The following is a 72,089-nucleotide window of genomic DNA, read 5'->3' as shown; positions in this document are numbered from 1 at the left end:
GGAGTTAATAAATAAGTATCCTTATTTTTGTCAAATATCCTTATTTTAAACTTTATAAACTATAATAACCAACTTTCATAAAGACGGCATCTTGGACTCACACAAAACTGTGTAACATACCCATGACAATGAGTGCTTACTATGCTAAAACAATTGTGTGAATCGTGTAAGTCCAAAATGGCGCCGTTACCAGAAAGTAGTTATTATAGTTCATAAAATTTGAAATATGGATATTTTTCTCACACAAACACATTGATTACACACATAAGACCTTTATTAACCCATTGAAGCCATGTGGTTACCATGTAAAGGATTAATGCACATGTTTGGGATAAAAAAAGAGCAAAGAGATTTACTAAAATAACTCCAAATGTATTGTCTGAAAGATGATGGACAAATGTGTCTCGGATTGCTTGATGGTGAGTAAATCATGGGGTAATTTTGATATTTGGCTGGAATATCCCTCTAACAACGTTATTCTCTGTACTTGAAAAATGAAAAAAAGAAAGTTTTTAGTACGTTGTTGTGTAAATTTACCCTTAGAAGGCAGCTGGCTATATAGACAATAGGCCGACCCATAAAGAGAGAGAGATGGAGTAAGAAAAGACATTGACAGAAGAAAGCTGATAAAGAAATGGAAATGAGCTTTGATGCTCTGCAGACTCATTAGTAATGTTTGGTTATCAGCAGTGTTGGGGTTAGTTACTCAAAAAAGTAATATATTACTTATTACATATTACTCTCAAAAATAGTAATGCCTTACTTTACTTTATTACTCCCTGGAGCAAGTAACTAGTTATATTACTAGTTATATTACTAGTTACATTTTTTTCTGGACAAGAATGTTTATTTGGGCAAGCCACGGCCAAGAAAACATCCAAACACAAAACTCCCAAATCAATAAAAAGTTACAATTTTATTAGATTAAATTTGATAACAATTTACTCATTCAAAATACATGGATGGCAACAGGTTGCAATTATTTTTAGATGGACACCTTTAAATAGACAGCTGATGAAATAATGACGGTTCACAATAAATTATTTCCTGATTAAGACTTCCAAGAGTTCTGTATTCTTAGCAGGGGGATACCATGATGTTAGTGCACATTATTTACCCACCCACTATACACAGCAATGCACAGCAAATTCATCCAACACCCAAACATATAAATATATCAATTTAACACCGCAAAGTAATAAATACACAATCAATTCAATAAATATCATTAAAATCACTCAAGCTAAAGACACAGCCTTCGTCAATTACGGTAAAATTGATATACAAAATTGATGGGATAAACAACCTGCACGCAACCCCTGTTTACATAAAAAAAAACAATGAAATGATCTCCGGGAGACCGTGTCATAACCTCACATTCATCAAGGTCTCCACTGCTAGAAAACACACCGTAAATACACCACAATTTAAAACAACATAAAAATTACTGCTGGCTTCCTTACCCGCTACCGGACGTGGGGCACAGCGTTCGGAGAAACATTAAAGAGTGTGCACTTCACCGTCAAGTTATTTTCCTTCCGTTGAACATAATAAAATAATGACTGAATCTCCTCCCGTCGAAACTAGCGAACCTTCCTCTGAAAAAAAGCTTGCCGTTGTTGACGCTTCCATTTTCCCGATCTGTCTTTGAGTGTGCCGCTCTGCTGCAGGCTGCCGGGTGTCGACCAATCGGTGATGGTAAATGATACCTCATGCCAAACTTAGACCAATCACTGTTCTATTCACGCCCTCCTCCACTTCCCTTTTGTTCTCTGTGTTGTGTGCCTTTGTGTGATGAAGGTGCTACTGGCGAATGTAACGCAAGTAACTAGCTCGGGAAAATTGTAATAATATTACCATTTTCAGACGGGTAATGCGTTACACTACTAGTTACTGAAAAAGTAATATTATTACAGTAACGCGTTACTTTGTAACGCGTTACACCCAACACTGGTTATCAGGATGAAGTTCTTTGAAGGTGTCAGTTAAAGAATGGTGGGTGTCATTAGAGGGTAATGAGAGGTTAAGACTCTCAGCTCTTCTCCTATCTGTTTATCTCACCTGACACACCAGGTGCACAATAGCATTGATCAGTGTCCAAAGAGAATGTAAAGTCTCTGCATCAAATGCACAGATGCGGGTTATAGGCCTATAGTATCATCTTAATAGTTAGAAAAATTAAAATTCGTTATAATATGCACTAGATTATTAATGATTAAAAGATTAAATAAAGAACTATAAAAAAGTCAAAAGCATTTTTAGAGAGGGACTGAGATTAATTTTGAGATCAGATGGAAAAGACGCTAAACGCCACCTCAGGCCATTCAGAAATACTAGTTTGTTGGCAGAATTTGTTAAATGCCACATCGATTTTTCATCAGTGTCCTTTAAATGCATGGAAGCCAAATGTAAAACGACGGTGGATCACATTCAAATTTGGGTCCCTTGTGAGTACTTGGACATTAAACGGGTCACAAGACTTTTGAAAGATGTTAAATAAATCTTTGGTGTCCCCAAAGTACTATGTATGTGAAGTTTTAGCTCCAAATACCCCACAGATAATTTATTATAACATGTTAAAATTGCCACCTTGCCACAAATGAGCTAATGAAATGCGAACACTGATTGCCATAATGGTGGTTTGTTGAAATTGAAACTGAATTGTGCTGTCAATAATTTTCTCTCTTTCTATCTTTGTACTAAATGGCAGTGCCCTGGTTGGATAATGCAGATTCTTTAGTGAATTTGCAACAGATTATTTTGTCTTGTGTAGAGGTTTTTGACAAACAAAAAACTTGAATATTTTGCCCAGAAAGCAGTGAAAATAAGGCATTTCAATTATTGACTTACAATATAACCTTTTAAGTTCTATTCAAGTGAAATTCCTGAACCTAGACATAACAGCCTGATAAAAAAATGCTAATTTACGAGAAAAAATGTACAAACACGACAAGTTTTTGAATCTGAACCCTTTAAATATTTTTTTTTACCACATTTTAAAATGTCAATAACATCATAGCACAGTGTAAGGAGCATTCTGTGAAAATGAAATCTTGATATCTTAAATATAAACTGAGTAAGGTCATGGCAAAGATTTAAATCAATGGCTGAAATCAAACTTGCATGCTTCTAATCTCATCTAATCAAATTATGAGACTTCACAGATGTGGTGGGGTCACAATTATCAAATGATATTGCTTGAGTTTGCTAGTTTATGCATTTTAAAAGTTTTAAATGTGCATAAGAAAACAGCAATCTCTTTGCAAACCATATTAATGAAACCTGAAAGCCTGAAAAAGACATTGCATGAGTCGGTTGCTCTACAGACATAATTCTGGTCTCTTTTACAATTGGGAACTTGTTGTCCAAAAGTCAGAATTAAAGAAAGTCAAGAAGAAAAGTAGTTAGAAATTTATTGTGAACTGATTCATACAAATATAAAGTACAGCACTGGTTTTGTTGAGGTCAGAAAAAACAACAGATCTTATATTGGATTTGTGAAGATATTTGAAGATATTCTTTCCACTTGGTGAAAGTAGTCCCACAAACGCATAATCTACATAAAGATTTAAATGTGTCTGTTATTAAACATCGGCTTGCATGTTATGAACTTTCCATAATAGTAAACAACGATCAGGATTTTTAGTCTGTTTCCTGCACAGACTATCTCGCGTTATCCCTGTCCTTCTACTGTCCAGTACACTGTTGAACTTAAAAAAAGAAAATACATTTGAATTAATGAATAAATGAATCTTTAAGCAAAACATTCCTGATAACAGAACAATAATGTCATATTAACATTAGTTATTGCATATTATTCAACAGTTCTTTCTGGTTCTCGAATCTGATTGCGCTGATATCGGCACTGTAACCGCTTCACCTTTCGTATCATTCCGCCACCTAGTGAATGGAGGTCCTAAACAGGCTCATCTCTGAATGGAAAAACACAGACGCCCTGTTTTGAATCACTCTCCGTTTGTCTCATTAGTTTACTAGCTCATAAATCAGTCTGTGAATCCCCAATCAGAAGTTATTCCGTCAAAGATCAGCGCTCTTGGATGTTACGTTCAGGGACGTGCACAGACATTTTGAGGGGCAGGGGCTCAAGTGAAATAAAGGGCACCTTTCATAATTATGTATATTTTTTTCTTTTTTTAAACAAAAAGTATATATATCAACACAATTCTGACTTCCTTTTTTAAAAAATTATTAAAAAAGTTAATTAATTTTATCTTCATCAAACTCACGCAATTGTTTAATTTTCAAAAGATGTCTACAAAATAATCAGTTGACACAGACACCATGGTCTCCTTAGTATTCTAGGTTTATAGAGCAGCAAAGGAAGCCATTACACAATGTGCATGTTTTAAAAACATTAAGTTACACATTAATTACAAATTTGTTAAAATGCTAAAAACAAAGTTGTGACTGCTGAGTTAGCGCTACATGCCAATAAATGCTATATCATATGCTAGCGGTTAGCTGATTAGTTGTAAGTTGTTACTCAAAATGTATTTTTGTCTGATAAGGGCTCAAAATATAAGGTCTAATGTGAGCTTCTGGCATGAGCCTCAGAGCAGAGCAATCAGAGCAGAGCTCAACATCATGACCCTTTCAAATACAGGGCTCAAAATTAACTTTTTTATTTGGTAGCACTGGTGCTCCCAACTTTAAAGAGTTAGGAGCACCAGCAAAAATTTAGGCGCATCCATCAAAACATTTAAAAGCACCACAACTACAATGTAAATGTTAATAGATTTATTTTATTAAAAACAAAACACCACCACCGGGCTTTACACGTCCTATGGCCAGCATTTAAAAGTTGGTCTTCTATTTTATTTTATTTTTTGCTGCATAAATTCCTAAATTAATACACAAATGCTGTTGAAATAGTATTGCAGCAATAATAATTTAACAATTACAGGTAACATGATTAAGATTACATAGAAAATCTAGCAAACACGTAAAACATTGATTAATTGTGACATTACAAAAGTGACCTTAATATAGAAGGCTAATATATATTGGTATTGATAACTGCATTACCAGGATGCTTTTACTACTAAATAGGCAATTTTTTAAAAAATACAACAAAAACATACCATCAGCATTGTCGTATTCCGCAGCAACATGGACCACAAGGATGTTTGTCAAATGTCCATTCACCAGCGCATGCGCACATACACCATCAAACACACTTTGACAGACAGCTCGGTGTCTCCATCAATAATAAACACATTTGTCATGACACGTCTTGTGTTTTTGGCACTTTCGCCATATTTAAGCAAGGTACGTCTGGCGCTTAAAATGTTTTGATTCCGCCATTAACGCCGTTTTACAGGATTTACAGTAAACACAGTAAGTTACATTTTCATAGCGGAGACACTCGAAATCTTTAAGCCACTCTCTCTGAAAGGTTTAACGTCAACTCGTATTTTCCGGTGGTGGAGTTACATTTGAATCCGGATCGTCGTCAAAAAATACAGTAATAACCTTGGCTGTAATCGGCTCGCTCTCGTCATGCTCGCGACGCGTTCGTCTTTTCACATTTCCGCGCTTCACGGCAACAAGGAATGACTGACGCTCATATTAGCCAATCTGCGGTCTTCATTAAACGCAAGAACTTAATGGTGAAATTTGATTGGTTATGTATCGTTGGAGAGAACACTGAACCTGGGACAGCGCCAGCACGCAGGATCACAATCAACTCGCGTCACAACAAAATGGGCAGTCGCACAAATGCTCCCAAATATATTTTAAGGTCGCACAGATTAAATTTCGGTCGCATATGCGACCAAAATGGTCGCAATTTCGAGCCCTGAAATAGGGCAAAAATAGACCATTTAATTAAAATGACAAATTCTAGGCTTGTAAATAGACATGTAAAAACGTTTCTGGATAATTTTTGCACTTAATAAAGCAACATACCTTCTATGTAATTGTCAAAGAACAATTTAACATATTTTGACAACACATCCTATGGCACCTTTAATCTTAGGTTTCATATTTATTAGGGTTACACATGTCAGAAACAACAAATATAGATTAGGCCTATTTTATTTGTATTTTATATTTTACTTTTTTGTGATGTCAGTGAAAATTCAGACTGGGCAAGTAAAATACTGAACCATCAGATTTCTTCCCAATCTACTCCAGCACTCCAGTATAACACATTATACTTATTTAACAGACCTTACTAAAAACGCAAACCAAAAAGCTTACTACTGCAGTTAGCAATTATTTTATTGTTTGTGCTTTATTATTTTATGAGCAGTCTGTTTAAACTACATACACTAGCCTACACTGTTACAAGTTTGCAACTCTTCAGGTTAATATGGGATTGTCATGGAAAACAATGTCCCTGAATCGTTATGTTTAACAACGTGTCCCATATTTTGTGCATAAAACTGTTAATATAAGAATGCTTTCTTCCTCACACACTTACCGGTAGCTGGCTGCATAATCATGGACATCGCGTCTCGTTCGGGCTCACGGGCTGAGCTTTGGCGCTTGAAGCACGAATGATGCAGCACGAGTGTAGACAAGCCAATCAAAAAGCGAAGTAAGTTAGAGAGGCGGGACTAAGGAAAGGTAAAGCCAATCATATTAGCGATGTGAATTTTGGAGGCGGGACTCATTTGTTAACTGTTTGTGTGCCACAAATAGCGCTATTTTTCTTTATAGGATTATTAACACTTGGAAAGAGGAATATAAACACTCGTTTTTTTTCTGGAGCTATATTTCTTATCAGAACGCGAAAACACCGTGAAACTGCAGGTAAGCACCGCAGCTTTTAAATGTGGACATTGATCATTTACTTTATCGTGACCTGACTATTAAAACATGTTATGAGATATGGCCACTGGTATATTTATAAGCAGCATGCAAAAACATATCTCTGACACTTATAAAACATCGTTTTATATAGTACTGACCAGAACAAAGTTTAATAATAATAATCGAGTGCTCGTATCACGTTAAGAATAAATGAGAAAGCAATAGTAACGTTATACAAGTAGTTTTATTAACTTTTACCTCGCGCCAAAACAATAACAACACAAAAGACACTAAATATGAATTAAAAAACAAGTAATAGTTTGATCATGACACCAAATACTGCTGATTTGATCTCATTTTGACCATCAAAAACAAACAAGGCCAACATGAGAGCCGGGGAATCCCTTTCAGAGATGTAGCCCAGAGAGGGCGGTGGTCAGCGGGGCGAGTGAACACTGATGTCCGCTCATGCTTTGGTTCTCATTCGTACCGAATCTCACTAAGCAAACGTTCAAACAGGCGCTATCTTTACTAATCGACTGCAGATTTAAATATAATACATATACATTCTCGACTGAACTAATCTTAAAACTACACTTTGTGACCAAGAAACGGTAATATAAAGTAACGGCTTTTCCGTCCATTGAGTTGTTATGAGCTTCAAAGCAGCCGAAAGTTTTACCTGTCATTCTGGCCGCCCTCAAATCCGTGGCAGAAGAAGTAGTTCTCAAACAAAGAGGCTTTAAAAATAACTCCGTTGTTGTTTTCTAGTTTTCGTTTTTCAAACGTGTGCCTGCGGCCTCGTGCCTCTGGCCTAATCACAGCCGTGATGATATAGAGCTATATCACACTCCTACTCGAGCGATATTGCTTAAATATAAAATTGGGCAATATATGTTTACAGCATTTATCAATCTTTCTTAACATTAGTTAATACAAACACAATGGTTCATTGTTTATTTATGTTAACTTATATTAACAGATTATGATGATGTCATAAATTGTCTTTGATGTGTTTTGTATTTGTTTAGTTTATTATTTGTATTTTGTATACATGTTTATTTCCCTTTTTGGGTTGTTAAAAAATAAATTTGGTTACTTGGGTCCCTTGTGTTTACTTGGACCTTAAATGGGACATTTCACAAGACTTTTTTAAGATGTCAAATAAATCTTTGTTGTCCCCAAATATGTGACGTTTTAGCTCAAAATACACAACAGATACTTTATTATAACATGTTAAAATTGCCACTTTGTAGGTGTGAGCAAAAATGTGCCGTTTTGGGTGTGTCCTTTTAAATGCAAATGAGATGATGAAATGCAAACACTGATCACCATAATAGTGATTTGTTGAAATTGAAACTCAATTGTGCAGTCAATTATTTTCTCTCTTTCTATCTTTGTACATCTATTTTCTTTCTATCTATCTGGTGCCCCTATTTCCTTATTGAACATTAAAAGGTTTTGGAGACAATCTCCTATATTGACTGCAAGTATCCTGTATCCTGCCTTTTCTCTGGTCACGTCCTTACACACATACAAGCTTTGATCTAAAAAATGTATTAGTAACATGTGTTGACATTAACATTAAGTAAGATTAATAAAAGATTTACTACAAATAAATATAAGTAAGAGCACAATGAGTCGCAAATGGCAACATTCATGAATATTCTAAATCTCTTACTTTTCCATTCACATAATTCATGATAACGCAACGGTCAATATTTTCTGACTGACGCATTGCAGTCTCTTTGGACATCATTGCACTATGACACTCATCATTTACATTTATATGTAATTACAAAGCATCTGGACAAATCTGCACTCTCCTTAGTAATTAATTCCAGGGAGCGGCTGGCACCATCAATGCTAAGTCTCAACCAATGACCGCTGCATGCACAGCCAAAATTTCTCAGCGCACCACGCAGAGTATGAAGCGGCAAGCGGGGCGTCCTCTGAGGCAATTAACCCGGAGTTAATTAGAAAACGAGTGCTGATATTTCATTGGAGGAGACTGAAGAGGGGGCTCGGATGAGGTTGATTCAGAGCCGGGCTCTAATCACGACACACAGACCGTCTTGAAATTAATCACAAATGAGTGTGTACGTGTACAAATCCATTAAAGAGCATTACGCTATCATGGAGAAAGCAAAGAGGCCAGCAGAAAATCGCACTTGGTATTAACAAATCATTTGTGTTTTTTGATATACAGTAGAATGAGCAAAGTAAAAATGCTACAGTTAAACCTTAAAACAGCCAGGGCACAACATGGATAAAAGTTCCTCTTAGAGAAATAGAAATGCTTTCTCTCTATGAAAATGATTTAAACATATGATTAGGCTATATTTATTTAACCTCCTAAGACCTGAGCTTTGGTTTGGCTTGCAATTTACATTTCTTCCAGCTTTTTGGGGTTAGGAAGAACCAATACATATAACAACCAAATATTTATCTTTGAACATGAAGCAGTATAATTCTCCACGTTTGTGTACAACAGGTTCCAGTTACACAGAATTAAGTATTATGGTGTAAACAACAAAAAATGTGATGTCCACTTATGTGAACACACCAGGACTTAGGCGGTTAATGGTGATGGGGAAAGAGAAATAGCGAAAGAAGCTTATTTTGATAAAAATTGTAATATAAAAGCAACCAGAGGAAGGGAGCCTGGAAGAAAAGGCCCCGGGAGACACAACAGTGATTTAAGGCCCGGGTATACTTTTTTTCCGCGTCCGCGTCCGGCTCGCGCGCGCACGCGTCCGCGAAGCTTTCCGAGTATACTCCGTGCGGCCACACGCGGATGGCCGCGTTCGACACTATACGCAATACAAATGATTTCTTATTCAAATTATTAGTCTAACAGGCTGTCAGGACAGCACTGATTTGGCGACATTTACAGTACATTAAAACATTAGGATAGGTGAAGAAAAGTATCAGATCCACCATTGCAAACACAGTTTAGAACAAACAACAAGACAACAAAGAACAGGAATCAAACAAACATGCTCCAGTGCTTTCTCTTCTTGGAAGAAGTAAAAGTTAAAGAAGAAAAACGATAGTGTGTGTGCAAAATGCTGTCTATTTCCTTTGTATAATTGTTTATAGTGGAGTGTCCTGTCTAAATATTTTAACGCGCATGCGCTGTTGTACGCGGACTGTACGCGCACTGTCCGCGCGGTCTCAAATTTTGGGCTGCACGCGGACGGTCCGCGCGGCCGGCCGCGGACCCTCTTGATGACGAAAATGACGTCATGCGGACGGCGCGCATACGCGGACGTCCCTAGTATACTTTCGGCTTAAGTGTTAATAATACTGTATGCCTTGGAATGGATGTGGGGTATAAAATTTGTCAACACCAATTTATAATAACATGTTAATATTTTTTCAAAATCTCTATTTTATAGGAACACTTTTATTATGTTGTTTTAATACAGTAATACAGTATTGTGTACACTACAGATTTTCTAGACACTCCTCGTGTGTAAGGTGATGTTGTTTGGCCATGATTGACTTTATAGCCCCTTAACATTTTCCCTGCCAGCTTTTTTATTTTTAAAGTTGCCAGCCAGCGCCAGCATTTTTCAGCATTTTTTACAAATGTTTAATGCCTTACAGAAAATGTTATTCTTTAAATATATAAACAAACCTATATCAAATGAAAGAACAGACCCTCTGCTTTCAAAAAAACAAAAACATAAAATGTTTAATCTTCATTAGTTCTCTTTTTATCACCTCTCAAATATGGGTAGGTTTCTTCAAAAACACCCAATTTTGAGCAAAAAGCTGAGATAATTCAAATTTTGTAAAAATTAGATTCAGAGTGATCTGTAAAACATACACAGAGTTCTTACTCTTTCATTTTACTCCCGGGTTGTATAATTTGCAGAAGATAATATCGGTATTGCTGAAAGCCGGAAATACTCGTCATTGGCAGGGAAGCATTTTCTCTTAATTGACGAGTTATCTCGTCAATGGTGGGGAAAGAGTTAAAGGTAAGAATGCATTAAAATAATATGTTATATTTAGGGCTGCAAACAATTAATCACAATTTATTGTTAACAAAATAAAAGTTTGTGTGTGTGTGTGTGTGTATATGTGTGTAATTATGTATATATACACACACATTCATGTATATATTTAAGAAACAATGTGAATATATATATTTATTTATATATGTTATATTATATATCCACACATTTTCTTAAATTTATACATGAATGTGTGTGTATTCATATATAATAATTATACACATTACACACACATATATTATGCAAATGCAAACTTTTATTTTGTATGCGATTAATCGCGATTAATCGTTTAACAGCTCTAGTCAAATTGTTCTCTGATATCTAAGGTATGTGGCTTTATTAAGTGCAAAAACTATCCACTGACTGTTTTATATGTCCATTTACAACCCTAGGATTTGCCCCAAGAATGAAATGGTATATTATCATGAATTATCATGTTGAGCTCTGCTCTGATTGGCTGTTTTACAGATCAGCTCCTCTCAGTAGCTCTTGGTGTGTAAACAGAACTTATTCTTAAGCCTATCACAAGAAGATACCAAATTTGATGAATAATCAATTGTTTGGAAATTGTTAATGGACATTTCTGAGTAGAAATGTTGTGTTTTTGACGTTAGAAGGAGGAAACAATAGTGTTTGATGTTTACAATATGTCATTACCATGTACTGAACTCTTACTATTCATCTATGCTTAGGTAAACACAGTTGTCCATTCTACAGCACCTTTAAGCAGGAGGCTTTTACAAACAAAATCCACCACTTATGCAGTTGCAGAAATCACTTTCAGAACAAAACTAAAACCTCAAACTTTTGTCTTAAAATAAATTTGATAATTTTAGGCATTTTTAAAAAGAATAATTTTCATTGCGGTTATTAAGTTATCACTTTCACATCATGCACAACGTTATTTAAATAGAAAATGCATTTGTGCCCAACTGCCCATGGGTGTGCTGGTCTGATAACGATGTACGATTTGGTGCATTGTTGGCATGTTGCTATTTTGAGGTGCAATTATTTGTTATTTAAGGAGCATGTTAGTAATATGTGCCTATAAACACGTGTTTGCTTATTACATACACATTGATGCGCAGTAGCACACAAACATTTTTAAATATGAAAATGTAAGGACTAAAATGCGAAAGATTTATTGAGTCTATTCAGTCTATTGGATATAAATGAGGACAGTTCACATGACTTCAGAAGGTGTGAAGCTGAGGTCAGCTGCAGAAGAGATACTTCACCTGTAACTTGTAAGTAAGTTGACTTCTTGCTCAACACAGCGCTAATATGTGTAAATTAATCTTGTTAAAATACTTTTTAAGATTACAGTGATCATGTATCTATTTTTTCAGCAATTAAAACCCTGCTGGTTTTACTTTTTACTTCATGACTGATAAAAATGACTTTTGAAGAGAACCACAGCTTTTATTGCAAAGAATAACCATCTTAATAAAAAAAATCATTAATCTTAAACTGGTGGTCTTCTTTCTCCACTTACAGTTTTTATGCTTACAATTTCAGCCATGTAAATAAGGAATCCAATTTATAGAGAATCCTGTGGCTCGATCGCAAAGGGGATGGGAGATGAGACTCTCATTTATTGCACGTCACGCCCACCCATTACTCATTAAGAAAAAAGGAACAACCCTTTTAGACTGTGCACAAGGCGCACAGACCATTTCTCCCATCATTAACTTGTTCATCCCACCCCCCACTTTTAGCACCAACCATGAAAATGACATGCCCACTCCTACATTACTGTGTACAATTAATGTATACAATGTTAAATACAGATCAGCTGCCAAACCTCCCTTCCAATACATAGGGGTGATCCATGATCGCCTTCTCCCGTCATGTTTAGGAAACCAAAACATTTGTTATTTTCTTCAAGGTATTTGTTCCAGAGATCAGTTTAGCAGACCATTAAAAAGCACCTTGTTAAATCTAAGTTAACTCTTTCTCCGCCATTGACAAGTTATCTTGTCAATTAGGGGAAAACATGACGAGTTTTTACGGTAATTTTTAATTCTGCTAAAAACTGAAGCATCAGCTTATTCTACAACATTGTAAACGTGTATGTTTTAATTTTCATTCTGAATCTGATCTCAAAAGTTTTGTTTTTTACAAATATGCAATTATTTCAGCTTTTTGCTCAAAATTTTCTATTTTTGAAGAAACCTACTCGTTTTTGAGAGTTTATAAAAAGAGAACAAATGAAGATAGGATGAAACTTTTTTCCATTTCGTTTGTTTATTTGTTTGTTTAAAAGCAGAATGTATATTCTGTCAAGATTTGGACAGAGGAGAACCCAAGTGCAGACTATGTCGGGGTTAAACAGGAAACACTTTATTAAACACAAAAAACAAAGCCCACGTGGGGGCAAAATAACACTGAACAAGAAACTTACACAAATAGACAGACTACACTAGACTAGGGGTGTAATGATTAACCGTGCAAATGTGCGTTTTCTCAATGAATGAATTTGAATGAATTACGGTGAAATCCTGGCACATCCAAAAGCCAGGGGGCGCTCTCGTGCAGAAACTACCTTTGTGCCACAGAAGAAGTATTACAAACCCTATTCCAGCGCTGTGTCCCAAACCGCATACTTCCATACTATAAAGTAGGCGAAAAGCACTACTTCTCGTACTCTTTGCCTACTATAAAGTATGGAAGTAGGCGGTTTGGGACGCAGCGCAGGAAATGTCTACAGGAATATTTATATCGCTGTTCTTCAAATTGTTTCAGGTATTTTCATGATAATAAAGAATATTTTGAATGATTTTTTTAACGAGTGTTGCTTAAATGCACGTTATAAACGACTCCGACTCGTAATGATTTTAGATTGATAAGGACTTCCTACTGACCAAATGCAATAGTACACGCACAACGTGTGCATGGAACACAAAATCGCAGGCTTGCGATTCAGAATCGATTTCAGATTTTCAATCTTACCGCGTCATCGCCAGGCGCCCGATGAAACCGTCTATAGAAGAAAATTTTCCTGAAAGGCATTTTGTTAAACTTTTAAGAAAAACACAAAACCTGCTGGCGAACAACTTTTTTACAAAAAGGCTAGTGGGAAATGAGTTAAGATAAGTTTCATCCAGACATGTAAACATGATTATGTGCATGCGTCCAATGAAACCTTCTATATGGGAGTTTATGCAAAATTGCTGTGTTTCCATTTGCCATATTTTCAACTCACTATTTCAATTTGTGCAATTTGAAGGGTAATGAAAATGCAGCTACTGATGGGGAAGTGCGAGATGATTTAAAGTGGTAGTGCGCTATTTAACTTCAATTAGTCAGATTTATTCATCCAATCATGACTGTTGACACTGCAAATATGCAAATAAGAACGTAAACCTAGGGTTTAGGAATGCACAGTGTGAAATAATTATCTCTTAACACTTGGTTAGGTATGAGCAGTGTGAACCATGAAACAGCTAACCTTCCATTTACCCGGGTTTTAGAATAACCCAGGGTTAACTATTTCAAGTTGGAAAAGCCCTAAACCAACTGGAGCAAGAAATCACTCGCTGGCTCTCAAACAACCTGCTCCTTGCTCCATTTCCACTTCACAGCACTTACCTATGTCCTCTGGTGAACAAATGCAGTAAACAATAAAAATAGAAAGCGGCAATTTGCATGATGTATTTATGCTGAGGTGCATGGACATCTAAAAATGTGTAAAAGTCAGTAACTACTAAATATTATATCACATTTACTGCATGAATATTAAATGCACCACATATCTTTTCTCTGTCGAATGTCTTCATATGAAGAGCTTACTGTAAGTGTGGTATGACAATATAATCAAGTGTCCATTTTGCAGTCGTCAGTAACTGGAGAGAAATGTGCGCTTGCAGGCAGGCATGTGTGTCTGTGCATGCGACGAAGGACTGGAGATAAATCCGATCTGTCTGAAACACAGCTCTTTTAGCCTTGCTACATCTCTAGAGAGTTGAGGCTGTGACCCAGTGAGCTTTCCTGTGTGTTGCTGTGTGTGCTGGTGAATATAGATTCCTTTTCAAGTTCAGCCTGTTCTATCACCTCATCATAAACATTGAAGAAAACATCTAACACATCTTACAGTAAACAAGAAGCAGACAGACTGCCGGCTGGCAACATTTCCCATGAGGTTACAGACATCATACTTCACATTGTAAATTCAAAGGTCAGGTACACATCTTTAATTTCTCGAATCCTTTTCTTGTGTTATTAAAAACATATAATAGTGCACTGATGAACAGTTGCACTTTCAGAAAAGGCAGTATAAAAGCTGTTAATGGGTTGGGGGTTGGGGGGGGCTTTTATACGTACAGCTTTGTACAAGATTACATATTAGTACCTTTAAGGTACAATATCTGTTCTTAAATTGTACATATTAGGACATTTTAAAAGGGTACTCTACAATCAGTGACAGCTTTTGTACCTCTTTTTTTGAGTGTGTCATCACAGTAGATGTCATAGGTGCCAATTTCTTTTTCTGCTGGTGGGTGATCGGCACAATGTCATGCAACGGTTAGGTTGCTTAGCAACAGCACACGCTATAGAAGCGCTCAAGCACTTTAGAAAGAAGGAGGAAAGCAGTGCGGTGCATTTTCTGCTTGGTTTTAAATGCAAAATAAAGCTATGTTTAAACTTGACGCGTCCGCACAGGCGCGTTGGTGCGCGTTGGAGTAGGCGGTCGAGACCCCATTCCGCGTGGTGGTGTGCACGGCAATTTTTGTAACTGTGCGGGTGGCTCCACATCCAAAAATGATGAACTCAACCGAACTCGATCTGAAAATGACAGAACTCACGGCAAAAATTACGTCAAAACGAAGTGGGCGGTCGTGCGTGTTGGAGTGGGTGGTCGAGACCCCCTTTTTGCGTGGAGGTGTGCACGGCAATTTTTGTAACTGTGCGCGCGGCTCCACATCCGAAAATGACAGAATTTCAAAAGCGTTTTTGACATTTTTCCTTGAATAAATGGCTATTTCAGTGCTGGATCGGCACATATGGTAGATGATGACTGGTTTTAGGACTGCATTTTCTGCTCGGCTTTAAATGCAAAATAAAGCTATGTTTATACTCAATGCGTCCGCACAGGCACGTTGGTGCGTGCGGCAAAAATGACGTCAACGCGGAGTGGGCGGTCGTGCGCGTTGAAGTGGGCGGTCGAGACCCATTTCGCGTGTTGGTGTGCACTACAATTTTTGCAACTGCGTGCGCGGCTGCACATCCGAAAATGACCGAACTCGATCCGAAAATGACCGAATTCGCAGCAAAAATGATGTCAACATGGAGTGGGCCGTCATGTGCGTTGAAGTGGGTGGTCGAGACCTCATTTCGTGTGGAGGTGTGCACAGCAATTTGTGTAACTGCCCGCGCGGCTGCACATCCGAAAATGACCGAACTCCATCCGAAAATGACCGAACTCGCAGCAAAAATGATGTCAACATGGAGTGGGCGGTCATGTGCATTGGAGTGGGTGGTCGAGACCCCATTTCGTGTGGGAGGTGTGCACGGCAATTTGTGTAACTGCCCGCGTGGCTCCACATCCGAAAATGACCGAAGGTCGAATTTCAAAAGTGTTTTTGGCATTTGTTCATGGATGCATGGCAATTTCAGTGATGGATCATCACATATGGTAGATAATGACTGGTTTTAGGCAAATAAAAAAATATATAATCAAATTAGTGGTTTTATTTTGTAGGTGTGTTACAGTCCTGTTCAATCTTTTCCCCTTTCTTTTCCAGTTATTTACCTTCGGACTTAGTTTCCCATAATCCTCCACTCTCCGTCACTTGATCGTCATTACCAATTGTTATTACCTTCCAGCGATTATTATCATCTCATCCCCTCTACTTAAGCTGACTTTGTGTATTCATGTTGTCAGTTCTTGTCAACGTAATATGTAAGTATCAAAAGTCTCTTTTACACAGTAATTACGGTAAATTACCATGATTTTACCAGAATGACTTTACCAGTAAATACAAAAATGTGCTCTTCACATACGTAGTACATTCTGTCTTTTTTACCAGTAAGATATCATTCACACATCAGTATTAAATACCGGAAAACTCGGTGAGAAAGCGGAAGTTACCTGTGCCGCACGGTGAGCTCAGTGTTGCATTTGTAAACAATGGTGGGTTATGACTTCATATCCACGGGTGCTATTTTGTTGTTTTCACATTTGTGGCAAACGCTGACAGTCGCGAAATTGCTCGTGACCAAACAACATGAATTAGGCGATGTCAAGCAAAAACTGTGTCTTTAACAAACAGTATTGTCTCCACATTAGGCTTCACAGAGGGTGTGCTAAAGACGTCAGCAATACGGCCAATCCGGTTGTTAAGTGATGATGTAAGGAACACTGTTTCCGGTAGAGCCGGACAGTAACGGAGTACATTTACTTGAGTACAGTACTTAAGTACAATTTTGAGGGGATCACTTTACTCGAGTATTATTTTTGGGGAGTACTCATGACTTTACTCAAGTACATTTGAGAGGCAAGTATTGTACTCTTTACTCCACTACATTTCTATCCATAACCGTGAGTAACCGTTACTTCTAAAAAAAAGGAAAAAAGAAAAATCTCAGAAACCCTCGATTTGTTGTTCCCTTTTCTCAAACGTGATTGGATTGTGCAGGCGCCACTGATTGGGACAGCCTATCAGCTATCACCTTCAGCTTTCCACCAAAGTCCCAATAGTCAGATTTAGATAAGAATCCATGGACGAAACAATGGATGAATACACAGCAGGTCCATCCTGGGAATGTGACAACCCGTTGCTCCACCTCGCCAGACTATTTTAATTTTCTAAACAAGTTAATGATAGTTTTCGCTTTAAATGTTTGCTGTGTTTACCAAAACAGAGCTTCATCACCGCTTACAAAAATTCAACCCTTTGAGAGCGGCAGGGATCACTGGTGATCCCGGATTATTGTTGTTCAAAATTCATTAGTCTTCAAAACATCACAATCTTACTTGATCTGGACAAACTCAGCATCACAAGACAGGTTTAAGACTCCAGCTTTGACATTTGACCACTGTTTGTTATTAAACTGGTTTGCAGTGACATTAATTTCTTAATTTATGCCAGGAGTGCAAAATAATTAATCTGAAACGTTCGTTATTTTGAATAGAAATCATCACTCATAAAACATTCATTCTCGTCTTCTCCGGTTTGTTTGTATTCAAATACATAAAATATACAGAATCCGCCAGGGCTATTAGTACAATGGTGCGCATATTTGGAGAAATAATGATTAATTATATATGTTCATAAAATATTTAGTCATACAGAATAAGATTTGTATTCATTTTCCACTGAATTATGCGATCTGAAGAGCTCAAAGAGCGAACGGAGTGAGATGTGTGTCTCCTCTTCCTGATTCATGTCAGATTTGACCTCAGAGCTCTATCATTTGCACTACAGCTGTCAATCATCTCACGTGGTTCAATGTGCACTGTGGCAGTAGTAATGCAAAATTAAAAAATGTACTCTTGTACTCTTGATACTCAAGTACTTTTAAAAACAAGTACTTTTTACTTTTACCTAAGTAGACATCTGACTGCAGTACTTTTACTTGTACTTGAGTAAAATTTAGCAAGGGGTAACTGTACTCTTACTGGTTTCCGGGTCCAATCCTCCACTCATTTCAATAGAGGATATTATTTAAACAACTAATTATGAGCACTACTTATTTATATCACACATTTAAGCCAAAATTTTATAAACTCACAGTGTACACTGCAGTCTCCAGGCTCACATTATCTGCTTGTTAAGTCATCACGTAAGGAATACCGTTTCCAGCTCCAAGCCACCACATTTAAACAGCCATTTATGAGCACTATTTATTCATAGCACACATTTAAGCAAAAATTAACTCACGTGTAAACTGCAGTCTCTGGCTGCAAGACTGCAATATATTAATAATTCATAAAAAATTCACGTCCACAAATCCATGGCTGGTCATCTCAGATTTCATTATGGAGATAAAAATTAGGATTGGGTGTTTTTGGTAATTTTTAATTATGATACAAGTGTATTATAGCCGTGTATTTCTTTATGACATCTGTGAGCGGTTGGACCCGGAAGCAGCGCATGAGATCACACTTAACAGTCAGATAGATGGAAAGCTGTTTTAAACAACTTTGGTGAAGAAATGTGGACGTTAACTTTAGGTGTGCTCAACTTTTAAGCTGTGTGTGTGTGTGGAAACGTCCGTAAACAGTGCGGGGGCAAACTCGTCATCTGTATCAAAAGTATATGATTGGGCCAAAGTCTGACGTCGTCCGTTCTAAAAAACGGTAATCTATATTTTTTGTTTACACATAGTGTTTACCAGTAAATTACTAGTAATCCTACATCCTCCCTTACTTGTAAATTGGCATCACTGATTTACCAGAAAGGTTTTGTTCACACATGACCTGTTAAACTGCAATTTACCGGTAAATTACCACTAAAGACTGTATGTGTGAAAGGGACTACTGTTATGTATCATCCTGCTCACTATTCTGTTAATTGTTTTATTATAAATAAAGTCTATTAGTATTTTACTCCTTGACGTATTCTCGTAGTCACAACTCAAAATCATACAAAATCATAATTGTTTTATATAGCCACAAACATGGGTCTAACAAGGCAAAATAATAACATAAAAACTGTATTAAAAAGCTCAGTTGCATCCAATTTCTATATATCTCTCTCTCTATATATATATATATATATATATATATATCTATTTATCTATCTATATATCTATCTATATATATATATATATCTATATATCTATCTATATATATATCTATATATATATATATATATCTATATCTATATCTATCTCTATCTCTATCTCTATCTCTATCTCTATCTCTATCTCTATCTCTATCTATCTATCTATCTATCTATCTATCTATATATATATATATATATATATATATATATATATATAATTTATTTATTTATTTTTGAATAATTTTGTTGCAGAACTAAATTCTACATCTTCTAGGCATTAAGTTTGTTGTGTACTGTGTTTCTCCTGCCCATGAAATTGCAGTGTGGAAATCTTTATACGTTTCTGAAGGTCTGACTACTGTTATTACTAGACTCTCCTACAGTGCAAAAGATACATCCACCACCCCCCTCGGTGCATCTTCCAGCTGATATTTCACAGGTGTAGAGCCAGAGAGGCAAACAAGCTTTCATATTTACCGAAAAAGAGAAACAGATGTTTCTACTAGAAGTTTTTTTTACTGAAAAAAAAATAGAGCCACATTGAACATCAGGGCTCATCTGAAATTATCCAAATCACTCCAGACTCCCTGTTGGGCAGCACACATGGTGTTGATTACTTTAAGTTTTAACTTTTAAAGGAAAACACCACCCTTTTCAGTAATTTACTATGTTCTTACCTCAACTTAGACTAATTAATGCATATCTTTTATCAATGCATGCACTTAATCTTTGTACAGCGCGTTGTGAATGTGTTAGCATTTAGCCTAGCTCCAATCATTCCTTAGGATCCAAACAGGGATGAATTTAGAAGCCGCTAAACACTTCCATGTTTTACCTATTTAAGGACTGTTACATGAGGAGTTACACGAGTAAGTATGGTGGCACAATATAAAACGTGGCGAATTTTAAAGCGGATAAAAATGAGAACGATATTGTATGGCGAAAGAGCACTTAGTTTGCAGCACTTCATCCTCAGGCGCAGTAATATTGACCAAAGTTTGAGCGAGAGGGGGAGTAGTCAGGAGTTATGACGCTACTGCGCACCGAGGTCGAAGTGCTGCAAACTAAGTTCTCTTTCGCCATACAATATAGTTCTCATTTTTTCCCACTTAAAAATAGACACATTTTATTTTCTATCACCATACCTTACTCATGTAACAGTCTTTAAATAGTGAGAACATGGAAGTGTTTGGTGGCTTCTAAATTTACCCCTGTTTGGATCCTAATGAATGAATGGTGCTAGGCTAAATGCTAACATATTCACGATGCGCTGTACAAAGATTAAGTGCACGCATTAAAAATATGGGTATGTATTAATTCATCTAAGTTGAAGTAAGAAAATAGTAAAATATTGAAAAACAGTGGTGTTTTCCTTTAAGGGAAACAGAAGTTTGAAGAGATGTTAAAAATGATCAACAAATGATGTCACTGGTACAAAATAGCTCAAAATTGCCCAAAAAATAAAATGTTTGCCATTCTGTATCTACACTCATAGTGCTCATGGTGTTTTCCTTGACACCCTAAACACATTTACATTACGGTCTGCTTCGAATACAAACTGGTCATATCACTCTTAAAAATACAGGTGCTTCACAATGCCATAGAAGAGCCATTTTCTTTTGCTGAATGGTTCCACAAAGACATCAAAAGAACCTTTCTGTTTAAAAAAAGGCTATTTACATTATATAGGTTAGTTATTCTGAGAACCTTTAACTGAATGGCTTTTATGAGGAACCTAAAATGATTTATAATATATATATTTTAATGGTTTTGTCCTTTGCACCATTGTTGTATATAAAAAAGAAATAATATAACACCACACAAATATTTGAAACAGCAAAGGTGAAAACATTCTTTTAACAAATCCTGTTTAACAAAATTCAATACAGTAAAGAAAGATTGAAGATGCTACGGTATTGTCATCCATTGAATGCTTGTAAATCGACGCTTTCTTGATCATTTTTACAGCACCATTTCTAAGCCTGCAGCAGCATAAACTCGGGGCCGTATCCCTTGATGCACCTTCAAAGAAAACAACATCTTCATGCACAGAGCTTCATAATGAATGTGCCGAATTTTACCCCAGCACCACATCAAGCAGCTGCAGGGTGAAGCACCGCGCCTTTGTTGCCTAATTGACTGCATGTGGCGGAAATAGGCATGAATGGGGTGTCAGACCGGAGCCAGAACGGAACATTTGGATGCAAAACTAAAGAAGCTGCCTTATCGGTGAACACATACACAGACTGTTCGCTTTTACAGAGAGATTGAGTATACATGTGCTCTAACACGTAGCCGTGAAAGACTGAATGCAGTGCCCTGTGACACCCTGATAACATTGGGGAAGTTTGAAAGTCTTTCAATGGTTTTCCTGCATGTGGAGACCCATTAGCACGATAACATAGTGTGTAAGCTTAGATGCATTGTACCAAGGTACATTTGAAATAAATCAATTAAACAGATATGCAAGGTAGAAACTTATTCGATCAGACCTCTTATTTTTGCACAATTAATTTCTACAACGTTGGACATTGTGCTCTCCATCATCCGGAAAGCAATATTGATCATGTATTCGCATCTCTCATTCTTTTATTCATGAGGATACATCCCTTGTACAGCGTTTGCTTTTCTTTATAATCTAACGTCACGATCAACAAGCAGCCAAACATCAAAAGCAATTTCTGCTTACTGCCGTTTCAGCTCACTCCCTTAACTGTAACACATAATTGCGATAAACGCTGTTGCAGGACGTTTTGCATGAGAAAAAATGTATTTCCAGGGGCTCGTTGAATTACCATGTTTATGGTTCATTAATTTCTTCGTACGGCCCCCGAGCTGCGAGCCACAATCCTTGAATTCTTTTTAGAAACCTCAATTATGCTAACAAGATCAAGGCATTTAGTCCTATTAAACCTGTTAAAGTTTCCTGCATATGTTTATTCCTCTTTAACTTCCGAGCGAGAGAGAGAGAGAGAGAGAGGAGGGGGAGAGAGAATGCGTGGAAAATTTAGCCAAACACATAAAGGCTAAAACTGCATTAATGCGATTAAGAGATTATTGGGTATCGCGTTTCTTTGCATACATTATGAAGTCATTTTGTTCTTATTATAATTGTAGCAAAGGTAGCACTTTGGAGGACATAATTATACACAAAATACATATAAAACTCAAAGCTATGTAGGCTCACCACTTTTCTAAGTTGCAAAGGTTTCCTAGCATTAAAAGCATTAAAGAGACAACACCACACATTTTAGTTTCATTATGTTTAGTCTAATTAGACTTACTAGATGATCACACAGTACTGTTGCGCTTTGAAATATTATTAAGACGAGACACAGACAGCAAACAACTCTGGGCCAGATCCTCACCAGATCTGCAACGTAGCCGCTAGGGGTGTAACGGTTCTCGGTAAAGAATCGAATCGTCCCGTTATTCTCCCACAGTTCGGCACGCACGTGCACCGTGGTGCACCGTGTTTGATTCGACCACGCATTTCTAATATAGTTTGGTGAAAAAACAATATGGTTCTGAATAAGCTATGCGTGTGTTTACGTGAGAGTAGGCTACCTGTCCAATCAGCTCGTAGTATGCAAATCTGTTGCCAACCTCACAGTTCCTCCTCACGTGTTGGTGTGTGTGTTGCAGACCATTTAGCGCGGCAAAATGACAATTTGACTTCGGCGCGGAAGCGGATCCGGCCCAGAGTCGTCTTGTGTTTCAAATTATTTGTATTGCTGTTATGTATTCTCATAACAAACTCGTACCATCTGCAAAAAAAGCTATTTTTTGTGACCCCTGCAATCTTTAAAAATGTGTGCTTAATATCTTATTCTCCATCATGCTCTCAGCAAAAGGTCTTGCGCAGTGCATTCTACATAATGGAATGCTAAAATACAGATCCATTAAAAACTAATGAGATATTACCATAGATATTGCTATTGTAGGCCTTCCAGCAACATGTACAATAACCTGTCAAAGGTGATATAACGCGCCGTTATTCAGCAGTACTGATATCGTCTTACATGATTCTGCCCGGTGGAACACACCGGCGGCACAACTGTACACTTTGAAAAATGAGTTTGCTGGATGAAAGTAATTATTGGTCATAAGAGAGCCACCACGGGGCAGAACCGGACTCAGTTGAGAAATTTTCCGTAGTGGAATCGGATTAGCTGTCGGACGCCCTCTTGCTCTTTCTCTCAACCCTTCGTTGGCACCCTCGGCGACTGGCAGGCGAAAAAGACTGAGTGAATGATTTCATCCCTTTTTGGATCCGATTAGTTCAGGTTAGGCAGAGGATATGTGTCATATTTCTAATTCCCTTTACCGTGCATGTGTATAGTGATGTTGAGTTTTGTTTTACAATGTGGTAGGGGTTCGAATGTTACAGTAAAACCTGTGCCTACTGTAACTCATCCTAATTGTGCTAAAATCGAGCTGTGCCACTTTTAGTCATTGTTATTTGATAGCGCAAATATGCCTCCTTTATGTACACCAGGTGTTTTGAGCAGTAGAGACTTGAGGCCAGATTTACTAGCAGCTTGCACCAGCGCAAACCATTTTGTCGTTAAAGGGCACCTATGGTCTTGATTCACGTTTTTGGTGTGTACTGTGTCTATTAGTACATGTTAATGATATGCAAAAGGTACATACCCCAAAGTAAATGATGACGTGAGTTATCGCCTTCAACGTGAATCTCTTTTCTTGGACTATAACAAAATCAATGGATTGTAGGCAACAGTTTACTTCCTGGAATTGGTGATGTAGACAAGAGCGACATTATCATAATTCTTCCCACTTCGGACAAAGTGAATGTGAAAGTGCCGTTCACCCTGTTTCGAGTGGATGAACGACTGAAACTTTTTTGGAAATGTTATTTTGAGGTAAAAAAAACCTCTTTGGTGTTTTAGAGGCTGTTTACACTTGGCATTAACATGTGTTTTCGTCGATCGGATTACAAGTGGACGACATTAATGCCAGGTGTAAACGGTGTTCAAAACGTTTTGAGCTCGTCCACTTTCGACCACTTTCAACCGCATCCAGAGGTGGTCGAAACCACTTTCGATCGGATCGCTTTGGAGTTGCGGAACGCACATGTGGTTGAATGCGTTCGAACAGCCACACGCGACCGCCTTCTCTCCGCCCATTTATCTAATCTGAGATATTAAACACAAGTTTTACGTCTTTTTTGACTTCTGGCGTGAACATTCGCTGAACAGCGCTATTTTTAGCCTTTCATTGATAAAACTAAGCGGCTGATCTCCGTAGTTTCGTTTTGAAAGCGTGTGAAAGTTGCGCGATCCTATATCAATTGCGCTGAAAATTCAAAGAAAGCTCTTACATACACACGTACAAAACTCTGTGCAGCATGTTTACTTGCTAAACAAGCAGTGGACGACATAATATTAGTTTGCGTCCATATAAACTTATAATTACTCCCGCTCGGGTTTGAATGACAGCAGAGACTCGCCCACCGTCTCACAGACCACCCCCTCATAGTATTCAGCACAGAAGCGGTCGAAAGTGGACAAAAGAGACGGATTTAAATACCAGGTGTAAACGTAATGTGTCTCTCTCGTCCACTTGTGATCCGATCAATGAAAACACATCTTAATACCAAGTGTAAACAGCCCCTTCAGGTAGGCGGTTGCAATCAATTTATTAAATCTACATTTAAGCAAAAGTTTTTTGTTTTGTTTTGTATTTCTAATTTTGTTTAAATGTAGCTTAAATAAATTGATTGCGACCCCTTACCTTAAAAAAAAAAAGTAAATTGAATGAATCATTTTTTTTCAGTGTAGCTGGCCAATCAGGGACAGGGCACTTTTCAAATAGATGAGTTTTGTACAAAATTTGTGCGTTACAGGAAGAGAGTAAAATCTGGAGCTACAAAAATGTACGGTATGTGGAAAATAATGTGTTTTTTTGAACCATTAACCACGCAAACATGTTGTATTATACCAAATATACAAAATAATGTTGTTTTTTAGCAGTGAAATAGGTGCCCTTTAAATAACGAATGACGAGATTTACTAAACACGCGCAGTGGATCATTAGCGCCGAAAAGGTTTTTAGTTATTTTGGCAACTGACCTTATTGCATTTCTAGGAGTTTCCCCTTTAGACACAACATTTTTGGGAGAAAATTATTTAAATTATTCACTCAACGCAATTTACTAATGTTTGCGAGTGTGTTATGACTGGTATTTGTGCCATAATTTAATGCAGAAAAAAGCATGCCTTAAATTACTTTGCGCTTGAAATGGGCAGAGGACGCGTGATACAATACAGAGGATTGTTTTAATAGTCACACAATAACAGACGTTTTAAAACTTCTTGTAAACCTTAATTTTTTGTCCTTCAGTTGTTTTCAGTGTACTATGGCTTCGTTAGCTGGGATTACACACCCCGAATTTCCACTGCAATGTCCGTGGTTCTGAACTCAAGATCAGCTCTGCTTATTTGCGACCCTGAACTAATTTGCGCTTTTCTTAGTAAATTGCGTTGGTCATTATGGAAATCAGCTGTTGTGCTGTTTTTGTAAATAACCCACAGATATTACCACTCCCATCGGCGCTTTTTGGAATTGCGCTCTAACATTAATTTGCCCCTTTTAGTAAATCTGGCCCTTAGTATTAACCCACTAAAATTAAAGGGACACTCCATTTTTTTTGAAAATATGTTCATTTTCCAGCTCCCCTAGAGTTAAACCTTTGATTCTTACCGTTTTGGAATCCATTCAGCTGATCTCCGGGTCTGGCGCTAGCACTTTTAGCATAGCTTAGCACAATCCATTGAATCTGATTAGACTTTGCTGATAATCAAAGACTTTGCTGATGTAACATGGCTGCAGCAGGCTTAGTGATATTACGCACTGCCCGCAAATAGTCCCCTGCCATTGAAAGTAACCAAGGGGACTATTTTTGTGGCAGTGCGTTATATCACTACACCTCCTGCAGCCATGTTACATCAGCAAAGTCCTTGATTATTACGCCAGAATGAGAGTATAGTTCCTAGCCATATCTGCCTAGAAAATCGCAACTTTTAATTTTCTGTCGGTCTTAGTACATGATGTAACTACAGAAGAGTCAAGTTTAAAATAGGAAAAATATTCAATCTCTTTGGTTATTTTTTAGCACGATGCTAATAGTCTAATCAGATTCAATGGATTGTGCTATGCTAAAAGTGCTAGCGCCAGTCCCAGAGATTAGCTGAATGGATTCCAAAACAGTAAGAAACAAATGTTTAACTCTAGCGGAGCTGGAAAATGAGCATATTTTCAAAAAAAGTCGAATGTCCCTTTAATCTCACGCTATTAATGCAAGAAAGACATGTGTTTACATTTTCTATCAATCAGCCGTTTGCTTATCGCACACAGATCAAGTAAGGGAGAGGTGAATTTTTTCTGGGCGCCTATCCAGATGCACAGTGTAACAGAGCAGATTTTCAGCAACAGCTGATTCAGGTTTTTGAATCACAGCAGTGTAGTAAAAACTGTGCAGTGCCAGAAAAGTATGCCAGATCATGGCTGGCCGCTGCATCCTCTACAAACTGTACTGTAGCACTCAGGACCTGCCTGCAAGATGAAAAATTGCGCTGTGGCAATTGCATTCACCACTATATGGCGGTACCTGATTTGCATAACTAGTTTACTGAATCGGGTGCTAAAACAACACAGGTCGCGCATGCAAATGAACAATGCTAGCAGTGGGTGGAATTTATTCCTAATCAAATCAAGTATATCATAAACAGGCATAACTGTAAAGATCCAATCTGGGTCTACGTACAGTTGCTGCCTCAGATATACAGTACCAAATATCAGTTTTGTAAACAGCCTCACTGTAAAAAGTTATTGTTTAGCCAACCAGAAGAGTTTGAGATGTCGGTCTGCCTGTCAGTCATTTTGAGCATTAGGCTTTTGCTTACACAGGTCTGACATAAGTGCAGGATTTAAAAAAATAGATGGGTCTAAATCACTTTTATGAGAGCAAAGGACACTGAATATCCTTACAGTCCCTTGGAATACAGAAATATCAAATCTTGTTTGAGGTTAAATGATTGCGGTAGCTCTAGCGGCTGAATCTGTGTTCATATAGCAGCGCTCATTATCATACAAATGAGCTAGGATCTAATTAAGGCCGTCCTAAATCAAACAGGAATTAGAAAACCACTCGAGTCCAAGCAAGTAAATTTGCTGCTCTCTGGAAATCCATCTATGCAACTGCTTTTTCGCAATCAAAACTTTTTTCCTGAAATCAAGCTGAAGGTCGACCTGATTTATATATCCATCACACACACAGGCGTTCACATGCAACAATCTATGCATATTAACCTTTGCTCATATACTCATGCTATGTTCAGAAAAGCATACTGCTCTCACAGTGAATCTGCAGTATGTACTCAGGGAAAAATACATACAGGGAATACCCTATCCCAGAATGCAATGCGCTCAAGATGACCTCTATTTTCAATGTGATAAATGAACAAGAAGTAATGTGTCATCTGCGTATGTAGATTCACCAGAGACTTCACTGTATTATACTATCATGGTCATGATATTTTGGCGAATTTAAATACTCTGCAACATGCTTAAAGCAACACTAAACAGTTTTCGCTCTTTGCTCCCCCTACAGGTTAGAAGCGTAATTGTCCATTACCACTGTCGTTAATACTGCAGCATAGCTGGCTCTGATTGGATTGTAGGTCTGCCCTAAAGCAAGTTTTTGTTGTTTTCACTCGAACTACAGGACCGCGACCCGACGGTTGGAAACTTCTTTAGTGCGGTTTTGGCCGATAGAGGGCTGCAAAGCGAATGTGAAAGTGCCGTTCACCCTGTTTTAAGTGGATGACAACTGAAACTTTTTTGGAAACGTTATTTTAAGTAAAAAAAAACAATTTGGTGTTGCTTTAAAGGGGACAGAGAATGAAAAACAATTTTTACCTTGTCTTTGTTGAATAATGGTAGTCTACCCGCATTCACGAACATACAAAAAGTGCTAGACATGCTTAACATCTCAGTCTCATAGAAATTCCTTTTTTAGAAATGTGTGCCAGAAAACGTCCCAATCTGAAAAACTGATGCTTATGACATCACAGGCATCTAACTGCCCCTCCACTTTAAAATAATTGCCTACATTTTTTGAGTGGCAGCAAAGTCAGCCAATCAGTAATGAGATTGCAGTAAGCCAGTAGGGGAAGCCAAATAGGTGCAAAACCACTTGTTTAAAATCACCCACCCTAATAGAGCTATCTGAGAGAGGTTTTTAGGAAGCTTCTAAGGCATTACAGACCCAAACAAAAAATATTTTGTCTACATGTCACATCACAGAACTAGGATAAATTCCCCGGTAAATCATTCTATGTCACCTTTAATTATATCGCATAACATTTTTTTTTCAATGTATTTGTTGTGTGTGTGTGTGTGTGTGTGTGTGTACCTGTTAATTATCACCAATTGTCCCCACAAAGATAGGAATACCAGTAAATTTGTGACCTTGTGGGGACATTGTAGGGGTCCCCATGAGTAAACAAGCTTATAAACAAACAAAATGATGTATCTTGAAAATGTGAAGTAGGAGAAGGGTTTCTGTGATGCTTGGGGTTAGGGACTGGGGTAGGTTAGGGGAATTTTTATGTTATGTTCCAGGGCGTGGTAGGGGTAGACAAGGGAGCAGTGAGACAGGGGGCGCTGCAGCCGACAGCGGAGACGAGACAGGGACTGTGACAAAAAATATTAATATTTATTATTAATTAATATTAGAACAAAATACAACCAACAGAAAATTTTAAACTGACTCAAAATGTTAAATAAATGTGAACTAAAATACTTAAAAACAACAGGAAGTGCTTCTGGACCAGTATTGTTTACATTCTTGCAAAATGGTCTATACCCTTATACATTATATTACCCTATAGGATGCAATATGTTCATATTCTATTCCAAACAGCCTCTGACTGGAGTCCGGAGGGATAATATTAATGAAGGTTATTGGACCTGCTCCTCATCTATTTATTTAACAACGACACTCCAAAAAACTACACACAGCAATAATCAAACACTTATCTGAAGACGCAGACAAAAATAATTGTAGGTTCACTCTTGTTGATTGCAAACCTCTGGTTCACTAATAGCAGACCACACATATCAAAAAGCGCAGACACGTCTAAAATTACAACATTTTCATTTGTATCTCACACTAATCAAATACCTGTCTGCGTATCTTGAAAACATGGCCTTAATAGAAGACATTAAAAAATGACACTATTTATTGATGCCTCATATCCGACATGGTTTATTTATTTCATTTACATAAACAGGAGTTGGATACACATGCATGCATTTTTTCAGCATTTTAGACAATACCAGTTTATATATAATATTTTTTCTACAAGTAAAATATTTTTGGATTTTATGGCTTTATCGTGATCCTTTGAATTTCAATTACTTGCCGTTAATGTTTGCCTTAAAGTGGACATAAGGACAGTCCCAGTTAATCCCATTATACATCGATACAGGAAATGCTTCATTATGGATTTTCTGTATGTTTAAGCTTCCCTTGGTGGTCCAAGCAATAGTGATCCTTAAATAGATGCTCTAATTTTGTTAATTAAGGTTCAATATGGCTGAGGAAAAAGCGTGATTAGAATATCGATTTTGACATTTGCTTCACAAAGCAAATGCGTAAAACTTGAATAAATCTGACCTAGCAGCGTCATCGATGGAGATTTTCCCAGGTGGTCTGTTTCACTTTCTCTAAATCACCAAATACTTTTATATTGACTTTAGGAACATAGCAGTGCTCTCTATTGACCGCTCACAGAGTGAATGTCTGTCAAAGTGAAATGCACTGTTAGATTCAATGGCCCATTGCAGTCTTTACTGCTGGATGAACAAAGGAGAAAGTTATTTGTTTTTTCTCATCCTCTGGCCCTTCATTGAAAAGAAATGTCTGTCTGGGCATCTAGAGCCTAAACAATGTGTATAAAGAAAATTCCAGGACATTACATACACAATACAGGCAAAACTACTTATTAATTATGACCAGCCACATACATATCCACAGAAAGGTCATGTAATGTATAATTACCGGCCACACAACCACTTCGATTTGTGTCTGAGTTTGCACATTTTATCTACATGTGAGGTCTTAAATTGTACTTTGTCACTTTAACCAAGCGAGATCAAGATGTGTGCCAAACATGTCTAATTCCAGCCATTCTTCATTTCAAATCGAATTTAATACTGGAGAACATTTTTTATGGAGCTGAATATTGTTTTTCCTTTTAGTTTTTTATGTCTGGGTCATGGTCAGCCCATCCTGTAAACAGACTCTGCCTCACCAAGCAGACGACCATTCTGGATCAAAGCATGGCAGTGTCAGTCTGTCAGCCAAATGCTGTGGCTTCCAAATTTCTTCAGAGCCAAGATGGAGACCTTGCGGTCAGACAGCGAATTCTAGTTTCCACTGTAGGTGTGGTCGACCTACCAAGAAGCTCAGGAATGTTGGTGGATGTGAACAAGCAGTACAGTTTATTTGTTAAAGTGATGTCATAGAGGTTGTATTCTGGTAAATATTTGCATGGCGGTCGGCTTCTTCTCTAGTTCTCATATTTTTTGCCATTCTGCTTTTTGACAGTAACAAATTGAATGCTGTTTTATCTTCTTTATTTTTCTCTGTTTCAAAAGTTGTTGCCTTTAAAAAAATATTAAGACTTTACAACTTTGTATAACACTTCTCATATTATTACCTTACTAAGATGAATTGCTTTACTGTTTTTCTTAAAGGAACACTCCACTTTTTTTGAAAATATGCTAATTTTCCAGCTCCACTAGAGTTAAACGTTTGATTTTTATCGTTTTGGAATCCATTCAGCCAACCATTGAGTCTGGTGGTACCACTTTTAGCATAGCTTAGCATAATTTATTGAATCTGATTAGACCATTAGCATGGCGCTAAAAATGACCAAAGAGTTTTGATATTTTTCCTGTTTAAAACTTGACTCTTCTGTAGTTACACAGTGTACTAAGGCCAACAAAAAAATAAAAGTTGCGATTTTCTAGGCCAATATGGCTGGTGTAATAATCAAGGACTTTGCTGCTGTAATATGACTACAGCAGGCGCAATGATATTACAAACTGCCTGAAAATAGTCCCATTGGTTACTTTCAATAGCAGGGGACTATTTTCAGGTGCTGCGTAATATCATTGCGCCTGCTGAAGCCATGTTACAGCAACAAAGTCCTGATTATTACGCCAGAATGAGAATATAGTTCCTAACCATATCTGCCTAGAAAATCGCAACTTTTAATTTTCTGTCGGTCTTAGTATACGATGTAACTACAAAAGAGTCAAGTTTTAAATAGTAAACATTTCAAAACTCTTTGATTATTTTTTTGCGCGATGCTAATGGTCTAATTAGATTCAATGAATTATGCTAAGCTATGCTAAAAGTGGTACCGCCAGACCCAGAGATTAGCTGAATGGATTCCAAAACGGTAAAAATCAAATGTTTAACTGTAGGGGAGCTGGAAAATGTGTTTATTGTGCTCATTTTATTAGGGATGTAAAATGTAACAAGGGCTATATTTTAGCAATTGTAAGTAAATAGAACAATTGATTATAAGTATTTGTGATTTTGTGTACATGAATTTCATAACTCTCCTAAATACTGTAAATGGTTTAGTATTTTGTATGTAACCTTTTGTATTTCTTATGAATTTTCAATGCATCATAATTATTGCACTGTTATTTTAGCTGAAAAGCCATTAAATTGCCTCTAATAGGCTACCTAGTGGCAAAATTCCCTTGTGACAACTTACCCCATACAGTGTGACAGCATGGCCTTCTATTAACTAACATATTTTTTGCAGGTAAGGATTGTTTTCAGTTAAATTATTTTTAGTTAAGATGTTAAAATGTGTGCTTATGCAGAAACTGATTCAATAATTGTGACAACTAGCCCCGGTTTCTCTTACAGTACCATTTTGTAGCTGTTATTAAGTCACAACTCTGGAAAATAATAAAGAGCAGAGCTGCTCTTAATAAAACTAAGCTAAAAGTCAAGTTTAAGGACTCCCTATAAAACACATAAAAGAGACAACAGGTTTATGTCTCTCAATAACAGTTAATATTCCCACAGCACCGAAAGACTTTTGCGATGCAGTCTTAATACACAGAAGCAAAGAAGAGAAACATGCAGGGAGGAATGCTCACAGACCCAGAAATGTCCTTTGCGAGATGCGTTTTGCTGCTCCATTTAAAGTCAATTTAAGATACAAAAAAACCCACAGTGCCTTTGGCTGAAATTACAGTGCAAAACACACACTTTCAACGGACCAGACTTTGAGAGGATGGGACTTAAAAGCCCAGCATTACAGCAAATGTCCTTGAGAGGCTATTAAGCACACACAGGGTACAATCTGTGCTATACATAGAGGGACAGTTTGTTTCTTATTCTGTATTACTCCTTTCTAAAAATTAGTTCAAAAACAAGTGGGAACAAATTGAATAAAATGTCTCATCTGTGCACACAAGATAAAAAAACTAAAGTAAAATCTATACGTGCACTGCAAAAAAATTATTTTTAAGAAAAAAAAATCTTAGTATTTTTCTCTTGTTTTCAGTAAAAGTCTAGTTTTTAGACCAAAAATATAATATATCATTTAAATGATTTTGTGCATAAAACAAGCAAAACATCTGCCAATGGGGTAAGCAAAAAATATTGAAAATTTTCTTAAACACTAAATTCAAGAAAAATTCAAGAGAAATTTGCTTACCCCATTGGCAGATTGTTTTGCTTTTCTAAGTCTAAAATTTAGACTTATTTTCTTGGGTCCTTTTGCTCATCAAGAAAAAGCATCTTAATTTAATTTAGTGCACTGCAAAAAATTATTTTCAAAAAAAAAAATCTTAGTATTTTTGTCTTGTTTCAGTAAAAATATCTAAAAAGTCTTAAATTAAGATAAAATATAAATATAAAATTTAAGTGATTTTGTGCATAAAACAAGCAAAAAAAATCTGCCAATGGAGTAGAAAGTACAAAGTCACTTAAATTTGATATTTTGGGTCAAAAAACTTTACATTTTTTGCCACATTTTTTTTCTTGAAAATCATTTTTTGCAGTGTAATTTTACTGGTGACACACACTGCAAAAAAATGATTTTCAAGAAAAAAAAATGAAGTAGAAAGTACAAAGTGGGTACTTTCTACCCCAATTTTTTTTCTTGAAAATCTTTTTTTGCAGTGTGTGTCACCAGTAAAATTACACTGCAAAAAATGATTTTCAAGAAAAAAAATTCTTAGTATTTTTGTCTTGTTTTCAGTAAAATTATCTAAAAATTCTTAAATTAAGATGCTTTCTTGATGAGCAAAACGACCCAAGAAAATAATTCTTGTTTTTAGACCAAAAATATCAAATTTAAGTGATTTTGCGCATAAAACAAGCAAAAAAATCTGCCAATGGGGTAAGCAAATTTTTCTTGAATTTCCTTGAATTTAGTGTTTAAGGAAAATGTTCAAGATTTTTTTTTTGCTACTTTTTAAACAATTATATTTTTGTGTATTTGTTTACTGGCATTATGCAAACCAAATAATTTTAAAAACACATAAAAAATTGCAGCTAGTCGCAGTTGTGCACATACCACCCCCTATCTTAAGGACTGGTTCTGAGTGTAAGGTTTGCAAAAAACGCCGCCAGCTACAGCAATCTGGCAACTCAGTAAGAGTTGTGGTTGCGGTGCTGAAAAATATAACACACAAAATTGCCAATTTTGTTCTGTGATTTGTTTATTCAGATGCATTGTAAACTGACTGGGGGACCTTCCAGAAGTTGAGTAAAACCAGCCAGGCCCGAACCCAACAATTGTTTTCGTAAGAATGAGATGATAAGCGAGCGGTTTGTAAGATATTGTGAGTTTGGTGTTCAGCAGAGATAAAATCTTCTTAGGCCAGGGGTTCTCGAAGCATTGTTGGATAAATGCGATCCGGCGTTTAATCCAATAATCTGTCTGGGAATAAATTTGTTGGTGCTATTGTCATGTAAAGCAGGTCACTCATAATCTACCCAGTATCCTGAAACATTCTCTGTTAAAAAATGCTTAACAAAGCCTAGCACCATTGTGTAGCATTAAATACATCTGTATATATGAATATTTGTGATAAGACTAAATAAAGTGCTGTTATGACCTTGAGCGGCTCAGCCTGTGTATTTGTGACTATTGTGATATGATTAAAAATGATGTGGGCTGCACCTGCGTTCAGAGGGCTTTGATAAAAACTAAATTCATTTAAATCCTCCTGTTGAGGTCACGCAAACAATGATCTCTTTAAAAGTCTCTCGCCGTGGTTCTCCTCCTACCGACATAGTACAAATCCAACATTACTCTCTTAAAGTGCCGACAATTTCGTGGCAGGCAATTGGATGGGGTTTCAGTCCCAGATGTGCAGACAGATGGTTTGGACTGTGTATTTCTATGTATGTGAGAAAGAAAATGCAGAGGCCAGCGTTGGTTTGGTTGACGCTGTGCAGGTAAAGACAGATGTTTAGCAAGCAGATAGTGAATGTGCGCGTACTTTGGCATTTAATTAAATGGTTTTTAACATATGGTGTGATTGCAGGTGTCTGAACTGAGCTCTATGGCAATCGTGTGGGGTTCAGTGCAGGGTCATTGCAGAAAATCCTTACAAAATGTCGGCAGCCCAAATTCATTCACAACACAATGAGCAGGTGCATTAATGATTGTCGTAGTAAACGGCTATGTGGAATCAGTTTATTCTGTTTAAAGTGTCTCGGACATTTAATAAGATCCCACAGGCATCCACGAAAGTTGTGCAAACATATCACTGTAAATTTATGTTCACATTCAGGACGAACTTTTCCAAGCTTACAGCAGTACAAATGTTTATTCCAAATGAATTATTCAGACCTCATTCACTGCTTTGAGGTCTCTCATTTGTGTATGTAAAAAACTGCCAATGGGGAAAATGTAGTTCTTTTGTTGATGGCAGCGCTTAACCGTGAAATCTTTTTTTATTATGTACTATTGTCCTGAGACGCTAATAGTCTATTATTATATACACTTCAAGGCAACAAAACAAGCAAAAATCCATTAGCTCTAAAATGATGACCTTGGTTCATTAATGCACAAAATAAGTAACATTTTGCTGCACTTTTATTTGTAAAAGTCTATTCATTTCTATAGTACTTTTAAAACTGAATGTCAATAAGGTCCTAATTTAATAATGCAAACAAGAATAAATGTTCTAAGTTAAATTAAGGGTCTCATTTTAACCCTTGTTGGTTGTTCAAATTCACTACACTACACATTAACTAAATTAAAGGCTATAAAAATATATAATATTAATATTTTTCATTTTTTCATAAATCTGTTAATCAACGTTTACAAAATCAATCAATGTTTACAAAATTCCATGATTTTAACTCTTTAATTGCCAAGTTTATAAGTGATGTCACTGATTTGGGGGAAAAATTCTTGGGCAAGTCATACACTGCAAAATATCTAAAAATTCTTAAATTAAGATGCAATTTTCTGATGAGCAAAATGACATAAGAAACTATGTGAATTTGTGCATAATACAAGCAAACAAATCTGCCCAGGGGTAAGCAAATTGTTCTTGAATTAAGTGTTTAAGAAAAAGTTCATTTTTTTCTTATTGGCAGATTTTTTTGCTTGTTTTATGCACAAATTCACTTAAATGTGATATTTCTTGTCTAAAAACTAGACTTATTTTCTTAGGTCATTTTGCTCATCAAGAAAATGCATCTTGCATTGCAAAAAAGATTTTCAAGAAAAAAAGCATCTTAATTTAAGGTTTTTTTATATTTGTATTGAAAACAATAAGTAGGCTAGTACTAAGAACTTTTATTTCTTGAAAACCATTTTTTGCAGTGTGATCTATGAATTTTTTTTATTTGTACTTAAAACGAGACAAAAATAAGAAAGTATTTTTTTTTGCAGTGAAGATTAGTAAAAACATAGGCTTTTTTAGTTTTGGTGCAGCATCAGGTTTATTTACTGTTTTTGCCCCATTGACTTGCTAAATGTTTTGATTGCAAAGCCATGACACCATATAATCATGCATAATCATGCACATTGTTGGTGGTGTTTCCTTTTGCAAAGAGGTAAAATTGTCAATTTTACTGTTGATCACCATGTGGCACAATTAACCCTTTAGTAGGCCTGTGCAAAAACAAAGCTTAATTTCAGAAATTAAGCTCTTTTTGTTTTTTGCACAGGCCTACTAAAAGGTTAATGGTGCCACATGGTGATCAACAGTAAAATGTCAAATTATACCTCTGAAAAACCACCAACAATCAAAGAATGCATGATTATATGGTGTCATGGCTTTGCAATCAAAAACATGTTGTTAGAATTGAAGTCAATGGGGCAAAAACCACCTACGAACCATAAATGAGGGAGAAAAAAAATAAAATCTGATGCTGCACGAAAACAAAAAATGCATCAAAGCCAGTGTTTTTACTAATCTTTGACATGCACATGACATGCGTCAAAAGGGTTTATGATAAAAGGGGCTGTTTACACTTGGTATTAAGATGTGTTTTCGTCGATCGAATCACAAGTGGACGAGAGAGACAAATTACGTTTACACCTGGTATTTTACCATTGTAAAAAAGGTCAAAAATATCCAATCAACAATTACTTTTTATATTAAAAATCATCATTTTGTGTGTGTGTGTGTGTGTGTGTGTTTTTTACAAATCAGTGACATGACTTATGAACTTGGCAATTAAAGAGTTAAAGTTATAATTTTTTTTTTTGGTAAAAATTTGGTAGTTTTGTACCAAAAAATTAGTACTAAGGTTGATTAACAGATTTATGCAAAACCATTTTTAAAATCGGATATTTTTTTACAGCCGTTTAATTTAGTGGTTTAATTTAGAGTTTTTGAAAAATTTCAAAGCATTTTTCCCAAAATATGTGTCAATAAGATTTGTCATCAAAAATCATTACATTTGCTGAAACACAGAGAAAGTTGTGGCCAAATTAAGACTAAAAAGATACCATCCCAGTGACAAAAGGTACAACTTTTGTACCTTTTTCTGAGAGTGTAGTGATAGCAGATAAATATTATGCTTTCTAAATGTGAATTTAATGAAAAGATAATATGCATATGCTGGCATGTAATCTATAATTCACATATTGAAGCGTACAGCAAGCTCAGAGTCTGATGTTGATAGCATGAACTTTTTCTAGTAGCTTTCATTAAAAGATCATCACTAAATTTGCAAAGCAGCTTGGAAAGTCATTACCACCGTATGCATTTTTGAGTGGCATTTCTGTTAAACAGCCTCTATAAGGACCTGGCATTTTTTAAGGTCAAACATAATCACTATACAGTATAGCCCTAAAGTCAGACTTTAAAAATTGCAATTTTTCATATACAGTAGCATTTTTGTTTTCATCCATGTAATTGGAATAATTAATAATTTATGTGACCCTGGACCACAAAACAGTCATAAGTTGCACATGTATATTTTTATGCCAAAAATCATGAGTAAAGCCCTAAATACACAGCATGTATTTAGTCCGTTATGTGTGGCCCATCATGTTAAAATATGTGTTTGACGCATTATGTAAATCATGTCATTATGCGTCTTGTCAAAATACGTGCGTGGTGCACAAGCGTCGAAGGGGTTTATGATAAAAGGGGCTGTTTACACTTAATATTAAAGAGCACCAATTATGCTAATAAATTGGCACGTTAGCACGTAAATGCAGTATCCCATAGTACATACATGTTATTAAAACTTGAACTAATGCATTGTGAGTCTTATAAATTGCTTACATACCTCACCGATTTCCCACTGTCTGAAAAACGCTCGGTTTAGTTCCTGTCTCCGCCTCCCAAAATGTCTAGTGTAATCGGATTGGTCAGATGACTACTCAACTGTTATTGGTCAGCTGGGTTCGTCGTGTGTTTGAAAGGTTACGCCCCTGACTACGTGTGGGTTGACACACCGGTTCTGACTGAGAGAGTCACAGCCTCAGAGGCAACGTAAACAAGCGTTATATTTCTCTATAAACGATGGTGTCTGTACTGCCTTACCACTTCGAGCTCGATCCAGAGAGTTCAGAAGGCCGTTACGATATAAACGATCTCCGTCAATGAATGCGATTGGATTTAACTTTTTTAGGTGTCCTTAGCTCTGCCAGAATGCTAAACGAAGACGAAAATGTGTTGCAAAGACATCCAAAAGATAATTATAACGTACTACACAACTATATGGAAACACCAAATGTAGCACATAGAAAGTATTTGTTGAAATGATTATAAAACGATTTCACTTGGTAATTTCTACATTATTTTACTCTAGTAAAATTTATTATAAAAGACTGCTTACATACTCTATTACTGTGCAAACTATATGGAAACACCAAATGTAGCACATAGAAAGTATTTGTTGAAATGATTATAAAACGATTTCACTTGGTAATTTCTACATTATTTTACTATAGTAAACTTCATTATAAAATACTGCTTACATACTATTTTACTGTGCTATGTTTTTACTTATTAGGTTTTAAGGAGAATGCAACAGGTTCCAGGGCCTCTTACCTGCGTGATTCATCATCCAGGTTTTGCACAAATTGTCTAAATCCCTACACACAGAACATTTATTGTACCGACTATAAGCCTTTGAGGCGCAGGACTAGAGTAAGTTTTATTACATTTTTAAACCAATAACACTAAAGTATTATTATAGTAACAAAGTACCCAAAAGAACAAAAGATGTAACTTTAAAGAAAATATAGTAGTCAGTCAAAAGTTTATTTATTACAAATATATATTTAACTGTTAAACAATATACAAATAAACATACTTTAGTAACCATATTGTGCTCTTCTTTCAAAAAATTGTTCAATTCACTTCTTACAGCTACACAGCAAAATCATGAGAGTTGATTTTTTGGAGTTACTTTTGAGTGTTGAAAATCAGAGTTGTTCTAACACTCTCCATGTAAGACCTAACACTGTAGGAGTTAACATAATAAAAGTGTTGGTGTTGTTTTTGGTAGTTAGTGTTGTTTATTTTAAATCAACACTGACACTGTCTGTGCCCAACCTTTTAACCACGCCCATTTTACAATCAGTTCTTCGGCCGCGCAGCCGCCATTTTGTCCACCGTTCAGAGCAGCACGGTAAGATGACTTTGTGATATTAATAAAATATAACTCATTCTCAATTTGAAATATATTCGCATGTTTGAAGAATATGTGTAACTTACATGTGTAATGATTTTTATTCACATGCGACTGTGGTAGTTTCACACGTGGAAAACGCTAAGACACGAAAAATATTTGAAGATTTGAAGAGAAGCCAATTTGCTGAGGTAAGTTTAGTTTAATACTGATAGCTATATAATTATTATTTATTTTAATTGTTAGTTTTAGTAAGTTTAATTTAATTGTCAAACACATTTAACAAGTTATGTTTTCAATCAATATCTAAAAGTAATGGCGCCAATTGCGTGTGTGACTGACCTTAAAAAACCGTGTTAATTCCTTTTTTATAAACTATAATCCCTCAGAAAAAACTATGATTGTCTTGTTTTTATTATATTTTTACACGTTTTGTGTATTTATTGCATTGTGTAGTCTGCCAACATACGGCGTTGTGCTTTTATCTAAAACGTGGTATTGAAGGCTAAACCAGTAACAGTTAACGTAATAATTCTCTCAGACAGTAAAACCATTTAGCCTAAGTGACATTAGATTGAGAGGTTTTCGACTCATTTAGCGAATTTTCTCCCCTAAACAAAACTTTTAACATGAAACTTCTTTAGACCATAGTGGGCGCGGTTTTTTATAAGACGGAGTGTGTGCATCACGTGAAGAAAAAAGCAAGACATTAACGTTAGTTTCAAAATTTTCTTACGCCACGATGCTTCACAAACTAACGTTATATAAATGGTGACAGCATGATGTGTTTTGTATCTTGGGGTATTTGGATACCAGTGGGATGTACCGTGAAGCCGGTGTCGTTGGCTAACCAGGTAAGTTTTAGTTTAACTTTACCATGAAAATAGTTCGGCTTTTAATCAATGTTCGTCCACATATTAAGTTAAGACCAGAGTATATTTCACTTTGTGCGCCAAGGCGAGGGGTCGGTGTACAGTGCGTGTAGTAGTGCATACTTTACATATTTTTGTGTTTTTTTTCCTGCGCGTATGAGTATATTAAGAATTATCGCTATGCGCATGCGTCAAATTGCGTTCGACTGCGCGGCTAACATTATGCAAAATAAACTCGTTTAACATTATGCTATCTGCTCCGGGGCAGCGTATGTTATGGATCAGAGATAGCACTCCAAAGTGCAACCCGTCAGCTTGTTACACGCGAGTAACGTGACTAATTCAGACTTCGCGTTGCAGTGGTTGTTTAATACTGTGTACATCCACGCGGAAAACCTAAGCAAAATACAATTTGTTTTTGGAGTAAAAGTGCAGTAAGCATGTTATTTTGTGGTTTGAATACCATTTATGTTTCAAATGTTTACTATTAAAGCACCACTGTAAACTATGGTTACTATAAGATCCTGGTAAAACTGTGGTTACTACAAATAAAACCAAAAACTGTTAACTGAATGGTACAATAACACAATCATTATTTTGTGCTTGTCATTCTGCAAACGTGTGCTTAATCAGCCTTTTACTGCATTTCAGTAATAAGCATGTTGGTGACGGTGGCATGCAAAGGATCTAAGAAGTATGTGACAGTGACAGACACTGATGGAGAATATAACTATCATCAGTTTCACAAGGAAGGTTTGAATGCTGTGATAACTTGTAGAATTAATAGTCAGAGCCTTTATGTGGTTTTCAGTCCTGTTCCTGGGGACCTACTGCTTGGCACATAGAGGCTGTGTCTGAAACTGCATTTTGTCTACTATATAGTATGGAAGTAGGCGGTTTTAGACGCAGTATTTGTATGTCTTTCTTATTAAACACACCTGACTTGTCAGCTCATTAGGTGAGAATTGAGCTAAATGTGTTAGGTAAGAGATCAGTGAGTCCCTAGTAACATGATCAAAAACCACTTCTTGAATGTAACTAATTAATACATCTATTTTTTTATTTAGCACACATAATAAAATAATCTCCCTGTTGACCATATAAACATTATCTTCAAATTTTATCTGAAATCATTCTTACCCCAACACAGTGATTAAAAGATTCGGCCTGCCAATTGATGTAGACGTGAAGTACAAGGATTCAACGGGGACTGAGGTTGATGCAGACATATTCAATGAACTCCTACAGCAAGGCAGTGTTACTCTTACAGCCTGCTTGGATGACGGTGTGTCTGTACATTGTAACACTTTGTTTAATACATTTTTGATCTAAAATCTCATTCTATAATTCAATTAAAATTAGAAACACTTATATTAAATTGATGTCTTTGTCAGCATTTTGCTTTTACTGTGCATTCAGACCGCCACCGGCGAGAGCGTCAATAAAAGCTCTGGCCGCCCTGCCAACGACGCTAAAGGAAAGGCGTAGTGGACGCTCTGACGCTCGATGCATTCTCTGAACTCCTCTCAGGCGGAGGTTTCCGCCTTCCGATTGGTTGCCGCCGAACATTTCCGCCTTCCGATTGGTTGCCGCCGAACCGCGTTATATCTCATTACCATAAAGTTGAGCTGATTTCAACTCTCCTCGACGCTCACGCTGTACATGACGCCCCGCGCCCCTGCTCGCTGGAGCTCACCACCAGGTCTCTCATTGAAAATGAATGACTTCCGGCCACTTTGACGCTCTCGCCGGTGGCGGTCTGAATGCACAGTTAGTGTGGATTAAAAAGATTTTTTTTTACCGTTTTTGAACTCCACATTTATACTTTTCTGTCTAGATATGTCGGATGTTTCAATGTCTTCTGATACATCGTTTTCTTCTAATACATCCACCTTGATTATTGATGATCCCCCAACAAAGAAAGCAAGACTGACGAATGACTGTACAGATAAACAAGCAGAAAAAAATGTAGGCTTTTTTGAAAGAAACTGCTAGGCTGTTATTGTTTTCAATTATGTTAATAGTAGTACTTAAGTATGTGTATTTATTTAATATAAGCTTGTCTGTTTCTTCATGTTACAGATGGTGAATATGGTTCTGAAGTCAAAACCTGGTGGAGACAAAATTATGTATGAATACGATAAAACCAAAACCTTGTCAGACAGCACCCGCAGACAGTTAGTGAACATGCTTGTTGCTGATATGGTTGAAGTACATGGGTAAGAATAAAAATTTAAATGGTGAACTACACTGTCTGGAAAAAGTTTAAAATTGTACCTTTTTGTTGCTGGGGTTTTGTACCTTTACTGGTATATAAACATAATACAATGTTTTACCTTTTGGGGTACATAACTGTTCCTAAAGGATCTATTGTGTACCTTTAAAGGTACAGGTAACTGTTTTGTACCCCTAAAATTGAACTGGTACAAAATTGTTCCTTAAGGTACACAATAGGTCCTTAGGGTATAATATTGTACCTCATAAGGTTCAAAATTTCAATGTGTTGTATACCCATAAAGGTACAAAAAAGTACCTTTTAGGGTACCACCCCAGTGACAGAAAAAGGAACAACTTTTTTTTTTGACTGTACTTTAAGCTGGGTTGATAAAATATTCTTTAAAACTGATTAATCCACTGTTTTTCTTTCTCACATTTCTCTTTCTCAACTAATCCCTATACTCCGTGACCTAAAACAGAAGGACACCTCCACAGACTGTGCGAACCAAGTATGCTCTTGGTATTATTTCTTTGTTTCCCTACTTGGAGGACCCATACTCTAAAAATGGATATGTAAGTTGCTTATAATTATTATGTAATATACAGTGGTGGACAAAATTATTAGAACACATGACAGATCTGAAAATGTTGAACTTTTTTGCTACCCAAACAAGATTTAATTTCATAATGATGGTTGCCCTTATCTATTATTTTTTTGTGCTCGAAGCTACCATCCATTGTTTTGTAGGCAAAAAAAGTAAATATTTCCAGATCTGTCAGATGTTCTAATAATTTTGGCCACTGCTATATATAAAATAAACACAATGGGTATACATTTATTTATATCTAAGGTTTATTTGGCAAAATAAATTTGGCTTTTTTAGGAGCATTTCTATGATGCATCAAGTGGTACTGGTTACCTGGCCTGGCGCTTAAAGACAGTTCAGAGAAATACTCAAATTGGTGAAAAACACAGACCTGAGTTACCTGGCACCAGCAGTGGCCCATTATCTGAGAGAGAACCATTTTCAACCACAGAACAGCTGACCGGTGATGAGTGCAGAGAGGCAATATCAGTTATGAAACACACGTCAGATGAAAAAGTAGTAAAAGAAAAAATGAAGGCAACTTTCCAATACAGACAGTCTATTGTTCGAAATCCTGAGAAGTCCCATGATGTCTTGGACATGTTCCCTAGGTTCCTGGACACACCTGGCCTTGTAAGTAGAAAGCTTTGTCTGTATATACTTTTTGCCTTTTATGTATTTTTACTGTGTTTTAATTGGTTATTGTTGTAAAAGATTGAACAGGATTTCTCATTGCTGTTTGGAGAAGAGATCTCTGGAAAGTTTCTGGCAAAATGGTCAACCTTCTTCCAACCCAAAGTAATCAGTGAATCCAAAGGATTGGCCCCTAACCACCACATTGAAGAACTTGTTAAACATACTCAGCCTGAACTTGGTGACGGTAAGATGAAGTAACATTCATGGAAATCATAGACACAAACACTAAAGACTAGCATGACACTTTTGCTAACTTTGTTCCAATGCTTAATAACACTGTGAAATAATTTTTTCGAGAGTTACTTGACTAAAACTACAGAAAATGGAAAATGTTAATTCAGTTAGAAAGTAGAAGTAGTAAAGTATACGTTTATTTGTAGTTTTGATTCATTGACATGTGTGATTTGAGCTATCATCAAAACGCCTGTGCTCCCAAGTGTAAAAGAAGTACACTTCCATAATGTACTTGAAGTGCTCCATTTCACCCGCTAATTTTGTACTTGATTTACTAAAAAATCATCTTTGGTACTTCTTAAGATAATCTTTAAAACATCTAAGTGTACTTATTCGTAGTGATGCACCGATGTGAACATTTTGGCCGATACCGATAACCGATATGACTCTTGTCTGTTATGGCCGATGCCAATATAGAAAACACATTTTTATGATAATGAAATAAAGAGCTATTTTCCAAAACACTTTTTTTTACTTTTGCAATTTATTTTCAGAAATGACTGATTGGGCACCTTTACCCACGTGCAAAATGTCATCAATTAGCTGATTTCCCATATTCTTTGTAAGCTTCGGGATGCTTATTTTTTAAGTGATTGATTAAAATTGTTGTATAGAACAATTTTGCCCAAACTCCCCCTCGCATCACACGGCCCTCACTCTCATTGCATACAGCAGCAGGGGTGTCCAGACTTTTTTGTGTGGTGATCTACTTTTAAAATGATAAAGCAGACAAGATCTACATGCTAAAAAACACTTTAAATGCCTGGACTATACTGCATATATCTCTACATTGGATTTAGGGATGTCACCATTAAAAAAATCCTGGAGTTCATGTCGAGTACTGTTTAAAATAGCGGAGATATGTTTTAGTAAAACAAACTAGAAAGAAAATGACAATAGTATTAGAAGCATATAAATCAGCACAACGCTGCCGCTCTCTCTCTCTCGCGCGTGCACACCCTGGGCGCGTGGATCAGTGCCTGCAAGAATGCGATGCGATTGCATCCTGGTAAATTTCCGAAGTTTACACAACTGAGCTGCAGCGGGCAGGCATAAAATTTATAAAAACACATTTGAGATGAAAGGCACAGCAACGCAAAAAGACTTACGTTTTTCACAATTACTCTTGGAGGCATGGAGCAGCATGAGGATACACAGTTAACTTATGTGCGATCTACTGGCATTGCCTTTGCGATCGTGATCGACGTATTGGACACCCCTGTCATACAGCGTAGCGAGGATCTTCTTCAGACACTTTGAAGAACGACCAGGAAGACGACACAACCTGCTTCAGCACACGTGTAACGTATGCGCCCGTGCAAAAACAAACATCCTCACCCCCACACTCACATCTCCTACACACGTCAAATACACAGGAATGATTATCGGCCTGTTCACATCGGCCCTATTTTGACATCGGAACGATGCCGATGTGTAAAAAAATGACCATAAGTAGTGGTGCACAATATAATGGCCGCTGATATAACATCGGCCGATATATCGTGCACCACTACTTTGTGCTATTTTGAGAAACCATGACTTTGAACTAAATGTTGTTTTAACATACTATCATTGTATTAAAAAATGCACTTCGTTACCACTTGTAGTAAACTTAAACCCAAATTTTATACAACGGTAGGTTCAAGTTAAATACAAGTAGTACCTAAACTATTTTTTTTAAATATTTTTTAGCACATTTTAGTTCATATTCATGGTGTTTCAAAATAGCATACATAACTACACTTAGATGTTTTTAATATTAACTTAAGAAGTACTAAAGAAGAATTTTTATTATTATTTTTTATAATAATTATTTATAATAATATTATTTATTATTAAGTACAAAATTAGTGTGTGAAAACCTGGGCTCCTGTATAGCATCGTGGTAGAGCATTGCCTTAGTAGTGCAAAAGGTCATGGGTTAAAACCTAGGTAACACTTAAACCGATTAAGATGTATACTTTGTAATGCAGTGTCACTTTTGGATAAAAGTGTCAACCAAATTCATAAATGTAAAAGAATTCAGTTAACATGGTAAAATAACATTTGGTTTGGAAACATGTTTACTTTTACCTGCAGACTCGACTGGTTGGGACAGCGACATCTCGGCCTTACTGTTACTTCTCTATCTCCTACCCCCAACGCCAAAAGGCCACAAAAAGGCAGCAAAAATTAGCCCCCTTCAAGCAGGTGACCATCTAGTGAGATTTCTTAAGGTATGTTTTCATGTATTGGCTAGAAAAAGATGCCACTTGCACAACCTTTTTATAAGATTCACTTTCCTTAAAGGATTATTCCATTTTCCCAAAAGAAAAATTCAGACAATTCACCCACCACCATGTCATCCAAAATGTTGATGTTTTTCTTTGTTCAGTCGAGAAGAAATTATGTTTTATGAGGAAAACATTGCAGGATTTTTCTCATTTTAATGGACTTTAATGTACACCAACACTTAACACTTAACTCAACACATAACAATTTTTTTTTTAACAGAGTTTCAAAGGACTATAAACGATCCCAAACGAGGCATAAGGGTCTTATCTAGCGAAACGATTGTCATTTTTCACAAGAAAAATAAAAAATATGCTCTTTTAAACCACAACTTTTTGTCTAGGTCCGGTCCAGCGCGATCTAACGTAAATGCGTAGTGACTTAGGGAGGTCAAGGGTTACATATATAAAACGCACATTTGCGGACCATTGTAAACAATAAACTGACACAAAGACATTAAATAGTATCAGTTGACATACAACAACGTAGGAACGGTCCTCTTTCTCAACACTTGTAAACACTGGGGCGGAGTTTCGCGTTCGTCCTCTGTGACCTCTTGACGTGATGACATATTGCGTCGGGTCACGCTGACGCATCACGACCGGATCTAGACGAGAAGTTGTGCTTTAAATATGTATATTTGTTATTTTTATTGTAAAAAATGACAATCGTTTTGCTAGATAAGACCCTTATGCCTCGTTTGGGATCGTTTATAGTCCTTTTAAACTCCGCCGAAAAAAACTGCCAAGTGCTGAATCAAGTATCAAATCCTGGGCTCCATTAAAGTCCATCAAAACGAGAAAAATCCTGCAATGCTCTCCCCAAAAAACACAATTTCCTCCCGACCGAACAAAGAAAGACATAAACATTTTGGATGACATGGTGGTGAGTAAATTATCTGGATTTTTCTTTTAAGAAAATGGACTAATCCTTTAACTTGGTTTACTTGGATTTCCAGATGGGAACCAGCATTCCAGCTTTTCTGGAGAAGTTTGGATCCGCACAACCTTTCCTGTTATGCATAGGAGAAAATAAGAAGAGCATTCAGAGGTTCTTCCTTGTCGTGGACATGAAAGCAATTCCGTGCAAGGCTCAGACATCGGTGGGGGCTTTTGATGAACTTTTTAAAGCACACTTTGTGTTTAGCACATCATACAGTGAAAGTCTGTCAAGCTTCTACATTTTCATCCAAACTGCCATTTACAACATTGATGCTGGAAGTTCCAAAGAAAGGCCAAGAGTCAGAGAGTTGCGGGCAAGGTTTCTAAGTGAAAATAATTGATTTTCCTGTGAAGGTATGGTCAAAGCATGTTTGCCTGTTTTATCTGTAAAACGCATCATCAGAGTTCTTCTCTTCTTTGTCGTCATCTAAAGTTTCTACATGGACTTAACCCTGGAAAGCGTTTGCGGTTATGATGTGCAGAATTTGAATGTTCTTCTGTGTTTGGCACATATTCAGGTTTTAAGAAAGATGATTTGTAGTACAGGTAACAGGGGACAACTTGGCAATGACATACTAACATTTGATTTTTTATTACCACACTTTATTTAAATCTCTGTTCCCTGATAAGAGTCTGTTACCTAAACAGCATTTTATGATGCACTACCCCAGGTGTATTTGTAAAATTGATCCTCTTTTACATTTGATTTGAGGCAAAACACAATTTTTTTTAAACGGTCAGTAAAAAGTTTTTAAAATCTCACTAAAACTTTGGTAAAAATATTGTGCCAACCTGTCACTTATTTTAAAACTGCACTTATTGTTGCATGTGTTACTGTATTAAGTGTGTCAATGAATGTTAATAAATGTCTGTGTTTTCATAAGCAACTGTTTCTTTTGCACTTTAATTTTTAAAACATTGTGCAAGTGGTTTAATTTTTTTAAAATAAATTGTAAAGACTGTATTAGTTAGGATAAAGATCAATTTAAACCCCTAGATTATTTGGATGCAGGGTTTGTGTTATTGCTGTAACTCTGCAAAGTGTACAAAATGTACACCCAAGGGATTGACATTTAACTCTCCGCAGTGAATATCAACACTAGTTAGTGTTTTTAGGGTCAACTCAGTACACTAGTGTTAAAAATGTCTGGAGTTAAAGTAGATCTCATTAGTGTTAAATTGTCACACTTTACTCTAGTGTTGAAGAAAAATAACTCTTTGTGGTGTCAGCCAGTGTTGTTTTTCAGCTCTGTACAGTGTTGCTGTAACTCTGTGCTAGTGTTAAACAAGAAACACTTTAGAGAGTGTTAAATTAACTCTGTAAATATTGGGACAATATGTACACTCATTTAGAGTTGATTTTAACTCTATCAGAGTTGAATTAACACTGGTCATTTTGCTGTGTATCTATTCAGATAAATGGCATATCAAAGCTTTGTCAGCTGGTGCTATCTAAGACGACACTTTAGGGTTATCATCCTGTCGTGTGTTGTTCTCCAGATATGCTTGGAGCTTCCTGATCGGAATGTTGGCTTCCGACGACCCCTGCACTGAAGATGGCATGCAATCACGTCCTCCTTTGAAGGTCTCTCAAACTGTGATGCCAGGTCCATTGGAATCGGGGTTTCCTTCAGCTTATCTTCAAATACCTCATCAAACACAAGCCTGATCACATCATCCACATAACTGTACAAATATTGCAGTCAATAAATCTTTTGTTTTGATAATTTATTTCCCTGCTTCATACATTAAGTTTTTAATTATGAATGTATTTGAAATAAAACATTACTGCTTACAGTATGTCACTTGTGTGTTTTGGGAACATAGCCTTGTACTTTCCCTCTCCTGCTTTTGTTATGGCTTGGTGACATTGTAATGGATGGCTGCAAGGTACAACCTGTAAAAATATAAATATGCAATTCATTTATTCTAAAAGTAAATACTACTTTACTTTATTTAACACAGTTACTAAAATACCTAAATACCCGCACAGCATTCCAATAAATGGGAAAGTCACATTTTTTGCTGCAAATCTGAAATCTCAGGCTACGGACGGCAAAGGCATCCACTGATGATGGTGATTGAAACATTGTGAAACGATGCTACTGCCTGGGTTCCTATGATTATGCAGAGAAAAAAACTTTGTCATCATCAGTTATACATTTAAGACTGGTAGTGGTTTCACTAGCTAAATACATCATATGTGTTACACACCTTTGCTCCTCATATGCCTTGTACTGTGTGTAATGATGTTGCATGTTTGCATACAGTGTAGAAGGATGTGTCCAGCTGCGAATCTAGGATATAGACAAATAAAACAAACATGTATTCAGTCAAAAAGACATATTATAACAATAGAGTACAACGATTATAAATCGTTAGACTATTCATTAAAACGTTAATGTATTACATGTTACACGGCCCAACATTAGCAACACACATTACGTGTTTACTTCGTTTCAAAATCTAAGAAAGCTTAAAGTAAAAACAACAGTAAAATACATATCACGTTAAACAAATCATCTTTACCGGTAACAGTTTAGCTGGAACAGACTATCGATAAAAACGATAGTCTGCATAATTCAACACACACGTGTGTAAATATGGTACGTTGTTTATGAAATACATTATTACAACACAAAACAATTAGCTTGCAAGCTTAGCTCTACACATAGATATATATCTGAGCTCTACAAGCACATAATGTTAAGCTCCGGTTACAGGTAACGTAACTTACAGTAAAGGCAAATAATAAACATGAATACTTACAGCCTGTGATCCAGAAGTGCACGGTAATCCAACTTTCAGGAGGAGACGTCGCGCAGCTTTGGTTCATGAGAAGCAGTTATTGTGAAAACTCCGTGAACAACTTCTGACTGGATTTTTCCGGAACCGTATTAAACATGATGTCCTCTGTGTTAGTCCATAAAGTGCTATTTTGCCCTTGCATCTAAAGAGACAGCGTCTACTCGAGAGATTTAATCGCTTAAACAATGAAACAAGAGTTTGCAAACAGGGTCAAAGCAGGGACTCCCAACCTCCGCCATTTTAGCTCTCTTCTGACTCAGCGCTCTCCACCCCCGTCTTTGAGGGCGTACCCAAGCCAAGCAGAGAGGGCTGAACTATGATAATGTTGGTCTTATCTACGTCACCAATCCCAGGAAGTAAACTGTTGCCTACAATCCGAGTGTTTTTTGTAGTCCTCGAACGTTAGAGACGATAACTCGCGTCATCGTTTTCTTTGAGGTATGTACTTTTTGAATATCGTTAGCATGTACTAATACACACTTACACACAAAAGGATGTTTAAAAACGTGTATCTCATAATAGGTGCTCTTTAAGATGTGTTTTCGTCGATCGGATCACAAGTGGACGAGAGAGACAAATTACGTTTACACCTGGTATTTAAATCCGTCTCTTGTGCACTTTCGACTGCTTCTGTCCTGAACGGGTGGTCTGTCGAGACTGTGGGCGAGTCTCTCTGCTGTCATTTAAATGCGAACGGGAGTAATGACAAGTTTACATGGATGCGAACTAATATTATGTCGGAGTCCGCTGCTTGTTTTGTAAGTAAACGTGCTGCACAGTGTTTTGTACATGTATATGTTAGAGCTTTCTCTGAATTTTCAGGACAATTGATGAAATAAGATTGCGCAACTTTCACACGCTTGCAAAATGAAACTGCGGAGATCAGCCGCTTTAGTTTTATCAATGAAAGGCTAAAAATAGCGCTGTTCACCGTGTGTTTTGCGCCAGAAATCTGAAAATATGTAAAACATTGTGTTCAGTACCTCAGATTAGATAAATGGGCGGAAAGAAGACGGTCGCGTATGGCTGTTCTAACACATTCAACCACATGAGCGTTTACACTACAAAAGCAATCCGATCGAAAGGGTTTTCAACTACCTGTGAATGTGGTTGAAAGTGGTCGAAAGTGGACGAGCTCAAAACGTTTTGAACAAGGTTTACACCTGGCATTAATGTCGTCCACTTGTGATCCGATCGACGAAAACGCATGTTAATGCCAAGTGTAAACAGCCTCAAAGAGATGCTCACATTTGATAGATACTCACTTAATCTTGTGTAATCAGAGGTTAGTTTTAAGTTAAAGGGATCGCATACCGACCGCGCAGCTCAGCGTCGCGCCGCTTCGAGACGCGTCTAGGACAACTCAGAGGGATCGTAAACCAGAAGTGCACATTAAATATGGGGTCAGATTTGTTTCGTATTTCTGAATAAATATACTATGATCTACAAATAAATATAGAGAGTTTCATAAATATTTTTTAAATCCACAAATGCACAATAAGCGAACCATAAATATATGTTAGACATTTCATAAAAAGGAAGGAAATTCACAAATAAATAAAATGGGATTTGCAAATGAAAAAATATTTATAAATATATATTTTTATTTTATTTATATGTGAATGTCTTCCTGCGCATTTGTGGATCGCTTTCTGTGCATCTGTGAATCGCTGCACACATTTGTGGATCGCTTTCTGTGCATTTGTGAATTGCTGCACTCATTTGTGGATCGCGTTCTGTGCATTTGTGGATTTGAAACATTTCTAACATCAAGACGTGCACAAGAATCCACAAATAGGTGGACTCCGCCCACCGTCTACTCCAGCCAATCAGACAACAAGCACATTGTGCTGACCAATCGTGGCACGATCTCCCTTCAACCAATCACAGAGTCTTTTCTAGAAACATTGTGCAAAAGACCCAGACGGAGGAGGACTTTTATTATGACAGCGAGTATCGCTCACTCAAAGCAATGCCGGAAGAGCGCTAGTTTTGTACAAGTGTCTCGCTGTGTGAGGCATGAATCGTGTTGTTGTGGAGACAATTAATAGCACCAGATTGTTACGCGGTGTGTTCATGTGCGTCATTAGAGTGAGTACAGTTAAATTTGCATGTTTTTTTTTTGTGTTAAAATTTCCGTTATTAATAGCGCTAACATGTTATTAGCTAAACTGTGAATCTACTACGCTGTAACGTTATATAAATCACTTTCTTTTGCTGTTCATCAATGTGTTTATCCTGTAATAATGTCAGTTATACTACATACGTTGTGTAAACACTGATAATGGTGTAAAATGTGTCATTTGAGACACGTCTGTTTATGTTATTTTAATAACGTATGAGGGGAGAAGCTGTAGCTAATTTGTCAATGTTATGTATGTTTATTAGCATAAGTGTTACTTTGGGAATCCTGTTGTTATCTGTTGCAGGGAAACCACATCTCCACCTGTCTATGATCTGGCTAAGCTCTCAAATATAGCCAGGCACTCATGCATCTCCATTCACATGCCATGCAACCAAGCTCATAAATACAGCTCTGGCCTATCTCTCTTAAAGGAGCATACCCTCATCCTGTGCAGAGCTTCATTAAAGGACTATTACCAATATTCACCATTACCTTCATCAACGACTGCTCTGCTATCCAAGTTGTGCCTCTCATTCAGAGTTCTGTGCGGTGTGTGCTACCTCATAAATACTGAATGCTGGCTCTTTCCTATCTAATGTATGTTCTCTTGTGTGCCTAATAAACAGCTCAAGTTGGTTCAACGCTCTCTATTGTGTTCTGACAGACACCCTGGTACACTGCTATATTCATTCGTAACTAGCCCCCTACACTTCAGAGTAGTCTTCGCTACCATTATAGTTATGTAGTGACATTTGCTTACAGATAGTTTGTATCTAACGTGCTACATTTTATTATGACATGACAAAACAAATGTGTTTTACCTCGTCTCCTACTACAGAACTGATCATTTAATTACACATTATGCATTATGGTATCTTTTAAATGAACAAGACATTCCTGTGGTGTCTACATCTTAATGTCAAGAAGGTTTAATATGTCAAAGCTGTTAGATAGTCTTACAGTGTTGTTTTTATTTTCCCTTTATGCTCTGAACAAGCTTATGCTCTTACTGTCATTAACAGTCAAATTCATAAAAGTAATCTGGATTTTTACACAAGTATGCAATCAAACAACTGGTATGTTATTTGTTTTTTATTGTGTGTGTTTTTTAGGAGTGGGGGTGCATTCAGCTGATGTAGATGTTTGCCTAAAAGGGATATGACAGACGCTACATATCATTTCATGTAATTTTTATATGTTTTACGACTTGCATCTTTACTTGACCAGGTGTTACAGATGATCAACAAAATGCCCTCTGGAAGGTCCTGAGCGGGGAATTCTCTGAAGTAAAGGATGAATTTGTGTTCATATTTCAAGTTCAAGAGGATATTGAATTTTTTTGTCATACTGTGTTAATGAACAAGGCCTGAAAGTCAATGCCATGTTTCTCAATCAGCAATTGCAGTAGACAGGAGTGAATGAATGAAATGTGTAATGAACTCATTTATGAATCAATAATTTGAAGGAATAAATAAATAAGCTAATCCTTTGTGTAAGCTTAGATGCAGACATTTGTTAGAGTGTGCTGAAATAAGTAGTACAGATTTATATAGAACACAATATCTTATCTTAAGTAAATTAAATATTAAATGTAAACAAACACACACACACATCTGTAATTTCTAAATGGGGTGTAAATTTAATTTTAAGTTAAGCCAAGCCAGATTTATTTATATAGGGTTTTTTTTTACAAAGTTGCATTGCTTCAAAACAGCTTTACAAGAAAGAAGAAAAACCAGGGAAATTACTAAATTAATAGTAAATATAATGGGTTATATGGTATTATTCCAAACTATAGATTATAATCAAATAAAACAGTATTTTGTTCTTCAACTATTGATAATTTAGTCAAATAATATAAATAATCAGGAACAGACCAAACTATACAAGCCTTTCCAATTTCCACCTCACATTAAAATGGAACCTTAAAAGGATTAAAATTACCTGAGAACAGGAGTTTGATATTACATAAGGGATTAGCAAAATTGAAACCAAGACGTCTTTAAGATTGTAGCCGAATTATTTCAAGAAAGGCTATATGCTATATTAACAAAATTTACAAAATGCTAAACTTAGTTACTGTCAGCCAGGAAACAAACCAACACGGCAACAGAAGGAACCAAAAAGCCACGTGTGGAGTAAACTACTGCTAAAAACCGGTTTTAAACAATTTAATTTGACAAATATTAACCTTGACATACCTTACCACAAAGTGTATTAAGAGAATTCCTAGTAAAGAATTATTGACAACTGTCAACAATGCCCGTTCCTCAATCGGAAGGCTGCAGCCTCCGGAGGTCGCATATGCAGGCTGCATAAGTCATCACGTCTGGTTAATTTAAGTTAACTGAGCATTACATCCGCAAATCATAAGCATTTTACAAAAATTAACGACTAACTAAGAATAATAGTCAACTTTATAATAGTTAATTTTCTAAAATAAGACTTGATGATGTATGCAGCCTACAAAAGCCTACAGCCTACATTCAACTGTGTTCCCGACCTAACAGTAAAACAAAATGTGATTGGTTGGAGGGAAATCTTGCCACGATTGGTCAGCACAGTGTGCTTGTTGTCTGATTGGCTGGAGTAGACGGTGGGCGGAGTCCACCTATTTGTGGATTCTTGTGCAGGTCTTGACGTTAGAAATGTTTCAAATCCACAAATGCACAGAACGCGATCCACAAATGAGTGCAGCAATTCACAAATGCACAGAAAGCAATCCACAAATGCGCAGGAAGCCATTCACATATAAATAAAATAAAAATATATATTTATAAATATTTTTTCATTTGCAAATCCCATTTTATTTATTTGTGAATTTCCTTCCTTTTTATGAAATGTCTAACATATATTTATGGTTCGCTTATTGTGCATTTGTGGATTTTAAAAATATTTATGAAACTCTCTATATTTATTTGTGGATCATAGTATATTTATTCAGAAATACGAAACAAATCTGACCCCATATTAAATAACGCGAGCTTCATGAAATGCAAAATATACGCTAGCAGCCAATGTTAATCGTTAATGATTTGGGACAAATATGATGTTATTTAAAGTTAAACTATGTGAGTGGCGCTGTGTGGCGCGACAGGGATTTGAGCAACTTCCTGAGTCACAGCTGGGCGGCGCGGGTGTGCGTATACTCATAGAAAACAATGTGTTCGATTTTTTGTAGAACGGCGCGTGTGCGATCCCCTTTAGTGTCTTGTGAGTATTTTGTGAATGTGAGCGTGTCTTTTATAATAAACCCTTTTGATGCGTGTGCAGCATGAACGTATTTTGACAAGACATATGATGCACATAGTTAACATTACACAATATACACATATTTTGAATTCGCACCTTTCGGAAGAGAAGTCACTGGCCGCCACTGTTTGGACAACTTTAAAGGTGATTTTCTCAATATTTAGAATTTTTTTTGCACTATTTTTAGATTTTCCTTTTCAAATAGTTGTATCTCAGCCAAATATTGTCCTATTCCAACAATAACCTTTCAGGTGGTGTAAAAAAATCTCAATTTCAATAAATAGTCACATATGGCTTGTTTTGTGGTCCAGGGTCACATATGTCATTTCCATTCGATTTTTCTGAAACTTAATTATTATCCAAATTCAGCGATTGACTTTATTAATTTATCAATGCAGATTGTAACTTCAAAACCACTTTGACTTTACTTACATATTTAAGTCCACAATTAACGTTACTGTAAATTAGTGGGTTGAATTATTTGTACAGAGCAGTTTTTGTGCCAAAACAGTAGGCCATGAAAGTCTTGAGTACAAAGTAAAAAACAAAGCAATAAAGAACAAAGCAATAAATCACTGACAGCGGTTTAGGTGCAGTCCACTGGCCTGTTTGAAAGAAGTAAAGATTAAGAACCAGTGAGCAGAATGCTGCGTTACAAACATTTATGAGTTTTATGCTATTGGCAGATGCTTTAATTCAAAACAACTTACAGTTCATTCAGCCTGTACATTTCTTTTTATCAGTATGTGCATTTCCTGGGGATCACATCCATAACCTCATATTGCTTACACAATGCTCTATCTGAGCTATAGGAGAAAAAAACTTCAAAAACCAAAGAGAAGAGAGGAACTTTAGACTTACTTTTAGACTGTGCAATGTAAAGCGCTTTCGTTTAGTTTAATGACGACTTACAGTACACCTTATTCTGTTCCTGACACAAAAATATTGACATGCTTCAGAATAATCGTATGTTTTTACATAATTCACTTTTTATGGAATGATGCGAATTAATAAATACCCACGTAAAATACCCACAAATTCCTGGGAGATCAGATTAGCTTGTTAGGTGGCAACAAGCTGCCATAAAAACATCATTACAATATAATTGAAATTGTTTTAAATAAAAAAAAAAATCCAAAATATTTTGGCAGGATTAAAAAGTTTAAAGCGTCAACCACATCTTAGGGGCTGTTTACACTTGGTATTAACATGTTTTCATCGATCGGATCACAAGTGGACGAGAGAGACACATTACGTTTACACCTGGTATTTAAATCCGTCTCTTTTGTCCACTTTCGACTGCTTCTGTGCTGAATACTATGAGGGGGTGGTCTGTTAGACGGTGGGCGAGTCTCTCTGCTGTCATTCAAACCCGAGCGGGAGTAATTAAGAGTTTATGTGGACGCAAACTAATATTATGTCGGAGTGCACTGCTTGTTTAGCAAGTAAAAATACTGCACAGTGTTTTGTACATGAGTATGTAAGAGCTTTCTTTGAATTTTCAGCGCAATTGATGAAATAGGATCGCGCAACTTTCACACGCTTTCAAAACGAAACTATGGAGATCAGCCGCTTAGTTTTATCAATGAAAGGCTAAAAATAGCGCTGTTCACCGAATGTTCACGCCAGAAGTCAAAAAAGCATAAAACTTGTGTTTAATACCTCAGATTAGATAAATGGGCGGAGAGAAGGCGGTCGCGTGTGGCTGTTCGAACGCATTCAACCACATGTGCGTTCCGCAACTCCAAAGCGATACGATCGAAAGTGGTTTCGACCACCTCTGGATGTGGTTGAAAGTGGTCGAAAGTGGACGAGCTCAAAACATTTTGAACACCGTTTACACCTGGCATTAACGTCGTCCACTTGTGATCCGATCGACGAAAACACATGTTAATGCCAAGTGTAAACAACATCAGAGAAACATTTAATATTATTGTAAAATGTAACTTCTCTCTCGAATGTATTAACATAAACCTGAATATTGTAATAATAGAAAATTGGATTTTAAAAGTTCAACTTTCTGAGTGGCCGTTCAATTGAGGCTTTTAAGAAAGTATATTTTACCACCCCGATAGAGCCGCTGATTGCCTCCTGCCATAAAGAGCTAACTGCCACATGGGCACTTACAAATTCACACTTTGTCGCCTTTAGCAATCACTCAGTGCGCTTTTAAAAGCCGAAAAAGTACCCTACTTTTATTCTCCTTAAAATGTAATTTGGTTAAATGAGTCAAGATTACTAGCTTAAAAACGGTATAACAAAGGTGATGTGTCAGACCTATCAAGAATTGAGTTTTTATTATGTCCGATTCATGAATGAATCATTCAGACTGGTTTTGTTAAACGAATAGATTTATTCATTGAACTTGAACGATGTCTCACAATCAAGTTCCACATTTTTATGTTTCTGTAGCCTGTTATCAAATTCAATGTACTTTTGCTGTGTGCCGTGAATAAATTTTGTCTCAATAGACTCATTAGGTATAATTTATTATCACCTACAATGTTACTCCATTTACTGCACCCTGTTTAAGGTCAGATAGTGTTTTTATTATTGACAAAGTTCTAAACATAAAGACATTACTTCTACAACACATCTCTCTCTGGTGTGTAACGGGCAGGCAAAAGCAACAGATCCACAGTGACTTTTATTGAAAACACAAAACAAGGTAAACCAAACAAACAAAAAAAGCTAAACAAAAACAAACCAAACCAGAGTAATCCACATATAATGACTGACAAAAGACAACTGAAACACTGCGGCAATTTATACAAATGGACTAGCACATACATGGGCAATATAAGGCCCGGGGGCCGGATCCGGCCCGCATAGTGCTTCAATCCGGCCAGCATTCGGTTGTGTTAAAATGCAATATAATGTGACAGATGAAAGAGTAAAACATGACCCAATGACGTCACATATATGCTAAATGTGACGTCATCACCACCATCAGGCCTTGAAATAGGCTGACAAAGTCAAAGTAACTGTAGAGCAGCCTTATACATATTTGCATTGAATTATTTTTTACCATTTAATCATGTAACTATGTTAAATTGCAATTTTCCCAAGTGTGGCCCTCCGCTTACTTTGCCAAAGTAACTGTGGCCCTCGGGCTAAAACTGTTGCCCACCCCTGGACTAGCAAGTGGCCAGGGTGGAGCCGGCAGAGCAGGAGGCCAGGGCGGAGCAGGCGTAACCAGAGACCCGGGTGGAGCAGGAGACTTAGGGTTAGCCATTTCAGCCATTACATGAAATTCAGTAGACTCAGGTTCATTGGTTGCCACCACCTTGAAAGAACAGAGGATGGACCACACACACCACAGAGCCATAGCCATCACAAAAGGTACAATGGACAAGGCACATACAGTACCTTAGAAGCCAAGAGGGCAACAGGACTATAAACTGCTGGACTTGGGACACCAGCCACCTGTACAGACACCAGAGGTGAATCCACTAGTGATGGGAGAAATGAAGCTTTTCGAAGCTTCGAATCAATTGAACCAATTGCTTAAAATTTATTCAGTTTTTCGAAACAGTTCGAAACACCACACACGCTGGCGACCGCTGCTGGTCAAAATAGTGTAAAAGCAGATATGCCCAAATATTTTACACTTTTTTTTAACAAAATAATAGCAAGATTTGTAATAAAATATGTTTAAAAAAATTATTTAACTTAATTAAGACATATTTAAAAGTGTATTATGTGTTTTTAGTTTTATTTAGGGCAAACAAATCATTAAAACTAACTACCCTTTTAATTATGCACATTTTTGTCATTAAATCTGTCTATAAACAATAAATAGACAAAATGGCAGCGTTATTAGTCAGAAGGATAAATGTTTTATGAACTTTTGTAATAAAACTGACCCGAGTTCACCGAAACATTAGACACTGGTCATGTGATCAACTCCCCCTAGTGGTGAACCATCGGACTTTCGAAACGTTTCGAAACAGTTATGACGTAATGAAGCCTCGTTTGCTAAAATCACATGACTTGGGCCAGTTTGAAACACACTTCGAACCCCTGATTCGAAACAAAAGATTCGTAAATGTTTCGAAGCCTCATGAAGCAGTGCTTCGAAAACGACCATCACTAGTATACACCAGATTAGACACCTAACACCTGGCCATGACAGTCAAAAAAAAAAAAACACTGGTGAAGCATAGTCCACAAATTGAACAAATTTGACCCTCGAGGACCATCACGGGTGAGAATGTTCTTGAGTGGCTGATTTAATCCATAACAGTAAAACTTTACACAAAGTCCTGAAGGTTGGAGGAATTGGAAATGTCCAGAAATACCTTAGTATGGTCCTCAAGGGTATGAATCCATTGGGAAGCTGAACCAGGGCCACTGCTGGATATATATTTGGTCAGTCGTTCTGTAACGGGTGTGGAAACAGGCAAGCAGAGGCAGCGGATCCATATGCAGTGACCTTCTTAAAAACATAAAACCAAACTGACAAAAAAGCAAAACAGAAACGAAACATAGAATTGGCGACCGAATTGGCGAGTAACTAAACCCTAAACCAACTTTTTTTAGTTAATGATCTGTAAGAATGATGCTTTATTAGTGCTGTTCATTGATTTTAGTAACTTTTTTGACATTTGGATATAGTGTTTCAATACTGCAATATATGGTGTAAAAACATCTGGGTGCTGCCCTCTTCAGGTTGAACGGTGGCTACTGCAGTTGAATTTTCCTATTGGATGTTGAGTCCAAAAAATGACTGGTGACGTAAGCAGGTTTAAGCTCACCACGCCCTTGTTATGATCTCACCACACACTTGATACGAGCTTAGTTCATCCCCTCTATCTCTGTTGGGATCTGCCCACTTTTCTTGCATTTTTCAAATATTGCCAGTGAGTGGAGTCAGGCTCTGACCAGGGGTTTAGTTACGCTTTAATGATGAGTGACTTTCTGGAGCGACTAACAATGAGAGAGAAGCAGTGGAGGTTACGTCATCCATCTCTCGTCAGTTACTGGAGTGGACTTTACTTATTTGGTTTTGACAACCAGATTTAGAAACACCCCCTTGTTGAAAGAAACGAGGGACACACAGAGACAAAGTCGTATATAATGTGAATGTACCTTTAGGCAGCGAGGCAACAAGTTAGCTGCCTTGGGTTTCGGCCGCAGCCAGACTTTATGACAAACAGAATTTCAAAAAAAGAGACCAGGACAGGGGAAACACATTCCATGACTGTGATAGCTATGAGTTGATCTAATTATGCAGCAAGATGACAGAATATTTAGGGGATTGGGGATTTATAAAAGGTCATGGGTTCGAACAGGGAACACACATACTGATAAAAATTTAAAATAAAAAATGTACACCTTGTAAGAAGCTTTGGATTTTCTGATATTCTCCAGCCGATGGTCTAGTGCCTTAAAGCAACACTATGTAGTTTCCATCTAAAAATGACATACAGCTCCCACATGTGGATCAAAAGCGCAAAAGTGACAGGAATCAGACAATCTTCTGCAGGCACGGGGAGGGGCGGGGCTGTGTCCACTACCCTCCACCGCCACTATCAGAGAGTGCTTGTAGCAGCTAGGAGGATGCTCAGGTTGCAGCAACAGTAGAATTCATCCAGTTAAGAGTTGTTCTATCACTGAAATAATTTTAGAGACATTATTTAAAGGTAAAAAAACTACATAGTGTTGCTTTAAAGTGACGAATGTTTCATTTATACTTTCAACAATTTATACATTGTGTTTTTACTGTTTGTCCAAAGTAAAATGTATTAAAATTAATATAAAATAAAATTGTATAGAAGTAACATGTTTATTTGTTATGTACCTATGCATGAGCAGTAGTTCATTTGCATTTAAAGGGATAGTTCACTTTAAAATGAAAATGCTGTCATCATTTACTGATTCTCATATTGTACTAAAGCTGTATGAATTTCTTTTTTATTATTAAAAACAAAAGAAAATATTTTGAGAAATGATGGTAAACACACAGCAGATAGTGACCATTGACTTCCATTGTAGGAAAAAATATTTTGGAAGTATTGTGAGGAAATGAAGAGCTCTTTTCCAAAACGCTATAAATCCATTTCAATAGTTTTCAGAAAAAGTAAATTTTTTACACTGTAAAAAAAAATCCGTAGTTTTTACGGTGAAATACTGGCAGCTGTGGTTACCAGAACAATTCTGTAAAAAATACAACCCAAAACCGCAAAAACAACACCACCACAGTTGGATGCATTACAGCGACCTTTTGTAAATTTTACAAATCTTACCTGTATACAGAATTTCTTTGATTTATTAACTGTTTAGAAACTCTTATTTTTAATGGTAAAATGCGGATGAGATTGCCAGAAAACTGCCTTAAAAATATATGAACATGTAAACAACTTTTTGTATTTCATTAACTAATATAATTTCATTCATATCTTAATACATGCAAAAAAACACCACAATCCAGGCGATGGAAAAGACGGCGGCACAAAAAAAACAAAGTTTGTTGCGAAATTGCACAAACTGTTTTCCAGTTATTCGCCAACAACCCGAACAGAGACCGTGGACATACACAAAGACTGTACCACACAAACAAACACAAAACAACATCAGGGCAAGTTATCAAATCGCTCAGTGTCTACATGAGTCCATTTTACAGAGTTAAAAAGTGACACTTAAATAATGACATGAATGAACATCAATGATGAAATAGAGAGCAGCCAAAACACAAGTACAACTGAACTACAGACAAAATGAGACAAGATCTCAAGATAGGAGAATCAAACACAAACACCATTAACATCTACACTTATTACAAACCAGTTTGACTTATTTCTGTCATACAATTACATAATCTCTTATTGAGAATTAACAGAGGGTTAGATGATGATTTATCAAAAATGTTGTTTGAAGTCACCATTATGGTGATCAGTGGTTGTTTTAGTTGGGGTCTTGAGCCTCAATGGTTACTTAATTCCTTTTTCTTTTTGTCAATTGTGTTAGTGGGTGACACAGAGCACTTATTGATGATGAAAGGGGTTGTAAAAACAAGTCTCCAATACTGCTTTACTTTTAAGTGGTTTGATTTAACCACATGAAAGTTGTGATTGACTGGTAGTTATAGTAAGAGTTATAGTAAGACATTGGTTTAATGTCTGGTGTTTATAGGTTCTGCTAATAGCTGTTGGGCTGGATAGAGTTTTGTAAAGTAATGGTTTTGGGACTGGTTAACAAGTTTTTTTGACACTTCATATTCATATCAAGATTGAACCTACAAATCTCAATAGTGGTGACCATCAAAAAACTAATTCAGATTAAGTGCAATGCATGCTAGGTAAGTTTGTACTACGGTAATACCCAGCATGCATTGCGGCATGCAGCTTTCATGTTTTGGGTCACCGTTGTTGTGATTTGTATGCTGATTCTTGATGTCTAGACCAACTTTGTTTAGTCACAGAATCGTCTGACATTATTTTTACTGTTAATAAGTCTAATTATTTAAATCCATTGCCACTCTGTAATATTGTCCCACAAGAAAATATTTGTATGGGGAACAGAAAAAACTTAATGTTCACAGTTAGAGATTTTATGAGAACACCTGCTTGGTAAACTTTAAGATGACTAGACCATCATTAAAAATCTACCATCATCACCTGATTTTATTTACTTCAGCTTCTTAGACCATAGCTTATGTGTATTGACACATTATTTTAACAGTCAGAGAAAGCTAAACCCAAAGACCTACGAGCCAAGTGCCCCATTTAAGGAAACAATGATCTCCATAATGGTGACTTCAAACAAACCAAATAAAGTCAAACTGGTTGTAGTAAAGTGTAGATGTTAATGGTGTTTGTGTTTAATTCTCCTGTGGTGAGATCTTGAGCGATTGAATGTGTTTATGTGTTATATTTATACAGTTAATGTTCATCTAAGATTTTGTCTGTAGTTTAGTTGTACTTGTGTTTTGACTGCTCTCTATTTCATCATTAATGTTCATTCATTATGTCATTATTTAAGTGTCACTTTTTAACTCTGTAAAATGGAGTCATGTAGACACTGAGCGATTTAATAACTTACCCTGATGTTGTTTTGTATTTGTTTGTATGATACAATCTTTGTGTATGACCACTGTCTCTTTTTAAGTTGTTGGTAAATAATTAGAAAACAATCTGTAATAATTTCACAACAAACTTTGTTTCTTTGTGCAGCTGTCTGCATCACCTGGATTATAGTGGTTTTCTACATATTTTAAGAAATGAATGAAATACAAAAAGTTGTTTACATGTTCATATATTTTTAGGGTGGTTGTCTGGCAATCACATCTGCATTTTACCATTAAAAAATAAGAGTTTCTAAACAGTTAATTAATCAAAGAAATTCTGTATACAGGTAAGATTTGTAAAATTGACAAAAGTTCGCTGTAATGCATACAACTGTGGTGGTGTTGTTTTTACGGTTTTAAGTTGTATTTTTTACAGAATTGTTCTGGTAACCACAGCTGCCAGTATTTCTCCGTAAAAACTACGGATTTTTTTTACAGTGTACCTAGACCCACAAATTTTGTGAATATTCAATTTATTCTGTTAAATTTGTTTTTTTATGCTCAGTTTGAACAAGTTGAATAATGATTATTAAATCAAACAACAATATTGTTGATTATAAATTCAAAGTTATTTTTTTTTTTCAAAACGCTATAAATCCATACATTTTTTCCATAAATTGATGTTTTTTCTTTGAAAACAAAAAACAAAAATAAGAGAACATGCAACATATACTCAGGGACTCTTCATACTATAAATGAATAAGTAAATTATTTAGATTGTGATATACATTGGAGCCAGTATGAAATAAACAGAATTACACATAACTAACTTGCTATTACTCCCTCCACCATTTCAGTTTTCTCCTTAGCAGAGCGGTAGGAACCTCTTTTGCTTAACATATTTCACATCTCTCTCTCTCTCTCTCTCTCTCTCTCTCTCTCTCTCTCTCTCTCTCTCTCTCTCTCTCTCTCTCTCTCTCTCTCTCTCTCTCTCTCTCTCTCTCTCTCTCTCGTCTACACACAGTTTGTATTAACCTCACACGCACACACAGCGAGCTCCCCTCGATCTGCTATCAATGACATACCATGTAAAAACGCGCTCAGAATGTCCAATCCAAAAAGCACAACTTTACAGATGTCCCTGCATTGTTCACTAGCCACATTTTGTACTTTTGCACAACACACAATCTACAATAGCAGCTTATCATGGTCAATGTATCAAACGCCAGTCTATCTATTAGCAGCCTATCGAACTATTCAGTAGTTTTCATGTTACGTTTGCAGGCTTCTTCACAGGAAAAAAAGTTTATCGCGAAGGAGACGCGTACAAAACTGTATTAAACGAGCCAGTTCTGAAACTAAAGTTGTACATACCAAACACTTTGATGAAGATCGCCTTGCAAACGGGTACCTTCTCCGGATGATGTATTAACATGACATTAATCCTCATTTTGATGAATGAATGAACATAAACAAACATCTGTTCAGAGCGCCGCCATTGAATTGCGTCGAACGCTTGTCGAATTCTGATTGGTCGAGAGGATAAATCGCGTTTAGGCTAAAAATAGGCTCCGGCGCTATCGCGTTTTGGAAAAGAACGGCATCTTGTACCTACATTTTAACAAGGAAATGTAGTGATTTGGCATGAAACGTTCATGGAGCAGTGAATAGGTTCAGTACACAGCCAAATGACATGACAATCTCATTTTTTTTTTAAATGGCGTTTATCGCGTTTTGGAAAAGAGCTCTTCAAATATTTTGATAAATGATGGTAAGCACACAGTTGATGGTACCCATTAAACTCCATTATATTTTTTATTCCTACTATGGAAGTCTATGGTCACTATCTACTATGTGTTATCAAAATATCTTCTTTTGTGTTCATCAGAAAAAAGAAATCCATACAGGTTTAGAACAACATGAGGATGAGTAAATGATGACAAAATTTGCATTTTAAAGTAAACTATCCCTTTAAAGGTAGGTACACACATAAAAAGCATTTTTTTGCTCCCACCCAAATAGTGGCATTTTGGACATGCTATAACAAATGATCTGTGAGGTATTTTTAGCTGAAACGTCACACATTTTAGGCACCCTTGATTATACTACATCTTGTAAAAATGAGAATAATATATGCCCTTAAAAGCTACAGTAGGCATGTTAATGCTATGGTTGAAAGTCTCTTCACAACCTGATATGATTAAGTAAAGTGATTTAAATATTCATATATTTCTGTGGAAATACCAGGATTATAATTTTTTTCTAATTTCATTTAAAGGTTTGCTTCACATTTTATGAACATCACAGTTAAGGGGTGATTATCTTAATCTTATGGTCACTGTGTATTGAAAACACACCTGTCGGTATAACATGGCAGTGTGGACAAAAGCTTCTGATTGGCTTGTGGCATCTTACTGTGATTGGTTCATTATTGTGTTGCCCCCCTAGAGTTCTGGTCCATCTGTGCAAATCTGGAGACGTACCAAGAGCCCCAGTATGTGTTACCTCTGAGATTTTGCTACCTCACGGTTCCTGCATGGAAATGCATCTGTTCTTCTCCTCTAAAGAGACACTTAATCAAGCAGGCAAAACAAACATGTACAACCCATACATGTACAGTAATAACAGGCTAACAGCATTATAGACACTCCTGCTGTTTCTCTGTTTTGTTTTTACCATATTGGTTTTCTAGCTAATCAAAAGGTTTAGGTACTTTGGAGATCTTGATAACTACGGTATATACTGTACAGTACAGAATCATAATGATTACTCTGTTGCAAGGTGTGGGGAATCATATTTGTCTACATGCCGATAACAAAACAAGCTTGGGGTACATGAAAATGACTAGCTAGTCCAGAAACACACACACACACACACACACACACACACACACACACACACACACACACACACACACACACACACACACACACACACACACACACACACACACACACACACACACAGGAGTGTAGGGAGAGATGCCTTGAGCAGGTTCACAATTTCATTGATGTTGCAGCTGCTTCTTGCTGATATCACACACACACATACACATACACACACACACACACACGCCGATATTATGAGGCATTCTGGCTGCCTATATGATTCAGTACTTTCTGCAATACAAATGACCATCTTTTTCTGCTTTTGTGAGGCAATATAACATCTATTGTCACTATACTATTCAACTGGATACAATTTGTAGTGCCTTTGTGCACCGAATCAATATTCAGAAAGACAAAATATGACCATTTCTTTTTTTTGTCTGATGAAATAATGACTATGATATAAAAAATGTACGATGCTTGCTGAAAAAGTCTTTCTTTTGTTTGAACAAAACCTCTTTGTTGGAATTTCTGGAGTTCAATTGAAACAAATTTATAAAGGTCTAATAGAGGCAAGTGACACAATAAATGTTGTGCTGTGAAGGCTTTGACCCCTGAAGGAATAGTCCACAGAAAGTTATTTTTGAATTGTGACATCATTTACTCACCCTTATGTTGTTCAAAACCTGTATGCTGTATTTTTCTGTGGAACACGAAAGTTGCAGTTTGTGAAAGAAAAGAAGTAGGGTTTGCCAAGCAACAAGAGTTTATTGCAACCTGGAGCTGTGTGGTGAAAAAGAAAAATACTTTTTAAGGATCATGAAATCTGAAGTCTTTTCAAACATTATGTTTCAGGTTTCCTAATAGAGGCAGATATCAGGTAAGTATTATGTATTGGTATTGTTTAACTTTCTACATCAATGATACAGTACACTGTAAAAAGAGCTGCATTTTTGTCAAATCAACATATATTTTTGTTACTTTAACTAAACAAATTAAGTTCAACGATTTTAACTTGTGTTTATAAGAGCACCAATGGTTTGATTCACAATTTTACATTTCCTTTGGTGTGTAGGTGTCTATTAGTACATGTTAACGATATGCAAAAGGTACATAGCCCAAAGTAAACGATGACGCGAGTTATCATCTCCAAATCTCTTTTCTTGAACTACAACAAACACATGGATTGTAGGCAACAGTTTACTTCCTGGGATTGGTGATGATGAGAAGACCGACATGATCATAATTCCTCCTAAAGCCTGTAAGTTAATTCCTGTTAGCATTGCATTATGACCAAATCTTTCAAACATGGTAAGGAGCATCACATTTCCGGCTAATGTCAGAGGTATTCAGACCAATTACAACGTACAGATTAGCTGGCCAATCAGAAAGAGAGTGAAATCGGGACCTACAAAAATGTACGGTATGTGGAAAATAATGTGTTTTTTAACCATAAACCATGCAAACACATTATATTATACTAAATACACAAAATAATGTTGTTTTTTAGCAATAAAACAGGTGCTCTTTAACATTTAAAGGGATAGTTCGGCCAAAAACGATATTAAACCCATGATTTACTCACCCCCAAGCTGTCCGAGTTGCATATGTCCATCGTTTTTCAGACAAACACATTTTCGGATATTTTAGAAAATATTTTAGATATTTCTGTTCATTAAATGTAATGTAACGGGGTCCAGCAATAGTCCACGACCTTCAAGTCCAAAAAAGTGCGTCCATCCTTCACACATTAAATCCAAACGGCTCCAGGATGATAAACAAAGGTCTTCTGTGGGTAATCCATGCGGTGTTGTTGTAGAAATATCCATATTTAAAATGTTATTAACTTTATAAACTAGCTTCCGGTAGCGCCGCCATTTTGGAGTGATGCGCATTCAGGATGAGAGCTTACGCAGCGTACAGAGTTTCTCTGCTGCTGCTCGGTGCCCCCGCCCTCCGAATTTGTCATACGTCACTAAGAAAAGTGCGTACACTACGCTAATCCTCTCTCCTGAGTCTAAGATGGCGGCGCTACCGGAGGCTGGTTGGTGAAGTTAGTGACATTTTGGATGTGGATGTTTCTGCAGCGGCACCGCGCGGATTGCCCGCGGAGGACCTTTGTTTGTCATCCTGGAGCCGTTTGGATTTGGTTTGTGGGGGATGGACGCACTTTTTTGGACTTGAAGATCGTGGACTATTGCTGGACCCCGTAACATTACATTTAATCAAAAGAAAGATCTAAAATATTTTCTAAAATATCCGAAAATGTGTTTGTCTGAAAAACGATGGACATATGCAACTCGGACAGCTTGGGGGTGAGTAAATCATGGGTTTAATATCGTTTTTGGCCGAACTATCCCTTTAACAGTGTATGGCTCTTAGCTTAAGTTGAAAGAAGAGCTGAAGAACTGGATTGATGGGCAAAGTTAAAGAAAGTTACATCACAGAACATCACAGCAGAACAGAGGAAAGAAAGTCAGCCACCAACATCCTGGGGACTCATTACGTTGATGGTGGGTGGTAAGACCCTGGTGATGGAAGTAGAAAGAGTTTGTAATTTAGTCAGACCAGATGAAAGCACGGCATGAAGAAAATGGCAACACAAAAAGGTAACCACCCTTCCATCTCTCTCTAGCTTGCTTTTCGTTCTCTGTTTGTTTGTCATTACTGGCTTTTTATATTCAGATGCTGCAGAATCTATACTTTGATGCACGGAAATGTATAAGGCAGACCCATAACTATTTAAACACAAGATGCTTTTCCATTGCACAGTGATCACAGCCCAAAGCTCCATAGCGCTCAGCTGAGCCATTCCCCTGAGCCAAATGGAGGCTTTCAGAAGAGGAAGAAGAACAGAGGAAGTGTACAATTTCTTTTATTCAGCCCACCAAGTGTAAATACAATATTACATTTATTTAAAATTCAGTCCTTTTCTTGCTTTAATCTTAGAGAAAAGCAGCGTAACAACGGATGTCTTCTCCAAGTCTATTTGAAGAAATTCAGACAGCTATAAAAGCTATTTGAAATTCAGACAGGATGAGCATTTCCTTTTGTTCTTTGAATAAAAATGGACTTTGCAATGACATTGCAGTGTTAATTAAAAGAACAGTTAACAAATAATAATATATTTCTCTGGACCTTCAGAGAAAAGTTCAGACATACTGTAATTTTATTTATCTTTTTGTACTATTGCCTCTCTATGACACATTGCTTTTATTGTTTCCTAATCTTTGTAAGTCACTTTGGACAATTTTTTGCACCCACTTTTTTTTTGCTTCTGACGCCATTTTGTATAACACAAAAGTTTGCAGTGACCAAAAACAACCCAACCATGAAAGCACCTAAAATGTCTATATGATTTGATTTGTGCAATATTTGTCAGGTCAATCAAGATAGGATGAACTTTGGGGTATTATTCATAAAAAAAAAGTGTATCTCATTCTGTCACTATAGAGCAGTGGCGGCTCGTGACTGCTCATCTAGGGGCGCAAATTCAAAATAAGTGTTCGGAGTGTCATGTGTGTTACTTGTGTTTTCAAAATATGTGTTTGTTGCATCATTTGAACGATGTGCATCACGTGTTTTGTCAAAATAAGTGCCTGCTGCACACGCGTCAAAACTGTTTATGATAAAGAGACGCTCACGTTCACAAAATACATGCCAGACACTCCCTTAACAGTAAACTTTGACTACGCATGAGATTATGCGAGTAGATGGCAAACGCGAGCATCTCTTTTATCATAAACCCTTTAGAGGCATCTGCAGCAGGCACTTATTTTGACAAACACGTGATGCACATAGGATAACTTGACGCGCAGAACACATATTTTGAAATGACAAACCACACACATGACGGGCTACATACAACCTTCGCATCGAGCGCCCTCAAAAAAAGAAGTCACCGGCCGCCACTGCTATAGAGACACAAAACTATTGCTATTTTGTTGTCAACATACTGTTTTTGAAGATGGACATGGATGTGGGCCAGACATAAGATTTACTGTAGTAGGAAAAAAGATTACATCCCTATGTTTCACTGAGAAAAATAACAGCACAAGAGGTTGGAACAACATGCGAGCGAATAAATAATGGTAGAATATTCAATTCTGGATGAACGCCTTTAAATTTCAGTTGCCATTCCAATCCATCATGAAGCAATTGTTGGTGTGTGATAAAAAGAGATTTCAATCATTTTTTGTGTGAGACCAGACAAGATGTCTCTGAAGGTGTCATTTCCTTCAAATGTTGATGTATTGACTCTTCTAAAAAGGATTTTAGGAAAACAAGATCCATGGATAAATATTCTTCTCAGAAAACAAGATGGAGAGGAACAGAAAGATTTAAAGCAAAAAGAATAAACAAAGATTAATGACTGATATTTTTGTCTTAGTTTTATTATGCCACATTTAAATAATAGATTATCAAACAATGTAAAATGTTATATTAGAAGATGGAGTAATTTAACTGTTGGTTGACCCCAATACCTTGAAAGTATCTACACAAAGGACAGAGTCATTAAATATATATTACTAAAACAATCTTATCACAGACAGCAAAATCTTGGTTTTTGTCATGACAGGGGCATAAACATGGCTGGGAATGCTGTGTTTATGGTCGTAACCAGCTACAGTATAACGTCACCGAGGTCCAGACCAAATCTTTAATATCCTCTTGAATAAATATTAATAATAATTAGTTGAAACTTCTTCTGTGTCTGCATATACAGTATATCTCACTTTAGAGAGTTTGCCAAATGGTTTAGCTTGGTGTGGTGTACTTTGAGATGGCTGCAGATTTGAGAGAGAGTTGTGATTTATTTATTAAAATTATTAAATGGATGCTGCATTATTAGGAAAATAAAATCCCTCCCTTCATCGACCCCTAACCCAATAAATACTTTTATTCTTGATATATAGACTTTATTTCCAATTTTCAAACATTTTCTCAATTGTAATATAAATAAATACTTTTTGATGTGAGGGAGAATAGCGACGTCAGCAAAAGGATTTGAACAAGACACATTGCGTGACTGCCAGTTCTAGGAGCCATACTGACTACTGCCTATACATGTTTTTTTTAACTTTAGTTTAAAAACCAGACACTTGGTGGGCGGAATTACCAGCCTAATCTCACGAGAAATTGTACATATCAGGAATAATCACGCACCTAACCCCAACATCAAAATATGTACGAATTCTCGTGAGATAGCGTTCAGAGTCCTGCAACGGGTCATAAAAGTGGCTAAAACAGGTGGAGTGTGACATTGCTAAAATTCACGGGTGAGAATGGGGGTGGATAATTAACTTCTTGTGGGCAGGTAGTAGCGTGGAGGAAAAATATGTTCAACATTTGTTTGTCTAAATTACCATTACCATGTGTAATTACACATAAATTACCATTACACGCATCAACAGTGCGACTTTTGTTGATGCTTAGTTGCAGCGAGCGTTGCGGGAATAGCTATGGATGAAGTAAAAGTAAAGTTGGCGAGTAGAGTATATAAAATTGTTGATGAGTCTTTAAAGCAACACTAAACAGTT

At 36.7% G+C, this 72,089-nt stretch overlaps 1 protein-coding gene and 1 long non-coding RNA gene across 5 annotated transcripts; one reads left to right on the top strand and one right to left on the bottom strand.

Moving 5' to 3' along the window:
* The first annotated feature begins 39,452 nt into the window (after positions 1-39,452).
* LOC129431790 (uncharacterized) lies at positions 39,453-48,411 on the top strand. Of its 3 annotated transcripts, XM_073865573.1 has the most exons (11): positions 39,453-39,710; positions 39,834-39,901; positions 41,234-41,335; positions 41,733-41,867; positions 42,420-42,550; positions 42,665-42,801; positions 43,279-43,372; positions 43,684-44,019; positions 44,101-44,266; positions 46,396-46,532; positions 47,546-48,411. In XM_073865573.1, the coding sequence occupies exons 3-11, from the start codon at positions 41,242-41,244 to the stop codon at positions 47,867-47,869; spliced, it is 1,554 nt and encodes a 517-aa protein (XP_073721674.1). In that variant the 5' UTR covers positions 39,453-39,710; positions 39,834-39,901; positions 41,234-41,241; the 3' UTR covers positions 47,870-48,411. The 3 variants fall into 3 exon arrangements, with proteins under 3 accessions (XP_073721674.1, XP_073721679.1, XP_073721681.1); XM_073865578.1 differs by lacking the exons at positions 39,453-39,710; positions 39,834-39,901 and adding an exon at positions 39,931-40,564; XM_073865580.1 differs by lacking the exons at positions 39,453-39,710; positions 39,834-39,901; positions 41,234-41,335; positions 42,420-42,550 and having other exon boundaries at positions 41,743-41,867.
* Positions 48,412-48,938: 527 nt separating this feature from the next.
* On the bottom strand, positions 48,939-50,873 carry LOC129437234 (uncharacterized). 2 transcript variants are annotated; one of them, XR_012368573.1, is made up of 5 exons: positions 50,298-50,873; positions 49,743-49,825; positions 49,514-49,645; positions 49,325-49,425; positions 48,939-49,214 (listed from the first exon to the last, which is right to left on the bottom strand). It is a non-coding gene; the product is annotated as an uncharacterized lncRNA (long non-coding RNA). The 2 variants fall into 2 exon arrangements; XR_008642193.2 differs by having other exon boundaries at positions 48,939-49,425.
* Positions 50,874-72,089: the final 21,216 nt, after the last annotated feature.

This window comes from Misgurnus anguillicaudatus, chromosome 3 (genome assembly GCF_027580225.2).
Source record: "Misgurnus anguillicaudatus chromosome 3, ASM2758022v2, whole genome shotgun sequence".
Lineage (NCBI taxonomy): Eukaryota > Metazoa > Chordata > Actinopteri > Cypriniformes > Cobitidae > Misgurnus > Misgurnus anguillicaudatus.
This window is presented reverse-complemented; position numbering and strand designations above follow the sequence as displayed.

Bases quoted from the DNA above. Each gene is read 5' to 3' on its own strand.
- LOC129431790 (XM_073865573.1), top strand. From the start codon at position 41,242: ATGTTGGTGACGGTGGCATGCAAAGGATCTAAGAAGTATGTGACAGTG. The intron at 42,551-42,664 runs GTAGGCTTTTTT...TTCATGTTACAG, and splicing joins ATAAACAAGCAGAAAAAAAT to ATGGTGAATATGGTTCTGAA. The intron at 46,533-47,545 runs GTATGTTTTCAT...TTGGATTTCCAG, and splicing joins ATCTAGTGAGATTTCTTAAG to ATGGGAACCAGCATTCCAGC.